The sequence below is a fragment of the Panicum virgatum genome, chromosome 3N (genome assembly GCF_016808335.1).
Source record: "Panicum virgatum strain AP13 chromosome 3N, P.virgatum_v5, whole genome shotgun sequence".
Taxonomy (NCBI): domain Eukaryota; kingdom Viridiplantae; phylum Streptophyta; class Magnoliopsida; order Poales; family Poaceae; genus Panicum; species Panicum virgatum.
The window spans coordinates 67,993,979-68,064,536 of NC_053147.1; the positions used below are offsets into that span (position 1 = coordinate 67,993,979).

The 70,558-nt window shown below is 47.8% G+C and overlaps 5 protein-coding genes and 1 long non-coding RNA gene across 7 annotated transcripts in view; 2 read left to right on the forward strand and 4 right to left on the reverse strand.

The window, feature by feature from the left end:
* Positions 1 to 258, reverse strand: part of LOC120666989 — a 2,275-nt gene extending 2,017 nt beyond the window's left edge. The window contains exon 1 of one of the 2 annotated variants that reach the window (XR_005672039.1): positions 1 to 258. This exon is cut by the window's left edge and continues 482 nt beyond it. This is a non-coding gene — a long non-coding RNA (uncharacterized LOC120666989). The other variant, XR_005672038.1, reaches the window with a different exon arrangement.
* A 25,053-nt stretch (positions 259 to 25,311) lies between these two features.
* Positions 25,312 to 26,146, forward strand: LOC120666991 (RING-H2 finger protein ATL70-like). Its single transcript, XM_039946999.1, has one exon. It carries the CDS (start codon positions 25,571 to 25,573, stop codon positions 26,042 to 26,044), a length of 474 nt encoding a protein of 157 aa, XP_039802933.1. The 5' UTR covers positions 25,312 to 25,570; the 3' UTR covers positions 26,045 to 26,146.
* A 71-nt stretch (positions 26,147 to 26,217) lies between these two features.
* On the reverse strand, positions 26,218 to 31,855 carry LOC120666990 (methyl-CpG-binding domain-containing protein 11-like). The gene is made up of 3 exons (XM_039946998.1): positions 31,641 to 31,855; positions 27,396 to 27,537; positions 26,218 to 27,300 (listed from the first exon to the last, which is right to left on the reverse strand). The coding sequence occupies exons 1-3, from the start codon at positions 31,731 to 31,733 to the stop codon at positions 26,636 to 26,638; spliced, it is 900 nt and encodes a 299-aa protein (XP_039802932.1). The 5' UTR covers positions 31,734 to 31,855; the 3' UTR covers positions 26,218 to 26,635.
* Positions 31,856 to 35,312: 3,457 nt separating this feature from the next.
* LOC120668063 lies at positions 35,313 to 46,210 on the forward strand. Its single transcript, XM_039948015.1, has 3 exons — positions 35,313 to 35,504; positions 35,604 to 35,888; positions 45,977 to 46,210. Exons 1-3 carry the CDS (start codon positions 35,313 to 35,315, stop codon positions 46,208 to 46,210), a joined length of 711 nt encoding a protein of 236 aa, XP_039803949.1.
* A 3,494-nt stretch (positions 46,211 to 49,704) lies between these two features.
* On the reverse strand, positions 49,705 to 54,377 carry LOC120666992. Its single transcript, XM_039947000.1, has 4 exons — positions 53,561 to 54,377; positions 52,087 to 52,236; positions 51,303 to 51,968; positions 49,705 to 51,196 (listed from the first exon to the last, which is right to left on the reverse strand). The coding sequence occupies exons 1-4, from the start codon at positions 53,984 to 53,986 to the stop codon at positions 50,096 to 50,098; spliced, it is 2,343 nt and encodes a 780-aa protein (XP_039802934.1). The 5' UTR covers positions 53,987 to 54,377; the 3' UTR covers positions 49,705 to 50,095.
* An 8,069-nt stretch (positions 54,378 to 62,446) lies between these two features.
* LOC120668064 (rRNA 2'-O-methyltransferase fibrillarin-like) lies at positions 62,447 to 63,086 on the reverse strand. Its single transcript, XM_039948016.1, has 2 exons — positions 62,621 to 63,086; positions 62,447 to 62,508 (listed from the first exon to the last, which is right to left on the reverse strand). Exons 1-2 carry the CDS (start codon positions 63,084 to 63,086, stop codon positions 62,447 to 62,449), a joined length of 528 nt encoding a protein of 175 aa, XP_039803950.1.
* Positions 63,087 to 70,558: the final 7,472 nt, after the last annotated feature.

Below are 70,558 nucleotides of genomic sequence, written 5' to 3' on the forward strand. Positions count from 1 at the left end.
GTGGCGGCGCGCGGCGAGGAGGAGCGGCGCGTAGAGCTCCTGCACCAGGCCGACCGCGCGTCCTTGGCTGCCGCTGGCCTGGGCGAGAACAATGACGCCCGGACCGCCGCGCAGCGGTGCGCCTTCCTCCCGGCCGCCGCCTCAACGCCGCCACCTGCCGCGACCCGCGACGCCGCCACCGCCACCGACTTGAAGCCTACCACGGGCATGGCGGTGGTGAGGGGATGGGGGAGCGAGCTGCAGTGCGAGGTGGAGGCGGATTTGAGCAGGCTGAGGGTGTGACGGGATGGACTAGGGTTTGTGTATCCTTTTATATCATGGTGCTGCAATCACAGCCACTGGATCGATAATGGACGGTCACCAACAATTGGGCTAGTTGGGCTATTTGGGCCTTGTTTCATTTCTGGTCTGTTTAACATTTTTTTTATTTTTCTATTTATTGCACCATTATGAACTAATGCATAAAAATAACCATCTTATATATTCAAATAGATTTTTTATATATAGTACACTATGTACAAGCTATTTTGTAGAAGTTTCAATAATTTTCTAATTCATTTACCATTTTTAATAGATTAAATGATTTTCTGCAAGTTTATTGAAATTATTTAGAATTTGAGCTATATGTACCTCAAATAATAATAAAAAATTCTCAAAAATATTGTTTAGGTATATATGTTCTGTTATTGCTTGTATCCTAAAAACAGATGAAAATTTCAAATGTTTGCTTGGGATAATTCAAGCTTCTACTTTCCCCCTTGTTACAAAATAATCCTAATAATACCTAAAACTTCTGCAAAACTCTGTAAATTGTCGTAGAATCATTTTATTGATGTATAAACTTTCCATAAAAAACTTATATAGTTTTGCTAAAGTTGGACCATACATTGTTCACCGAAAGATACATCTCTCACATAGTTTCTTGTAATTCAAGTCCGAACTTTGAGATTTGAATACCTCATAATATGTTCAAACTCGTATGCATCTCAATTTTGGACACCACCTTATGTTGACCATAGCATTGATAAATACCAAGTTACATTAGCAATTGTTATGCAAAAACATGCTTTTCAGTGCTCTATTTTGTTGGAATAAAACATGTCATATGAAAATAATCAAGATGTAGCAATTAACATATAAACAAAAGCCACAAAATAAAATATTCTGATTTTTAGAAAAATTCAGAAAAAATAACCTTCAAATTTGGAGTTGTTATGAGGGAGAAATACTGATTACAAAATTTAATAGCGGATTAAAAAGAAAAGGATGAATCACACATGTGTTCTTCAATTCAGGGCCACGTTTCAACAATAATATATAAATAATTTTATTGCCCATGGACTGTCAGCCGAAGGTTCGGTGCACTGGTATGGCGCTCGGTTCTTGTCTTGGTGGCCCGTTTTCGAATCCTCTATGCTCCATTGCGCCACTATTTTTGTTGGAATTAAAACATGGTGTACCTCTGTATAAAACATATAATACCTTACATGGAAAATCAAACAATGCTGTAGCGTAATGGAAAAGTGGCACCTCTCCTTAACCCAAGGACCACAGTTCGAACCCCCTCTCCTCCCCCTTGGGTGCGCCAATTTTTTTTCTTTTAAAGCTAGCTCATTCGTAAGTCATATTTTTTATTAGATAAGAAATTGGATATAAGTATCACTATTACTTTTTTTTGACAGAATAGAATAAAAATACCATTGCTTAGAAATTGGATATCAGATAAAATAATAAAAGATAATTTTGAACAAGTAATAAAGGAAGCCAAGTTTAAACTTAGTATATAAGGCACACTAGACATATATAGGGATGAGCTAAGTGGAACACAAATTGAATGTGTCATTTTGTACAGGTATATCTATAAATGACTACTGCTATATCTATATATATGATCAGAGCCCAGTTCAATAAAGAATCACGCATTTATTTCTTGTAGAGTTCATCGAACAGTGTATAAAGTAGCTCAACTGATAATGGCTGCAGCGTGCACTCACTAACAAATGAAGGAATCAAGGAATCGTTCAAAATATGTAGTCAAAATAACTATGACGATTTCTATGACATTAATGTTAAAATGTGTGGGCTCAATTATGACGAATTCAATAAAACGTCATTAAATTTTGGGCCTAGGGCCCATACCTTCAAATTCATGACGAAAATCTGAAAATTGTCATGGATTGTGTGCAATTGTGACGCTGTTTAAAAATGTCATAAAATTTTCGTCATAGATCACCATATTTCTTGTAGTGAAATCCTCTTCGACAATACGATAACCGTAGAGAACCGTGGCCAAAATGCAGACATGGTGAGGACTGCTTAGTGCAGATGTGCACCGACGGAATGGATGGCGGTCGGCGTTTCTTGAAATGTCCACACGCATGGGTAATACTCGGTTGTTTTATTTCTTGATCTTCAATGAGACACGTTACATGAAATTTGTTTTGCAGTCTTCCGATGCTCCAGAAAACTGTGGTTTTACTAGGTGGGTCGATCCTGCACCAATTGATTCTGTTCAGGAGTTCATCGAGTACCTCCAGATAAAGATCTTTGATCTGGAATGCAAGGTGAACCATTATGAGGAAGTGAGCGAGGGTAACAAAGACTATGAAGATGATACCAGCATTGCTGGCGGTTCACAGGATGAACCATTCACTATTCCTTACTGCAACTGCCCTTGTCACAAGAAGAAGAGCCCTGCGCCTCCGGCACCACCACCTACACCACCTGCAATGAGTGGATACTGCGGAGAAGGCTCAACGCAGTTTACTACGTGGTAGTACGGCTACTAGGACTACCCTAGTGCTCGTGACATGCTGCAGCGTTGTGTTTGTTGTGTTTTTTTTTTAAATTACCTAAGGCATGTTAGGTTAGTCCAGAATCTGTTTACCGTAGTTTGCAACGGGTTCTGCCATGCCACTGCATGTGTGATGTGTGTTTCATTATCGTTGTATTATGATGTAAACTTGACGGTTCACATTATGTAATGCATTTCTTAGTTCTTATTTCTTATCGTTATATTAATTAAATGTGTGCTTTTTAGTATTCTAGTGACATGAAAAGCTCCGAAAATATTAAGGACAAGTTCAAAGATTTCATAGATTCCCGACTACAACTGCGAATTAATGGTAAAAGTTACAACACACAGAGTCAAGCTCTCAACTGAAAACATATACAACTAATTGCAGTGGCATGTGCACGCGACAAGGTAATTTTTTGTTGCATCTAAACCTACCATGCCTTATGGAATGTAAAATGCCGGGATTACATGGTACTACTCTACTGAGTGCACCGAGAATATTTGCCCATCCTAATTGCTTCGGGGCCGTCTTCCTTCGCACGACGTGCCCTCTCTCGCTTTCTCTCCCTGTCAGCTTCACGTTCGGCCGCCGCCTTACGATCCACCTCCTCCATCCTCTTGTGGATCTCTTCTTGCTCTTTCTTGCGCTTCTCCTCTTGCTTCATTCGGCGCCAACGTTCTGCAGCCCACCTTGCTTGTTGTTCCACAAAGTCCTTTGCCTGCTGCGACTGCACGGTGTCGAACCACTGCATAAAATCACAAAGAGGCAGAGGAGACTTTGTCCAACAAAAGTTAGAACCATAACTCAATGTTAGGTCACAAAGAAAAATAGCGTATGTTGTCCTACTACCTTGGCCCGGTCTTTGCCGTATCGCTTAGGTGGATCATATTCGTAGTTTTCACACATAAAGAACCTCATGCCGTAGTCATCTCCTAAAACCTCAGATTGCATGAAGTTGCATAACGAACCGCAGAAGGACATTGGCACATCAATTCCTTCAGGTACGGTGGCTTCACACTTGCTCCACGGAATGTAGGTTGATCCTGACGAAGACATTGGCGCTATAGTGTGGTGCGCCAAATGACAAACAATGATTTAAATAATGCACATATCGTATACCAAATTGATGCGTGAAAATATAGGTACTGTCATAATTCTATTGTCTTATGCTGCAATATCAATAAGGTACTGTCATAATTCTATTCTAATGCATAATTAATTTAAAAACAAGTCTGTAATAGTACTCAAATTGTAATACTAAACGAGTGTTCTAAAGCACCAAATCTAATTCAGCTAATCCGCTAATTAAATTAAATTGTTATACAATATCAACAGATTCATACGGAAGTTACCGGTAGATCACAAGTGCGGAATTCGGCAGAGCTTCGCCGCTTTTCTTCTCCTCACCCCTCTTTTTTCTGAATTTTTAGGCTCAAATGACAAGGGAATGGCGGCCAGGGCTTATATAGGGGGAGGCCCCTGTCGACAGGCCTCCTTGCATTTTTTTTGCTAGGGACCTCGTTGCAAATTTGAAGAAAAAATTGCATTTTGGGCATGTCGCCCCCATAGGGCGACCGGAGGTAGTTTTGAAATATTTCAAAACGGACATATATTTTTAAAATTTTGATTTTTTGTAAATATAAAAAGAAAAAAGCGCTTACAGTGGTCCAAATATTTGGGGGGCCCAACAATTTGGAAGCCTGGTACAGTCGGCCCAGTTGCACTAGGTGTTATACGAGCCTGGGTGGTAGAGGAGCTCCCACTGGTGGCCGCCGACGAGGAAGCGGCTGGCGCGGACGGCCTTGCCGGTGCCCACCACCCCGCCCACGAGCAGGTGCGTGCCGGTGGCTTGCCGCGCATCGCCGAGCCGGACAGCGCCCCGGGCGCGAGGCGGCGGAACGGCAGCAGCGTCGGGGCCGGTGCCGACGACATGATCGATCGATCCGGACCGGCGGCGCGGCGTCGACGATAAAATCTAATGGATTCCTTGGGTGGGTCACACGTACGTTCGCAGGTGGCACAGACCATGCCTAGCTACATGAGCGTGGCCATCGAATCTCAAGTTGTTAGCAGAAGCACGCAAGCAAGGATCGCCCGCTTGCTGAACAGTCAAGACAGGCACCATGCCATCAGCGAAACCATGTCAGTGGGGGATCAGAATCATAGGCAGGCTTTTCAGTTTACTGAATGGAGGCCTGACGCGATCGAGCAGTCTCTCTCTCAGGATCTTGTATTTTTTTTAGAGAAATTGGTCTGTGGCACATCCCCAAATGGTGATTTTGTGCACAGCACACTTCATTATTTGATTTTGTGCACAACACACTGTGATTTTGTATTTTTGTCTCCAACACACCGCAGCACATAAAAAGTCTTCTTTGCCCTTTCAAAAACTGGGCCCACCCGTTAGCACTCTCCCTCTCCCCGTCAGCAAGACAAATAGAAAGAGAGAGAGCTGCCGCCGGAGCCGAGCCGCGTCGCGTCACCGCGGAGCTCGAGCCCGAGGCGGATCCGCGCCGAGCTCGGCGCCAAAGGAGCCGCTGGCGGGGCGGAGCTGGTGCTGCTCGCGCCACCCGGCTGCCCCTGCTCCGGGCGTGGCGGAGCAGCTGAGGCGGCTCCGTCCACCGCTGCCGCCCACGGATCCGCCACCGGCGCGCGAGGGAGCGGAGGGGCGAGGAGCAGAGGAGGGGCGATGCGCTCGTGGCCATGCAGGCCGGGGAGGACGATGAGCTCGCGGGCCCTGCAGGCCGGGGAGGATGAGGAGCTCGTGGGGCCCTGCACGCCTCGCCGAGCTTTCCCGACGCCCCGGGCGGCTGTCCGCCGCAGGCGAGGGAGAGGATGGAGGGGGGGGCACCGTCCGTCCACCTGCTGCCCCGCCCCACCTGCTGCCCCGGCGAGCTCCAAGGCCGGCGTGCCTCACGGGGAGAGGGAGCATAGGAGGGGCGGCGCGGCCCTGCGGCTCGCTGGAGGCCACCAGGGGCCTGCCTCGCCGCGCGCTGCTCCTGCCGAAGCCCCGCCGCGCCGCGCCGCGCCTTGTTCAGAGGGGAAGGAGGAAGGAGGAGAGGGAGAGAGCTGACGGGTGGGCCCGGCTTTTGCAAGGGCAAAGAGGTCTTTTTTGTGCTGCGGTATGTTGGAGACAAAAACACAAAATCACAGTGTTTTGTGCAAAAAATCAAAAAATGGAGTGTGCTATGCACAAAATCATCATTTGGGATGTGACACAGATCAATTTCCCTTTTTTAATTGCAGAGTGAGTTTAATTTTCACTCGGAGCCAACACTGAACTCGACGAGTACGTAGTGGACCTTTGAGCTTCTCACCGGGATGGATGCCGGCGGTTGTGAACAGGCAGTGCCTGCACCTGATTACCGGCGGCTTGTGCGGCTACCTGTACTCGCTAGGCACCAGAAGCGGGGGCCGCGGCAGCGGAGGCCGGAGCCAACGCATTGGAAGGTGAAGCCGCGATCGGGAGGCGGCGGCGGTCGAAACTGCAGCGAGGCATCCACTTGCAGCCACCCACCGACGACGTGAGATTGTTCCGGATGTCTCCTACTCGCAACACTGTCTCGAGCTTCAGCAATCCAACGACTGCTGGCACCTCTTGCTTGTGTGCCATTCCTTTCTCATCCTACGGCTCAACGCGTTGCACTAGTACGTTTTGAGCTACTGGCTATTCATCACACTAAGGACAGAGACTCAGAGAGACTTATATAAGATATAAGAGCGTCAGGTCACACAGGAAGAAGACTACAAATGAACTGCATGTATGTGTCGTTTATAAGAGTTGTCTTCAACCCTTTTAACAGTACCGTGGCCCATGGGAGGTTGGCAGGTGGTGCCCTACTGCTACTGAACTTTGTTCCCCATCATTAAGCCCCCATAGATGCATATGATCCGCCATATCCTGTAGTACAAAAGATCTGCGGTACTCGTGCAGTTCCGTGGCCATATTCACGCCTCCTAAAATGGTATAGATTTTATCTCTTTTTTCATATTAGGGTTGAGAAATCTTTTGTTAATATGAGAGTGTGAGTGAATGGATGTGTTATTTGGTAACAGTAGCACCGGTGGCCGCAGTTCGGCACTTGGGTCAGATCGGGTGCGGTATCAACTGACTTGACTACGGAAATCACCAGGGAAAAACAGTAGCATCTCCCTTCAACAACCTCTCTCGGAATGTCAACCGTGCCCTCTAATAATAGCAGCATAAATGTTGAGTTCACGATGTGGCGTACTCCCTCCGTCTCAATTAAAAAAAAAATAACTCTCACTTCCTAAGTTAAATAATTTCAAATTTGACTAAATTTATAAAAAAAATCACTAATATTTGTATATCCAAATAGATTTAGTATGATAATATATTACATGATTAATCTAATGATACTTATTGTGTAATGTATATGTTAATACTATTTTATATAAAGTTAGTTAAACTTAAACTTGTTTAACTCCTCAGAAGCAAGTGTTGCATTTTTTTGGGACCGAGGAAGCATGCCATAGGAAGAAGGAAAATGATTGTTTACTGCACGTGCACATCTTTGTTCTTCCATCTTGATCCAGGCAGGAGAGGTGAGCAACAGGTCCTTAAATCCTAGCGTCTCCGGCGGTCACCGTGCAGCTATGCTAGAATCCAAGGCTTCCCGCACCAGCTCAGCAGCTAGCAGCTGTTGCCACTTCGGGAGACATGGAGACCTCTGACAAGCTGCTAACTTTTCTACGTTAGTTTTCCATCCACAAGCAGCAGGGACGCACAACAAGATAGGACATTGCCGTCTGCAGCCGTGCGGTAATCGAAAAGAACAAGGAGAGCGCCGGCGATGTGTTGCACTTCTAACCAGAAGGGATGTACTCATACACAGATGCAAGGAGACCCCCATATTCCCCATCTCTCCTATTCCTAATGATGCGCACACTTCATCATCGTCTTTCTTGCCACCACTGCAACCTGTATGGCTGTATATAGTTCTCTCGTGATGAGAGAACTATGACGACACACTATATAGAAGTCTCACCACAACTTTTTCCTCTCAGAAAAACTCTCTTCTACCAAACTGAAACGATGTGTTGGTCTCAGGCTATGTGTCTTTTACAATGACACATCATATGTAGCCTGTTTTCTACCAACTTTAGTACATAGGCAGAGGTTATAGGAAGTAGCAAAGACTAGCAATGACAGATATGGTACAAGGTTTCCAAGGCAATGCTTCAAGCCTTAAACAATGGGAGGTATTGGTAGGTGGTGCACTGCATCTGCAATTTAATCCCTCTCCATTAACCCGTAGATGCATGCATGATCCACCGAATCCTGTACTGCAAAATATTTGCAGAATGAGTTCATGCACTTCAATCCAATGACCATGCGCCTTGAAAAGAAGTGGCCCGCTGTGAAATCTTTCGTTGATAAGTATGGTAGATGATCGAGAATGTGATTGTTATTCCGTGCTTGACGGTTCATAGTGCTTTGTTAATTAACAGTGCAATATATTAGTCTGCACATGCGTGTGATCGATGTTCAGTCACTCACTTGTGTAACGAACATGCCCCGTTAAACCATTTCTAATGATTTTGTGATCGAATGACGACACAATCAATAGGACTAACAAAATTATGAGATCATATTTGTAGGATCTCTAGGTCCAATGGATAAAGTCCAAACCATATTCGAAATGTCCGAATCACCGTGGTGATGTCCAATCCGCGCGCCATCGAGATGTCCAAGTCATAGTGAAAAAGCAGAGAGAATATATTGAGGTGTCTAAATGACAGTCGCGACGAGTTAGAAAAATGCAAGAAGAAAATAAAAAAAATTAGTTGCACCGGTTTAACCGGTGGCCATCGGTTTGACCGATGACCCTACTATGTGCATTTGGAAGCCAAGAGAAAAAAATCCTTAACCACCAGTTAATAAACCGATGGTACAAGATGGTGGCATCGGAGTAATCACTGGAACATTGTCCAGGGAGCATGTCACGAAGGAAGGAGCCAAGTCTTCAGCGCCGGTTGAATCAGTAGGGCATCGATACAAGGCATCGGTGCAATGACGTCAGCACTACAGAGAAGTTGAGGCAGATCTTTTCAGCACTGGATGAACCGACGAGGCATCAGTGGAATGCATTGGTTTAACCGATGGTTGCTATGTTAGCAGCCGACGCATGTCAGAAGACTCAACGGCAATGTGCTGGGTTAGGGTGACCGGTTGACCCGATGTCCCCCAGGCAAAGGCATCGGTTCAACTGATGTTGTGTTATTTTTTGCTAGCCGTTGGAGCAACGGCTCTATGGACTTGGTGGCCTATATACGCCTCACACCGGCCATTTGAAGTTTGCTGGAGACCATAGACACCCTTACATATTGAAGAACATCTTCAAACCATCCAAAAAGCAAGTTGATCAAATCCTTTAGTTTAGCACAAGCTTTGTGAGTGAGAGTGCTAGGCTAGCTCAAGTTTGAGCGTAAGCGCAAGGTTGTGTGCCTTGTGTGATGTGCTTGAGAGCTGCTCAAGCTTGTACCTCGGAGTGCCGGCCCATTGGAGCTTTGGTGGGTCGCCGGCAAGTTTGCGACTCTCTAGCTTGGTGTAGAGCAGTGTGGACGTCTTTGTGTGGGGGACATGACTACTACAAAAACCTATTTTTAGGGCGGACATCGCACCCGCCTCTAGTTTTGGCTGCTAAAAATGTTGTATTTAGGGGTGGGTAACACATCCGCCCTCTGAAAATGATTTTTAGAACCCACCCCTAGAAATCAACTTTTAGGAGCGAAATTTTTAGGGGCGGATCATGCCATGGCCCGCCCCTACAAATCCATGTTCAGAAAACAAAAAATTCAAAACAATCGAAAACAATAGAATAAAAAAAGAAAAAATATTTCAAGCAACCAGCCACCACCACAAGCCCTGTAGTGTCGAGTTACCATTTTTTAACGAAATATGCGTAGGATTCGAACTGCCTACCTCAAACCTCGCGCGCTCTTTTCTTACCACCGCACCACACAATCATTTGTGACTCTATAGGGTATGGTATTCTTTTATATTACTTTGAAGATGATTTTTTAGGGGTAGGTGAGCTCCCACCCGCCGCTGCAAATAATTTTTCAATTTATTTCAAAAAATCATTTAATTCATTGAAAATAGCAAAACACTTCAAAAAAATGCGAAATTTTTACGTAAGCCTATTATGACATGTAGAATTTAACAAAAATATCAAAACTATATTTCAGGGTATATAATGGTTAAGAGTGTAAAACCATAATATATGACTCACTCTACTCTCTCATTCAACTCAAGACTTACTTTGTGGTTTCTACACTCATAATCACTATGTACAACAAAGTATACTTTTAATAGTTTTTCTAGTTCTATAGAGCACAATAGGCTTATGGTACAAATTTCACTTTTTTATATGTTTTGCTATTTTTTTTAATAAATTGATTTCTGAAATAAATTTGAAAATTATTTATAGGGGCTGATGGGGTGATTTTGGTCCGCCCCTAAAAATATTTGTAAATTATGCTACAGTATTTTTGCTCCATTTGTAGCAGCAGGTCAAATTTGGTTCTGCCCCTAAAAATATTTGGGATGTTGCTGCAAATCGTTTTTTACCCCATCTTTCATGGAGAAGCTCCTTAGTAGAAAGCGGGGCCAAGATGACCGTGGTGACTTGGCAAGCTTTGTTGGCAAGTCAAGAAGAGTCCCGAAAGAGATTTGGTGATCGAGAAGCAATACTCTCGATGATTCAACAACGTGGACTATAGGTGACTTATTGGCTACGTATACCACGGGATAAATCTTCGTGTCGTGAGTTTGCTTCTTCTCATCCCCTCTTTAAGTTTCCGCAATTCATACTTGTAAGTTGCAATTTATGTGCCCTTTACTTTCTTAGAGTAGTATTAAGTTAGGATTGGCTATAGGTTGCATAACTCTTTTGATATGAGGGTTTCGCACTAGATGAACCGTAATTGCATAGATAGCATGTTTTAGCTTAAATATTATGCAAACTAGTTGGAGTCTTGGGCTAAGGTTTTAATTTGCCTAATTTACCCCTTCTTCTCTTAGGCCACGAGCACCCGATTCCTTTCAACTTGACCGTAGAATCATTAGGAAATAGATATATTACCTGCAGTGCTATCACGACAAAAAAAAAGTTTCAAGTAGGTCATTGGTTGAGCTAATTGGTGTATGGCATAACATGCATTTACCATCATTGCAACGGGCAAGTTCTTGATGCTCTTATGTCACTAGAAATGGATTCTGAGTTGACGACCCAGAAATCATGGAGAAGGCATGCATTCGAGTTCGTGGACGAAGACATGATCTTTACCTTATTCCAAGAGTGGAAGAGCAGGTGACTTGACGATCTTAGCGTGCATGTTTAAGGTGATGGTGAGAACCAGGCGCGGAAGCCACCTCTGAATCTCTCCGAGAACGAGAAAACATGCCTCTGGACCTCAATCTCACAAGCAAACAACCTGTTCATTCAACATGTAGACGACACCTCCTGTATGCGACAACTGGACAGTATGGAGAGGTTGTTCCGGATGCCTCCTACTCACAGCACATTGTATCGAGCTTGCGCTATCCAACTATTGGTTCATCTGCCCCTGCTATTCCTTTATCAATCTACCGGCTTAACGTGTTCCTTTCTCACATACGAGGAGTACAAATGCTTATAAGATAGGAGAGGTCACAGGAAGAAGACTACAAATGCGAGGCATATATAAGGAAGTGTGTGGTTTATTTATAAGAAGGGTCTTCGCAAGCCCTTAGTAGTACAATGGGAGGTTGGCGAGGTGGTGTACTGCTCTGAACTTTTTCTTTTCCTCCATCAACCCCGCATAGATGCATGATTTGGGATATCCTGTAGTACAAAAGGTCTTCATGCATGTAGCAGTCATGTAGGTTAATGGTCATACGGAGCATCGACGTCAGGGAAAAACAGTTGCAAACATCGGCCAGCCATAATATTTCCGTTCAAGGGCCTCTCGCAGAGTGTTGCATTATCCCTATAATAGCTTTTTTTTAAAAAAATGAGAACATTTTATTAATTTCAAGAAGTTACATCGAGTGGATATAACGACTTGAAACTGTTCCCGGCCTCTGTCCATTGGGCACAGCCTACTAGAGTTGTTAGGAAAAGTTGTTAGGAAAATTGAGTTCATGACGTGATTATGTTATTTGAAGGAAAATGGTTACATGCATGTCCAAGATCAGAGAAAAAAATATGTGCCATTATGTGTCCAATTCTGAGAAAAGAAAACAAGGGTATATTAATTACCATGTTCATACATTCCTCTCATTATCTATATATCTAAAGTTAACGTCTTTGCCAAAGTATCCCTTGTGAAGGATTCATGTTCTCAGTCGTGTGCTGAGGTAAGTTTAAATACCTGAATAAATGGAGAAATGCAAAATAAATGGAACACCAGATTCAGCATGCAATTCGCTACCTAGAAATTGTTCTAGCTTGACCCAAGAGGGGACAGCGAGGTAATTAACAATCCTAGCTACTCCTGGATCGTCAACCCTTACATGCTTCATGCATCTTGCGTGATGATCATTCTTAGACCAGATTAAACGCCTTTCTACTTCCACAGTAACGTCGAACAAACCTATAACATCATTGTCAAAACTTATAGTAAATCCCGTGCCATTATGCAATCAACATGCCGGCATATATGCATCATTTCATTTCATTTGTGTTCTAATAATAATCCAATGCCTTTCAACTTCCATTATTTGAACGTTGAATAAACTTTTTTAAAAAAAACTTGGCAAGAGCACTGCCGATTCATTTAAGAAGAGAAGCAAGCAGATTCAGATTTAGAGAATAAATATTACATAATAAACTGATGCACCTCTACTCATATCTAAGCCTAATGCACCACAGGTGTGCCACGAGCCACCCTTCTCAGATTTATTTCTTCTTTGATCAGCAAAACCACCTGATGCGGCTGCAAGCATTTCTGTTCGAAGACTCTTCTGTTCCTCTCCTTCCAAATGTTCCAAGCAATATAAGTGAGGATTGCTGCCACCGAGCGTTTTTGAGCTTGACTGAGGTGCGCCAAGCTGCTCTTCCACCATTCTTCAATGCCTTCATCTTGTTCTTGTGGGACTTGTATTACTCCTGCAGTCCATGTGCTGACTAGATGCCAAACATGCCGTGCATAAGGGCAGTGCAGGCACAGGTGTGTGGCCGTCTCAAACTCCTGATCACACAAAACACAGTTAGTAAAAGAAGGCCAATTTCTTGCCGCCAGCTTGTCTGCTGTTAGAATTTTCTCTTGCACCAGGTGCCACGCAAAGAACCTATGCTTCCCTTCAGCATGAGCATGCCAAATAGTGTCAGCATCAAAGGAGCAGTACGTTCCCTTCAGCTGAGCAAGGTAAGCAGATTTAGCCGTATACACCCCATTGGCTGTCCATTTCCAAAAAATCTGGTCCGACGTATTCGTGAATTGGATTTGATGCACAGCATCCCAAAGGACCACAAATTGTGCCATGAGTTCTATTGAGTCCATCCTCCAAAGTCCTCTTGTCCACTGTTGATTGATGATGATGTGGGGGGATAGCTGAATTAGGGTAACCCGCCCTCACGTTGGAGGCTCTGGGAATTGGACTCTAATTATGCTTACTTTCATTGATGAAGCCGGCCCCATTATATAGAGGCCGTAAGATTACAATATCCTAAAGTATCTCAACTTCCTAATTAAATAAGATTAATTCCCTAATTAAAATTACATGCCCAGATCACACGTTGCTTGGGCCTGAAATAGAGGAGCCGTGCGGTTGTTGTGCCCCATCCTGCAAGGCCGGTGTAGTGCCCGCCCCGGCGCCCTTCTTCCTCCTTCTCTCGTACTTGCGACCCACAAACGAGTCCACAACACTTCTGCCCTCCTTTTGAAACAGCTTGTCCTCAAGTTGAAATGATGGATAGCGCTCCTTGAACGACTCCAAAGGCTCCCAGGAAGTGTCGGCAGCCGGTAGACCGAGCCACTACACGGAAAGCTCCCACATGCCACGGTTGAGTCTTGCGCACACCACCTTCTCAGGGGTAGGGATGGCCCCATGGTCGATCAGCGGTAGAGGTACTGGCGCAGCTGGAGGATCGCCCACCAGCTTCTTGAGGAAGACCACATGGAAGACGTTGTGGATACGTGCTGAGGCTGGCAGCTGTAGACGATAAGTGACTTCCCCGATGCGCTCCAAGACCCGAAACGAACCATAGAACTTGTGTGCTAGCTTAGTAGCCGCACTGGATGAGATACCCGCCGCGGCTCGGTGGTTGAGGCGCAACCACACCCAATCCCCCACTGCAAACTCCACGAAACGGCGAGAACGGTCAGCCGTCTCCTTCATGATGTCTTGGGCTTGGTGAAGGCGATCGCGAATGTCGTTGAGGAAGACGTCGTGCTCATAGAGCTGGCGATCCAGGGCCACCACCCACGCCAAACTTGGCCTGTAGGATGCCAAAGTCGGTGGGGAACGCCCGTAGACCACCTCAAATGGCGTGGCCTTGAGCGCGGTCTGGTAGCTGGTGTTGTAGCAGTACTCGGCCCATGGCAGCCACCACAACCATTGCGGAGGTCGATCTCCCGCTAAGCAACGTAGGTAGACGCCCAAGATTCTGTTGGTGACCTCAGACTGTCCATCCGTCTGGGGGTGGAAGGCGGAGCTGAGGCGCAGCTTGACACTGGCGAGGGAGAAGAGATCCGTCCAAAACTTGCTGGTGAAGACGGGATCACGATCGCTCACAATGGAACACGGCAGTCCATGGAGCTTCACGATGTTGTCGAAGAAGGCCTAGGCGACGGTGATCGCCGTGTAGGGGTGCCCCAGCGCGAGGAAATGGGCGTACTTGGAGAAGCGATCGATGACGATGTCCGCCCAGACCGAGCTCGGCAACTCCAGCGGTTGCAGCAGGCCCGCTGGGTGAAGGTGCTCTGTCTTGCTGCGCTGGCAGACGATGCAGCTACGGACGTAGTCGGTGACGAGCCTGGACACGTGGGGGCTGTAGAAAGATGCTCTCAGGCGATGCAACATCTTCTGGGCCCATTCGTGGCCGGTCCCGTGGGCGTACTGAAGGAGAACCGGCCACAAGGAGGAGGAGTCGGCCACAAATATGCACCCCTTGTGGAGCACCAGACCATCCTTCTCCGTCCAGGCTGCTCCTGCCAGGCCGTCGGCGATCTCCTTGCGCTTGGCGATGAAGAAGGGAAGGGATGCCACCTCCTACTTGAGCTCGTCGAAGAGCTCGAACGCTGGTCGAGACAGCGCCAAAGCGTTGATGGCGCACTGATCCTTGTCACGCCGGGAGAGGGCATCGGCGATGACGTTCTGGCGCCCCAGCCGGTACTCCACCGTGAAGGAGTACCCAAAGAGCTTGCTGACCCATGTGTGCTGAGGAATCGTGGACAGCCGCTGGTCCAGGAGGTGCTTGAGGCTGCAATGGTCAGTCCGGATGACGAACGGGCGCGTCCACAGGTACGGTCTCCAGTGACGCACAGCCTACACAAGACCAATTAGTTCACATTCGTAGGCCGCCAGCTTCATGTGATGGGGCGCAACCGTCTTGCTGTAGAACACGATGGGGCCGCCAAGCTGGTGTAGCATGGCCCCGAAGCCCGAGCCGGAGGCGTCGTAGTCGATGACGAACGGCTTGTCGAAGTCAGGAAGCTGCAGCACGGGTCCCGTGGTGAGGGCGTGCTGGAGGGCGCGGAAGGCGTCCGTCGCTTCCTGCGTCCAGCAGAAGGCCTCCTTCTTGAGGAGGGCAGTGAGGGGCGCCGCGATGACGCCGTAGCTGTTGATGAACTTCCGGTAGTAGCCCGTAAGGCCAAGAAAGCCCCGAAGCACCTGCAGTGTCCGAGGCAGCGGCCAAGCCTAAATAGCCACTACCTTGGACTGGTCCATGGCCACGCCCTCGCCGGTGACGATGTGGCCCAGATAGGCCATGCTCTTCTCGCCGAAAGAGCACTTGGACCTTTTCAGCACCAGCCCGTGCGCCCGGAGGGTCTCGAAGACAGCGCAGACGTGTTGCAGGTGCTCGCTCCATGTCTTGTTGTAGATGAGGATGTCGTCGAAGAAGACAAGAACGAAGCGTCGAAGGAAGGGGCGCAGTACCTCATTCATGAGCGCCTGGAAGGTAGATGGCGCGTTGGTGAGGCCGAAGGGCATCACCAGGAACTCGAAGTGGCCATGATGGTCCGGAAGGCCGTTTTGTTGATGTCGGCGGCAAACATCCGGACCTGATGGTAGCCGCTACTCAGGTCAAGCTTGGTGAAGAACACCGCACCATGTAGCTCGTCCAAGAGTTCGTCGACGACGGGGATGGGAAACATGTCGCGGACGGTGACGGCGTTGAGGGCGCGGTAGTCGACGCAAAATCGCCATGTCCCGTCCTTCTTGCTCACCAGCAGCACCGGCGAGGAGAACGCGGACGTGCTATGGCGTATGATGCCCTATCGCAGAATGTCCGTGCACTGGCGCTAGATCTCGTCCTTCAGTAGTTGCGGGTATCTGTACGGCCGAACCACCACCGGCACTGTCCCGGGCAGCAGGTGGACGTGGTGGTCGAAACTGCGGCTCGGTGGAAGAGATGTCGGCGGCTCTAAGAGGTCGGCGAACGAGTCGAGGAGGAGCTGGAGGTAGTCGATCGCTGCTATGGCCGCGGCAACTCGCGGATCGGATGGAAATCCCTTGCCGACGAGGCGCACCCGGCGGCCGCCGTTCCAGAAGGACAGGCGATGGCGCGCGCAATCCCAGTGAAAGGATCCCAGGGAGCATAGCCAGCGGTACCCCAAGACCAGCTCGTAGCCCTCCAGCGGAATGACGAAGACGTCGATGTTGAAGGGTTCACCGCTGATGATGACGCGGACGGCGCGGCAGATGCCAGAGGACTGCAGCCGCTCGCCATTGGCCACCTTGACGTGGACACCGCTCAGGGGCTCGGGTGACAAGCCCAGGCGCACTGCTGTAGAGGTCGCCATGAAGGTGTGCGTGGATCCCGAGTTGACCAAGGCGGTGATGGGAACGCCTGCGATGTCGGTCTCGAGGAGGAAGGTGTCGGTGCTGCCGAGGCCCGTCATGGAGCACATGGAAACCTCGACAGCCGGCTCGGAGTCCTCGTCAGAGATGTCATCCTCCAGAGGGGGTGTCTTCTGAGATCTCGATGGTGTAGACGCCCTTGCCCTTGCACACCTTGTTGTGCCCGGGAATGAACTTCTTGGGGTAGTTGAAGCACAAGTCGCGGGTACGGCAGTCGTCCATCTCTTCTGCGGACAGCCGGCGGAACCGTGTGAACGGCAGTGCTGACGACGCGGGATCTGGAGGCGGCGGTGGGGTGGTCGAAGCCGCAGTAGGCGCCGGCCGGGGCTGAGGGGTCGTCGCGGTTGTCTGAGCAGCCGGCGACATCGCTGCTGCAGACGACCTGGAGCCGCGAGGAGGGGGCGCCATGTGTATCGAGACTCAGTGGTGATCGAGGTCGAATGCCGCTCGTACGCCCGAGCGAGGTTCATGGCGTCCTCGAGGTGCTCCGAGTGCCGCATCTCGACATCAATCTGCAGTGTGCCGCCCCGACCGGCCATGAACAGATCGGTCTGCTGCCGTTCGGAGACATCGTCGCAGCGGGCAAGATGGGTGAGGAAATGGTCGATGAAGTCGTCGACCATGCCCGTCCGACGAAGCTGATCGAGCTCGCCGAGGGGGTTGCTGCGGATGGAGGGCCCGAAGCGACGGTTGATGGCCTGAACGAACTTTGGCCACAATGGAACGCCGTGGTTGCGCTCAAGCCGAAAGTACCATCGGGCGGCTGCCTCGTGTAGGTAGAAGGACGCCGTCCAGGTCTTGTTCGCCTCTGGGGTGCGATAGGCGAGGAAGCACTGTTCGCACTTGTGCAACTAGATCGCCGGATCGTCCTTGCTGTAGTAGTCGGGGAACTTGAGCTTGTGTGCTGGAGATTGATGGGGAGGTGGCGGGTCGGATCCGGACGCCTCGAACTGGTTGGCGGGGGCCTTCTCCAGAACCTTGGTTTGGATCCGGTTGACGGCGACGTCCAGCGCGGAGTACTGGTTCTTGACTTGGCCGATCTCATGGGTGTTGCACTCGACCGCACGGAGGAGGTTGTCGAGCTTGGTGCTGATGTCCGTTGGAATCTAATAGCCAGCCATGGCGGACAGGGGTGGCGCCAGGTGAGGGGATTCTCGGCCCGACGGCTGGCTGGAGATCGGCGGTGGTTGGGCTTAGGGTTTAGGCGCAGGGAAGGGTTTGGCGGCTGGGGTTGTAGGTGCAGGAGGTGTGGCGGCTGGGAAGGCAGGATCGAACAGGAAGCTGATACCAGATGATGTGGGGGGATAGCTGAATTAGGGTAACCCGCCCTCACGTTGGAGGCTCGGGAAATTGGACTCTAATTCTGCTTACTTTCATTGATGAAACCGGCCCCATTATATAGAGGCCGTAAGATTACAATCTCCTAAAGTATCTCAACTTCCTAATTAAATAAGATTAATTCCCTAATTAAAATTACATGCCCAGATCACACGTTGCTTGGGCCTGAAGTAGAGGAGCCGTGCGATTGCTGTGCCCCATCCTGCAAGGCCGGTGCAGTGCCCGCCCCAGCGCCCTTCTTCCTCCTTCTCTCGTACTTGCGACCCACAAACGAGTCCACAACAGATGATGTCCTCCTTCACTGTTCTATTTTTTCTCCATGCTAGCTTGTACAGCCCAGGCGCAAAATCTCTAGGAGCCATTCCATTCATCCAACTGCAGTTCCAAAATGATGCTGTGTTTCCATCTCCTAGTTGTACAATGGTGCTTGCTCTGAAAAGCTGCTTGTCAACCTCATCACATGGCGGTATCGATCCCACCCATGGCCTATCAGGTTCAGTCCATGCATACCATAGCCATCGCAATCTCAATGCTCTGCCAAAAAAATTCGAGTCCAGCACCCCCAATCCACCCAAATTCTTGGGCAACATCGCCTTTTTCCACTTTACTAAACAATGTCCTCCATTCGCTTCTTCAGACCCTCTCCAAAGGAAGTTCCTTCTTAGTCTATCTATTTTCTTTATTGCCCACTTTTTCAATGGAAAGACGGTCAAGAAGTATATTGGTATCGCTGTAAGAACAGACCGAACAAGAGTGAGCCTTCCAGCTTTGTTCAACAATTTCCCTTTCCAAGCTGGTAATCTTGCGGCTATTTTGTCAAGTAAAGGTTGTACTTTAATTCTCTTTAGGTTTCTTATTATTTTAATACATCCCTGGGCATATACCCAACACATCCTATATCCTTGCGTGCGTCAAATGACAGAGTGGGAACAATCCCCACATGTCACACACTACGCATATCCTAGGACAGTATACCACGGCGGCGCGGCGAACCTCCAACCTTGTACGGTTGGCAATGGTAGTCAATGCCGGTAGAGAAGATGATTGCAGCGAGGCTACAGCCCCGAGCTCCTCTTTCGCCACGGTGCAAGGACATCATGGAGAGCTTCCAGAACTGGCTGACTTCTATATGCAGTCCATGAAGAGACTGAGCAGCCGAGCTTGATGAACTACGCATAGGCAAACACTGATTCCTGGACTAGTGAACATGGTCGAGCTCTGCCGGCTGTATGATCCTTCTACCAACAGGACTGAACGGCGATCAAGGGTAATTGTTCCGTATGCCTCTTATCCCTAGTGCACTCCACACTCCCTTACTGTCATCTCTTCACGAATCACTATACAAAGTTCTCTCTTCACACTGACTTAAACATTGCCTTTGTTTATGCGCACCCTATATATTTGTACTTAGAGCATACATTCAGCATCAGGATGATATACTAAATACAATGAGGTGCATCTGAGAAGAGGCAGGGCCATGATGTGTTTAGCTATTTGAAGCTACGAATATGGCCATTCTGCTTCAACCCTGCGAAATATAATGGGAAGTTGATGGGTGAGTCCGTGCACTTCTGCCGCATCCATTAACTCACAGACGATTGTACAATGACCAGCGATGTTTAATTTAAAAGGGATCAAATCTTCCCCCATTGATGACTGGGAGGTCCCATTATTTGATTTGAATGAACTGAAACAAAAGAAATGTGCTGCCAACGTACTCAATTAATGCGTTTCAGTGACCATATTCATGTCTTAATACTTCCTGATTTTGATGGTTGAGAGGAGTGAGTGAGTGAGTGAGTGAGTACATGATCTATGTTCTTTAATTAGTGCATGCATGATGGTTGGTTCACACAGATACAGTGCCTCAGAAATCACAGGAGAACCTGCATGCACTTGATTCAGTAAACCATCTGCAAACAGACAGAGAAACTAATTTAGATTTTACAATAACTGCAAACAGTCATGAACCGTAAAGAGTGATTTCCTTTGGAATGCAGCTATAACCATTGATCTTCTATGGAACTTACATAAATTTCATTAGGACCATTAGGACGATAGCAAATTAAATACAACATTCAACTATCTCAGTAGCCTAAGCCACAGACTTCGATGCAGAGCAAGAAGACAATTAGTGAATAGAAACAGTACATATCGAAGGTGATTAGCAAGGGCATCTTTTTTTTCTAGATTACGCAGAAGAACTACACATCATTGTATCAAAAAGAGAATAGAAGTTTCTTTACAAACCGCGGAACAAAAGAAGCTCACGCGACACAGTAGGTACTAAACCTAGTGCTAAGCAGCAACAATATAATGCCCTCTATAGCAAGGGCATCTGCCACTCTTAACCTGCCCCTTGCATGCTTGAGGCTGCCTTTTTGACAGCAAGTGGAGGTTTACCAGCTCGGCAACAATTAGTTCATCTACATGTTCATGAGCAGCAGCAGGAGAAGTAGTTCCAGACGCCTCCTATTTCCAAGCTCATTTCTCGTTCTCATCGGCATTCCTCTCCACCTCCTATATTTGTTCGCATTCTTTCCTCATAGCCTCTTTTCAACCTCGTTGAACCGCTTTACTGGCCTCTAGCTAGTGTCACACTCCCCCTTAGTGTGTTTTTCTCGATTTGCTATCCGATATGATTGTATAGGGTAGCCTGATTATGTATATAAATCTAATAAGATGACTGGCAACTATAGGTAAGCAGGTCAGGAGAAGAAAAACTATAAATAAGACTTGACAATGATAAGATGACTGGCAACTATAGGTAAGCAGGTCAGGAGAAGAAAAACTATAAATAAGACTTGACAATGGTATGGTATGAGTGTTTAATTTTCTAGCTATAAGAAAGGGGTATGCTCTTCACTACTATAGAACCTGGCTTTATTGCTGGCCCAACAACAACAACAACAACAACATAGCCTTTTTTCCCAAGCAAGTTGGGGTAGGCTAGAGATGAAACCCGAAAGAAATAAGTTCAAGGTTCAGGCACATTGATAGCTAGTCTCCAAGCGCTCCTATCCAAAACTATCTCTTTAGAGATATTCCAATCCTTAAGGTCTCTCTTAACCAACTCATCCCACGTCAGCTTTATTTCCGGCCCAAAAGGACATATAATGTTTGAAGGGATAAGGGAGTAAGGGACTCTCTGAAAGAACACCACATGATCAAAATTCTTTTATTTTAGATAGAAGAAAAGTAACTTTTTATAGAGATATAGGAGTCAATAGCGCGTGTACAAAACTATAGAAGTTCAATGCAACTATGCAAGAGCGGATTATACAACATGTATGTCGTGGTGCTGCAAACCACGGCCGGGTGGCGGAAGGCACCCGCCCTAGCCACTAGAGAGTGTGTACTCAGGGGGTAGCTAGTCTTAGATCGATCTCACTCAAGAACACGATGAACACAGCTGGTTTAGAGTGGTTCGGGCCGCCGGAGCGTAATACCCTACGTCCACTGTGTGTTGTATTGCTTGCGCTCTCTAGCTGAGTCTTGAGAGAGTCTCGAGAGAGTCTGAGGATCCGTGTTCTAGCGGGTGTGCTCTCCCTTTTATATGTCCAAGGGGAGCACGTACACTGAGCGGGGCCCCGACATGTGGACCCGGCGATGTATTATAAACTACACTTTGGCCTTCAATGCCTCAGATCCGGAGATCTTGTCGTCGGCTTCCGTGCGTAGCTTCTGACCAGGGATGGTCTTGAGCTGTCCTGTCAGAGTAGAGTCTAGCCTCAGCAGCCGCGCGTCGAGGTCATGATGAAGCGCCGAACTACTGACTCAGTCCACTGTAGCAGTGTGCACTGTTGATCCAGTCAGTAGCTGGTCATCATGACTCGTCGCGCATGCGCACGGCGCTGAGTCTTTAATGCTTGTCTTGGTAAATGACGAGCCGCGTCGGTAATTGGCGATCCATAGTGTGGACTGACAAAAGCTGCCCCGTGCCCAGAGGCAGCAGAGCTCACCTCAACCACTCGCACTTAATGCGGGTGGGTGAGGGAGCTTCCAGCGGAAGGCTTGCGCCCATGAGGGGTCCGGGACCCCATGAGAGGTCCAGGACCCATCTGCGGGAGTCCGGATGGCACGTGGAGGTCCCGGACCCACCTGCGGGGGTCCGGATGGTACGTGGAGGTCCCGGACCCACCTGCGGGGGTCCGGATCCGCGGCCACAGGTACTGAGTATTTCCACCTCTAGGACACGTGGTGGCACCGGACCCGTCCCCGAACGGGAAGTGGGTCCGGGACCGTTGGTCCGGTGAGATGGTGTCGGACCCTGTGGGTCCGGCTGCTCAGCTCCTTAGGGCGTAGTTACGGATAACTACGCGAGTCTTGGCATAGTAGGAGTGGGTACCCCAGTTGCAGGGTACCGACAGAGGCCCCCGGGCCCGCCTCGGGAGAGGCAACGAACCCGCAGGTGGGGCCACTACTGTGAGCAACTTGGCTGCTTCTAGCGCCCAGCGGTGCGCGCCGCAAGGGTCTTGTCCTGCATCGTCCATCCTTTGGGTCACCTGCTGCGTCATCACGTTTGGACCTGCACATGACTCAAGGTAGATGCTTAGTAGCGTGCCCACGGGTCCCAAATCCTGTTGGCTGTAATCCTTTGAGATAGACAGCTAGGTTCAGTGAACGGAGCTCAAGGGGCCGGCCTTTAGGTTAAGAGAAAGTCCGGACCTCCAGGTTCCCAGTCCTAGGTACTACGGCACTCATTCACAGGAGGTGGTGTGTGCAGGCTTAGGGTACGGAACCAGGCTAAGCGGCTACACGGCTTCGGACCTCCCCGGAGAATGAATGCGCTTCCCTGAACCTGCAGGTTCCCAGGGGTCCGAACCCCTCTCTTCCATGAGGGGTCTCGAGCTAAGTCACTAACTAGCCAACTCAATTCGGACCACAATCACCGCACAAGAGTAAGAAGTCACGTGGGGGTTAGCGCAAACAGAATGCGTAGATCGAAATTGGAATGTAACATCCTTAGAGGCAAACTGAGAATAATCTTTTCCTTTATAACTAGATGTACATGAGATGTGCGATGTAAGCCAGAACACGGGTTTATGAGGCCGGAGCTGTCCGGACCTCCGGGCCCCCAGTCTTAGGTACTACGGTACTCACCCTAGGGAGGTAGAGCATGCAGGCTTAGGGTACGGAACCAGGCTAAGCGGCTACACGGCTCCGGACCTCCCCGGAGGGTGAATACGCTTCCCTGAACCTGGTTCGCAGAGGTCCGGACCCCTCCACGGGGGAGGCTCACCGGACTGGACCACACGGAAGTACTACATAGTTACAAAGGAAAAGGTTTTATTCCCTGCTGGGCCTCTAAGAGTAGGACTTACAGAGATGTAGAGTCGGGGGTACGACCGGAGTCGGCTTTCCGCCGGAGAGAGCCACTAGAGCCGGCTTTCCGCCGGAGCGGGCTTGGTGCGACCGGAGTCGGCTTTCCGCCGGAGCGGCTTGGTGCGACCGGAGTCGGCTTTCCGCCGGAGCGGGCTTGGTGCGACCGGAGTCGGCTTTCCGCCGGAGCGGGCTTCTAGAGCCGGCTTTCCGCCGGAGCGGGCTTGGTGCGACCGGAGTCGGCTTTCCGCCGGAGCGGGCTTGGTGCGACCGGAGTCGGCTTTCCGCCGGAGCGGGCTTCCTCACATGAGTGAGGTATACTGCGAGCTGGGATTTGTCGCTCCGCCGCTCGCAGCTTGTGAGGGGGCCCTTGACGGGCGCCCTGACTCTTGCCGATGTGCAGCGCGCGCCGCTGCCGACGGTGGCTGCTCCACGGGCACGGTTGCACCTGGCGCGCCAAATGGCGTGGCGGGAGTGCTCAACCATCCGAGCCATGGAGATGAGCAAGAGATGAACTAAAACTAGCTAAAGCACCCCTACCTGGCGCGCCAAATGTCGTGGCGGGGCAAACCACGGCCGGGTGGCGGAAGGCACCCGCCCTAGCCACTAGAGAGTGTGTACTCAGGGGGTAGCTAGTCTTAGATCGATCTCACTCAAGAACACGATGAACACAGCTGGTTTAGAGTGGTTCGGGCCGCCGGAGCGTAATACCCTACGTCCACTGTGTGTTGTATTGCTTGCGCTCTCTAGCTGAGTCTTGAGAGAGTCTCGAGAGAGTCTGAGGATCCGTGTTCTAGCGGGTGTGCTCTCCCTTTTATATGTCCAAGGGGAGCACGTACACTGAGCGGGGCCCCGACATGTGGACCCGGCGATGTATTATAAACTACACTTTGGCCTTCAATGCCTCAGATCCGGAGATCTTGTCGTCGGCTTCCGTGCGTAGCTTCTGACCAGGGATGGTCTTGAGCTGTCCTGTCAGAGTAGAGTCTAGCCTCTGCAGCCGCGCGTCGAGGTCATGATGAAGCGCCGAACTACTGACTCAGTCCACTGTAGCAGTGTGCACTGTTGATCCAGTCAGTAGCTGGTCATCATGACTCGTCGCGCATGCGCACGGCGCTGAGTCTTTAATGCTTGTCTTGGTAAATGACGAGCCGCGTCGGTAATTGGCGATCCATAGTGTGGACTGACAAAAGCTGCCCCGTGCCCAGAGGCAGCAGAGCTCACCTCAACCACTCGCACTTAATGCGGGTGGGTGAGGGAGCTTCCAGCGGAAGGCTTGCACCCATGAGGGGTCCGGGACCCCATGAGAGGTCCAGGACCAATCTGCGGGAGTCCGGATGGCACGTGGAGGTCCCGGACCCACCTGCGGGGGTCCGGATGGTACGTGGAGGTCCCGGACCCACCTGCGGGGGTCCGGATCCGCGGCCACAGGTACTGAGTATTTCCACCTCTAGGACACGTGGTGACACCGGACCCGTCCCCGAACGGGAAGTGGGTCCGGGACCGTTGGTCCGGTGAGATGGTGTCGGACCCCAGGGGTCCGGCTGCTCAGCTCCTTAGGGCGTAGTTACGGATAACTACGCGAGTCTTGGCATAGTAGGAGTGGGTACCCCAGTTGCAGGGTACCGACAATGTAGATGACAAATCCTATAGCCATCCTATATATGTACTGTCACATGCATTCAACGCCTGCTCGTGCAGGTTTGTTTTCGATGATGTTCGTAAAAAAAAAATGTTTTACAGCGATAGCATTTTGAAACTCAGAAGAGATACAAAAATATGAACAGCAAAATAACCTTAAGAGTTCAACTGGGCTGGAAGGATCAGTCAACAGAGTTTAGAGTCCAGGATTCTCTGTCACTTCACCACAGCACTGTCGCCGGGTGCTATCAGCGTCGGCAGGCTTGGCATGTCCCTGCAACCTCATCCACACAAGCAACCTCTGACCGGCGTCAGCTCGTTGCCCCACACGGCCACACCACACTCGCACACGCAACGAAGCTCCACGATCCTGCGCAGCATCTATCGCGCCAGCTAGATTAGCTTGCTCAGCTCAGCTCGATCGCCGGCGGCAGCCCGGATGGTGGAGCCGGAGGCCGCCTTCGCCGTCGCCAGCGTCCTGGCCGTGGTCACCGTGGCCGTCCTGCTGCGCGCGTGCTCCCGCCGCGCCGCGCCCGCGACGCCGCGCCGGAGGGAGGAGGCGCGCGCTCACCGCCGCGGCGCGGTCATGGCGGACGCCGCCTTCTTCGCGGGCGGCGTGGCGGACGTCGACGCGGGCCTCGACGACGCCGCGCTCAGGGCGCTGCCCAAACTGATCTACGGCAACGAGGAAGCCGAGGCGGCCGGGAAGACGAAGGCGGCGTGCTGCGCGGTGTGCCTGGGCGAGTACGCCGGCGGCGACGTGCTCCGGATGCTGCCTCGGTGCGGGCACGCCTTCCACCAGCGCTGCGTCGACCGATGGCTGCGGCTGCACCAGACGTGCCCTGTCTGCCGCTCGCCGCCGGCGCTCAGCCCCGCCGCGGCGACAGCTCTGGCCGCGCCCACGCACCCCTGATTGCAAATTCTCAACTTACTCCGGTTGGAAGCTGTAAAGTAGAAGCATTGTACCATATGAATATGAAATAGAAGAGGGGACACCTCAAAGATTCAGCAGAAACATCACATCACATCACAAATGGCATCAGGTTCGTATGAGATGAGACCGAGCCATGTTGTCCCTGACCAGGATTGGCATCCACAGCTAGCCTAGCCAAAGTAGCCAGACAGCAGCCTTTATTTTTCATAGACAGCAGCAGCAAATGCAACTGGTTATGCAGGTTACACAACACGCAGCACAGGTACAGAATACAAACATTCAGAGAGGAGTATACATGTCCTAAGATTAACTTGCACGGTTAGGTATACAATGCAACCAATAAGATGTCGATGATGGATACATGTACGGCGGCTGACACCAGCCATACCAAAAGCTAAAATGCAGGGCCTACTTTTAACTTACCGACTGTCACCCAGCAGCGTCAGACTGACTAATTAACATGCTTACCAATCCACCGATTTTTGACTGATTACAATGCGAATGCAAATGTTCCTAAATGAGATACACGGCGCCGGAAGGGTGGATTCAGGCTTCCTTCCAGTTCCGGGATCAGGTGCACTTCACCGCACAGTGCGGCAGCTGCCCGTTGTTGACGGCGTTAGGCTGGCTCTCCTGGCTAGCACCTTTGTCAGTGGAGTTCTCTACTGGAGCAGCAGCGTCAGGTTTGGCTCCAGACGCTGGAGCAGCGGCATCTGATTTGGTTTCAGACACTGGAGCAGCAGTCTCGGTGGGAGCAGGGGCCGAGTTCTCAGTAGGGTTGCTTGCTGGAGCTGGAGCTTCAGGCTCAGCTGGCTTGGCATCTTCCTTCTTCTCTTCTGCAGTGTCTTTCTTCTCCAATGACGCAGAAGGGGCAACATCAGTTTCAGCAGGTTTCTCAGTTTCCTTCTTTTCTTCTTCTGCTGGTGCAGGAGCAGGAGCATCAGCCTTGTCTGCAGCCTTCTCTGCGTCTTCAGTTCCAGTAGGAGCCTCCTTCACCTCTTCACCAGGCTTCATCTCCACATCAGTGTCCTTCGCAGCATCTTCGTTAGGGGCCTCCTTTGCATCCTTGCCAGCTTTAGCATCTTTGGCTTCTTCAGTTTCAGGGGCCTCCTTTTTCTCCTGCTTGCCCTTTCTGCCAGTTGAGTTCCTGCTGCGTTTCGGGATCTTCTCACCTTCCGGGCTATCAAAAACCTTGACTTTCTCACTAATGCGAGCAGAACGTCTTGGGGTATCACCTGTATACAGAGTATTTTTAGATGGAGAAGACAAGACTTATAAAACCAGGGAGGTTTCAAGGAATAATTATGGAGCAGTAAGGAAAGGTATCTACCAGTTCCCCAATCAAACTCAGCAGCAGGAGGACCTCCAGGGTGTGCCTTTAGGTACTGACTTAGTTGCCTCTTGTTCTTAATTTCCTCTCCGGTTGGTGAAACAAAAACAATCTCAGATCTTCCCCCTCTCTGGGGAGTAAACTGTCAAATTGAAAAATGGAAGGATATTAGTTCATACTATAAACGGAAGATAAATAGTAAAATAAAAACATGCCTATTAACAGCTCTATGTAATTCATTGCAAAAAAAAGAGCATTTCTTTGCAACATCAGAACTGAAAAAGAAAAAAAAATCAACATGTCAAATCCAATGTTTGGTTGTTTATCCACATCATCCAGAGAATTATACATTGGAAAGCAGAGGCACAGCTGAGAAAATCGTTGGCTCCACCAATACTAGCCATTAACTGTGCTTGGAAACTGTAGTAAGTAAATTTACGGAAGCAGAAGAACAACTAGGACACAGGCAGTTCAGTAGAACACAGAATGCTTGGAGACAGAAGAATACTTGCCTATTTACTGCTAGGTTATATGGTGAAAATCATACAGAAAAATTTCAAAAATGCCATCACATCACAATCAACAAAGAAGAATTACACTGTTACATAAATGGCCTAAAGTTTAGTCCATTAGGTAATCCAAATAGGTGGACTAAAGTTTAGTTTCATCGCAACTAAAGTTTAGTCCATAGAACCTACCTGATTCGGACTAAAGTTTAGTTTAACCCATTTATGTGTTTCAAATGGTTTCCCACCTAAAGTTTAGTCCATGGATCCAAATAGGCATGGACTAAAGAATAGTTACCTAATGTTTAGTCACCTGACTAAACTTTAGTCCTAGGTGATCCAAACGGAACCTTAGTTTCACGTTTTGCTCTTGCCATCACATTAATTAGAGTGAAAGTCTGCTAACTGTGACTAAGTACTAGTTACTTCCACTACAAGAATAGAACTTGAAGGCAGGCAGAACATAGTATATCAGGAGTCATACCAGAATTTTGTGACCCTAAGAAGCGAAAATAAAATTATATTATTTTTTGAATTACTGTCAACAGCAACTGAAATTTGGCTAAAAAAATTATAGCTAAAGTAACTAGATTCATGATTAGCCAGGCACCCATTTCAAACCACTCAATGACTCGAGTTCAGCAAAGAAAGAACAACCAGATAGATTAACACAGGTATTGGGTGTGAAATTTTAGGGACAGCTTAACAGAGATAAAGTGTCAATGGATAAACTTCTAGTTACTAGCAGCTTTGCCTTTGCACAGGGTTGGAAGAAACGAACATAGAAAAATACTTATTTCACAATTTTAATAAAGTGGTACACATTTATTAAGTACCTGATAGGCAAAAAAGATTCTTAAAAGGTTACCAATAAAAGAAAACAATGACCTTTTAATGGAGAATTTGACTGCCTTACAAAACTCCAAAGGAGGATAACAAAATGCCTCATGAGAAATTTGATAACCTTATGACAAACTTTGAAGTAGGATAGCAGATTACACACTTCAGATACAATGCCATCAAGAAATATATGGTGAATTTTGAAAATTGCATTATGTAGAAAGAATATTTTGCTAAAAGAACATAAATCTGCAAAATAAAAATCAAATGGATCTATGCAGAAAATAATGCTAGCCAGCTGAACATAATAACTTTTAGTACAGACTAGAAAACATGTTTCCACTTTTGAACACACACGAAAAACGCAATAACCGACGAACAATCCTAGTGACTAGTTTAGCACCACCACGTGTCCGGTTGCTATGTGTCCAACATATTGTACTCTAACCACCCTGGAGTACGACAAACATGCGTACAGTTAATAACTGAATCACAAAATAGGTAACAAACAAAGTAGGACGTCACCGCAAACGGTCAAGTTAATGCGGTAACGTAAGACACTAAAGGCAAAAATCCTCAACTACAACTACAACTATTTCCAGCTCTCTTTTTAGATGATTCCAACATTGAACTTTACCGAGCATTCAAACATCACTTTCCCCGTCTGAAAATAGAAATAAGCCATGCTAGACGACAAGTCATATCAACTGCATGAACTATTCAATGCTTTCCTCCAATAGAAAAACTAGATACTCCAACCGTCGATAACATGAAAAGTACATCCCAACCACCAATAATGCAGACCTTCAATAGTAAATCCTATCAAGCATCACTAATTTCCAGCAACAGTAAAAAAATAACCATGTCAAACTTCACTGTACAAGCAATTCTCAGGCTATTAAGTAAGTTTGGCACATTTCTGTTATCCAGTTGGAAATCTGGATAGTGAAACCACCATAAGTACATCCGATAATGAACTAATAACAAATTCCTAAACTCAAATCTTGAATTTTCAAGACTTTCAGGTGGTTGTTAATGTGATACTAATTACTAGAACACCTGAGCAGATGGGTTTTCCATAAACCCTCCTAGCACTTAATTGGAGCTCCTACCAGCACGGCAGTGCTCTCTTCTGCTGCATCATGCTTTCATTTTTTGCATGACCCAGGCTCAACAGGTACTAGTTCTAAAATTTTGGCAATAGTCACAGCAAAACAAAACCCATGAACCAAGATATCACCAGATTCAGTAAAGAACATATCATCTAATAATCAACATAGAACTAGAAATGGGTAGGCCAAAACCCTATTACCAGCGATCGCCACAGCTCTAAGCTGCGGAACATTCCCCATTCCTATTTTTCTACAAATACAATAGACTCAGCTCAATAGACACAAGTTCTAAAATTTTGCCACTAGTCATAGCAAAACGAAAGTACGAAACCCATGAACCAAGATATCACCAGATTCACCAAAGTACAAATAATCAATATCAAAGTACAAATGGGTAGGCTAAAACTCTAATACCAGAATTGCCACAGCTCCAGGCTGCAGAACATTCCCCATTCCATCTTACCTACAAATACAATACTACCCAAGTAATAGGACCGCCTGAATCTGAACAAATTGCTGAAGCATTTCAAGCCAAACAGAACAATCACTGGAAACTGTAACCTCTCATCAGATATCAACATCGAATTGGAAATGGGTAAGCTAAAGCCCTATTAGCAGCAACTACCATAGCTCCAAGAGCCCATTCGAGCTTCACTACAAATACACTATGCTCAAATAACATCAACATCCTGAATCTGAAGTAATAGCTGAAACATTTCAAGACAAAACTAAACCAAGTACCAGAAACTCCGACCAATCACCAAATGATAAACATCGAATTGTTAATGGGTAAGCTAAAGTCCTATTGAGCAGTAATTGTCACAGCTACAAGCAGCAGAAAACTCCCCATTCCAGCTTGATTGCAAAAACACTACCACTAGCAACCAAACAGAAAACAACACTTCCATATGAACAAAAAACTGATGCATTTCAGGCCAAACAAAGTACTGGAAGCTCTAGCCCATCATCAAACAATCAACACCGCCGAACTAGAAATGGTTAGGCAAAACCCTATAACCCCTAATTGCAACAGCCCCAACCTGCACAGCACTCCCCTTTCAGGCTCTGCAACAGATGAAATACCACGGGCAAACAAAGTAAGTCAACAATCTGAATCCGAGCTCCAAGATCAAGCATTTCCACTCCAAGGCAGACCAACAAAGCCCTGGAACTAGGAGCAGTCGAAGTCCACCTAGTCCTGAACACCAACAAGTCGCGGCCATATTTGGGAATAGCCCCCCGGCCTGCCCCCCATAAGCACTAACCCTAGCAGTGCCTAATCGAGCTCTGGGACTAAGAATTACCGGCGTACGCACCCGAAATAGGGCGTAATCCCGACCACGACAATCCATGGGGGGGGGGGGGGGGGGGGGGGGGGGGGGGCTCTTTAAAAAACAACACATAGGGGGTAGGTAGGCGAACAGCAGCCTTACCAGAGAGCTGGAGCACTCCTCGGCGAGCCCACGAGCCACCTACCCCCAGCAGAAATCGAGCTCCGTAGGCTCACAACACCAATCCGAGATGAATCGCGCGTCGCCTGAGCAAACCTAAAATCTGAGAAACCCTAGACCCCCAAACCCAAAATGGAAGCTCTCGACCAGCTACCGCCAAAAAGAAAAGACAAACTAGAATTCGCCGGGAATTCGCGGCCAGGGACCCGAATTCCGGGCCCCGAACCCCGCGAATTCCACCCCGAATTCCACGCGAACGAGGCAGAGCAACGCAAGCGAAGCGGATAAGCACGCGCAGCTGGTAGTAAACTACTAGCTACCAATCCCCCCACCCACCTTCTTGGTCCACCCCTCGGGCGCGGGCATCTCGACGGACACGACCTCCTCCGCCGGCGGCGCCTGCTGCTGCTGCTCGCCTTCCGTCGCCATGAGGGTGCGGTGGATTCGCCTTCGTGCTCCCGCTCTCGCTGTCGTGTCAGGACACGAGCTCTCCGCTCTCGCCGTGCTGGTGGGGGAGGTGGGACGCGACGGGCGCGTGGGGGCATTTTCGGCCGGACTTTTATATCCCTCGCCCCACGGGATAATTCGGATAACGGCAGCTTCTGGGCGGAACACCCCGCCGGGTTCGGCCGTCAGCCCTCCACCGACGCCGACGAGTGGGCCCGGTCTCGGTTCCGCCTCCGCGGGACCGGGGTGTCAGCGAGCGTGGAGGGACGCGCGGATCCGTAGGCGGTGCCGGGGCGGACGTGGGGGCGCGGGGTGGTGGCCGTCATGCGCTGCCGACGGCGTGGGGCTGTGCGGAGCACGTGGACACGGTCCATGCACCGGTGGGCTTCCGCGGCCCACCGCGAGGTGAGAGTAGCGCTCGTGGGCCGGGCGCAGCCAGGGAGGCGGAGAGGGAACGGCGGGTCGCGGGACTGAGAGGCCGCGCGGGCTAACCGGATTGCACTCCGCGCTGTTCGAGTCCGCGGAGGGGCCCGGGCGCGCGGCGACGGAGCCTGGCTCATGACGTGTGGGGCCCATGGGGCGCGGGCCCCCCGCGGCACGCGGGGATCTGGGCCTGCGCGCGAGCCGTGCTTTTCGTTTTCTCCTGTAGGCTGCGGACACCTCGTGGCAACCTCGGCGCGGATAAGGCTGACCACAGAAGCAAATTTGATCCCTTCTCGTTTCCCACGCTTTCTCTGTTTACAGTGTTAAATAGTATATCTATAATGTCAAACAGTGTATTTATTCCTCCATTTACTCCCTGCATTGTGGACGGTCTAGGGCCCGCAGAGAGGATCTCGGTGAGTAGAGTACTCTCGCCGCCGTGCGCGTGCGGGGCACGTGACTGGCGTGCTGAGGTTAGCGGGCCGTGGGGTGGGCTGGTGGGGGAGACGTGGACGCGCCGCAGCGGCCCGCACGCGCGCCTCGTGAGCCGTGTCATCGCTGTCGTAATCTTCTCCTTTTTTTTGTTTTTTTTGCTACTGTATATACTTTATTTTCTGGGAGAGAAAAAAAGGCCGCGCACAAGAAAATCGGAAAGTCGGGGAAACTGGCCACGGGCCACACCTACCTACGGAGTACTCGGCTTGCTCAGCTGGGCTGGGCCCATTCTTTCTCTGCCATGCTGTACACTGCGGACCAGGGGCTACGTACATTTGCGAGATAAGCCCATGAATGAAAAATGTTGATCTGGGCCAGAAGTAGGAAACGATCTCGGCCCGCATCTTGGATTCCCTTTTGCTCTGCAGCAGCAGGTCTTGCTCTGCTTCGGCGACAGAGGGCGTGTTTGATATGGGCCAAAAGGGGAGGCCGAGCCCGTCGCGTGCAGAGCGGGTGTTTGATTTACTTGGCCCGGATTGGGAGCCTGGCCTGCGGCGTACAAAATCCCTTCTCTCTCCTGGTTCTGGCCATACGCTCTAGGTTTTCGTTTCTCCTCGGCCATGCTCTTGCGGCGCTCGCGCTGGCGATTCTGGCGGCTGCGCGCGGCTCTGGCGGGCTCGCGCGGGAAGAGGGAAACTTCCGCGCGCTCCCTTCCCCGCCGAAATCCATGGCCTATATTAACCCCCCTTCTCCCTCTCTCTGCTCTTCTCCTCCTCTCCACACTCCACTCCCGTTGAGGTACTGTCGTCGAGGTGAGCTCCGTTGCCGGCGCGTCGATTGCGTTCCGCGGGGTTCGTCTCCGTTCTCCCGGTGTGGATCTGCGTCCAGGCGGCGCGGCTCCCTCTGTTGGCGGGCTCCGGCGAGGCGGGCTTCTTCCTTCTTCTTCTTCTCCGGCGAGGCGGTGTTTCTGTTCGTGGATCTTGCGTCTCTTGTGGTTCGTCGTCCAGATCTGCTCCTTCCTCCCCACCACCTTCCGATTTGAGCAGCATCTGCACCCCTCCGACTCACCCGAGGTGAAATCGGTTTTTCCCTCAACCTTCTCGGTCTACTTTTAATGTTTGCCTCGGATCTCTGTACTTTTTGTTGATGTTTACTATACTCATGGTCAATCCTGCCTATTGTCGTCCATGGTTACTTGTTCTTATTGTTGGTACTTCGTTGATTTGTTTCATAGTGTTACTATTCTTGTCGATGTTCATGTTTTGTTGGTACTGGGAGATGAATGGTCGATGATGAATAGCTTATGTGGCACAAGGAGGCATTTTTTATGCGGGCCGTGCCTTTTTGTGAATGCTTCCACTACCATGCAGAGGCCAGCCAGGGTCTACCTAAATTACTTATACATTTGTGAATGAATGTAGATGGATGCAAATGCACAACATGCTTTAATGGCTAGGCAAGCAGCTGGGATGGTTGTTGTGATGGTGACCTTTGTAGTAAATAGGCTTAGAAGGATTAGTGGAGAAGAGGCAATCCCTTATGGCCCTAGGACTCATGCTGAGAGGCATAGGCAGAGCACACTGCAATTGATGTACAATTACAACGATGTTGAATGCGTTGCAATGCTGCGCATGAGAAGAGTCCCTTTTTTTCTTTATGTAACCTACTCAGAAATAGAGGCCTTGTACCTGAGACAGTAGGGTGTCCTGTGGAAGAGCAGGTGGCAATGTTTTTGCATGTGGTTGGTCACAACCAGAGATTTAGGGTAGTGCACCAATCTTTTAGGAGGTCCATTGAGACGGTGAGTAGAGTCTTTCACCAAGTGTTGTATGCAATTGGTGAGTTAAGGGCTGACATGATAAAGCCTCCTTCCACTGTCACACATCCAAAGATTTTGGGGAGCCACAGATGGTTTCCTTTTTTGAAGGTAATTGTTCATTAGATGCACATCTCATTAGGTTGGCGACACTTGGTACACTTGTTGCTTAAATGCACTTCGCCAATTTTTTGTAGAATTGCATTGGTGCCATTGATGACACACATGTGTTGGCAAGGGTGCCTAGACACATGCAACAAGCTTTCAGGGGTAGACACAAGCATCCAACACAGAATGTGATGGCTGCAGTGAGCTTTGACCTAAAGTTTACATATGTTCTTGCTGGCTGGGAGGGCTCAGCCCATGATGCACTAATCCTGGCTTCTTGCCTCCATTTAGGGGGGGTCAGATACCACTTGAGTGAGTTTGGGAATAGAAACCACCCCACCACTGCAAAAGAGCTATTCAATCTTAGGCACTCCTCTCTCAGGGTATCAGTTGAGAGGGCCTTTGGTGCACTTAAGGATCGGTTCAGAATTATTGACAACAAATCTTTCCACAAGTATAAGAGTCAAGTTAAGCTTGTACTGGCTTGCTGCATTCTGCACAATTGGATCATTGGGTTTGGCCTAGATGAGATTGTACCAGTAGAGGAAGGTTTTCATGGTGACCTGCCTGAGGATGATGAGGGAGAGGTGCCTCTAGACTCACCTACCATGGTGACTCTTAGGGATGAGATTTGCAATGCTATGTGGGCTGCTAGGGGGACATCTAGGACTTGATTTACTTGTATGTCATGGATGTGTAAAATAATTTGGTAGACCCTGGATATGGAACTAATGTGTGGTGGATTGTTGATGTAGTCTTACAATGCTATGTCTGAGACCATGTTGCAATTTGGTTATTTCTGCTTCATTGCTTCTGTACCTTTTACAGTGGTTATTTGTGCTTCATTGCTTCTGTACCTTTTACAAAAATGGGCTAAGGTAGCCAAGTTGAAGGACCTTAGTGGGGCAACATTTGATGATGATGTCCATGCCATAATGCTTGAGCAGGACCACTACCTTGGTCATTGCAAGGTACTAAGTAATGTATGACAGCCTGTACAATTCTCTTCTTAACTCTGGCCTCTCTTCTTAACTGTCTTGTATCTTCTTCACTTTGTGGACTCACTACAGGACCACCCTAAGGATGTTGAATACCTCAACACCCCCATCAGGTTCTACAAAGAGATGGAGGCCCTCTTTGGTAGCACTTTGGCAACTGGTAGGTTTGCCTTAGGGTCCAATGAACCATTGGGGGTGAACAATGCAGACTGTGTGGCTGCTAAGCTTGAGGGGCAGGACTTCTCTTGTGGTACTTCTGAGTTTGGGGAGGGCAGCAATGACAACATTGTAGGGGCTAAGAGGAAGAGGGCCAACTTTAGTGAGGAAGAGATGCTTATGATGACCAACATGACAGATGCTATCAACAATGTTGTGGCAGAACCACCTGAATTATCCCGGCTCAAGTGCGCAGGCCATCACCAGAAAGGCAACACCGGCTCAAACACACTTCAAACGGAACAATTCTTGGTCTGTCGGGTAACGTCCCGATACAACCACCGGTTCTCGGATCAAACAAGCATACCCCGCACGAAGGCGAGTACAGAGATATTACAACCACAAGTTTACAACACAGGTACAATAATGATTACAAACTGTTTCAAACTATTATTACAAAAACCAACTTAAGTAATCAGTTATACAAGCCATAACTTAAATTCAGAGTTTAAACAACGGAAGATAAAACACGACGGCTACAACACGTCGCAAAAGCATACCAAGCTAGCCCAAGCAAGGTATCACTCGTCAAGGTCATTGCCGGTCGCAGACGTATCCCACTCTACGGACCAGCCAGGAGACAAAGAGCAGGGATAGGCCAAACTAGCGATTTGATCCTCAAAACTCATACCTGAAAAAGGGGTTTCAACAGCAAGGCTGAGTATTCTAATACTCAGCAAGACTTAACCGTCAACGGGTATAAGTAGCCCACTTTAGCTAGACTATGCAAGGTTCTGTGAGGCTCTGGTTTTCCTTTTGCTGAAAAGCAATAAAGAGTATGTCCTTACTTTCAAGTTTTAGCTTTCAAGATTCTAGTTAATTAACCATTCTATGTAGCTTTCAAGATTCTATGTAGTCAAAATATAAGAGAGAGTGTCAGGTATATCCACTCCCCGGTCCAATCGGCTACTAGGCTTGCCGCGTACCATATTTACGGCATGTGGCTAGTACTTTCAAAAACTTAACCAGCACTACCACACACCGCGACCTTAGCAAGTTCATCAATACAGACGGGGTCTCACCAAAGGTCATGATATCAAACACGACCCCGTCCGTCGTCCTTATATTGATAACAGAAAGTAAACAAGCAATTCCTATAGAGCTCGCGAGTGACAGGCAATCACTCGACTTTTACCGGTCCTATAAGCTTAGCAATTATTCGAACTCAGGTCTAGTGTTCAGTACATAGGTTCCTAAGATCATGCATCTAGGGTGATTTCCGTTTTAGCTTCGAGATCACCTCCGTCAGACTCCGGGATCAGCTCGTACGTCCCGTCCGATAAGGCAGTCGTATCTATATGTAATACAAGAACAACATTATAAACACACATGGGCAATCATTTATAGAGTAGTTAAATAACAAATTTAACTACACAAGGCATCATGATCAACAGCACAAATGAAGTTTACTAACTTCATAAACAAGTGGGGTGATTTCCTATAACAACTAGTCATGGTTTGCTAATAAATAAACAACTCAAAGCACAAACAGAAATAAATTTAGCAAAAATTAACCTAAATATGAAATGAACAGATTAAGCTACCCTGTAAAAATCATGCCAAGACATTTATCCATTTAATCACAACAATTTATTCATTTAGACAACACCTAGAAAAAGCTTGAATTATACAGGTCAAACTATAACAAAATGGAAGCTCAAAATTTAACAGGAGGTTCACACAGAAATGAGCTAGCAACTGTGAATTTTTCAGGATTTTATATATAAAGATTTAATTCTGAGAAAATAAACAAGACAGAAATCAGATTAGTAAGATCCATTTTTAGCTCCTGTTCTAGCCATGAACTGAGGCTCAAACTTCCTGGACAAGCTAAGATACTCAAGAAGAACATTCAGAAATAATTTCATGATTTATTACGAACAGAAACTATTTACCATAATTAAAGTCTACTAAACAAGAAGTAAACCAAATAAATAGCTACACCAGATAATGATCATGAAATTTTTATAGAAATACTAGTGTTATAAGAACAAACTACCATAAAAGTTTCACTGCAAGACATGGCTTCAAACAGTAGATAAGAAAAAGATAAAATCAACTAATAATTATGCACTAGCAACACAAATCAAATTTTCCAGCAAAAACTTGCAACTAAAGCCCAACATATTATGGTTCTACTGCATAGAGCTCTTCAAGAGGATTCCAAAACATCCATATTTGCTATTTTACGAATTTTCCACGAATTGATATTGAATTTCAAAAATCACAGCAAACTATTACAAACAAGCCCCTATAGCACTATTCCCCTGAGTCACTGACATCGCAGACAGCCCCCTGGGCTTTTTCAAATTCAAGCACGCGGTCCTTGGCCTCGGTCAGAGAGAGGGCATGGGTGTTGACCGGCCTTTACTGGCGACGGCGAGCGCCGGCGGCGAGGGTAGGGTTGGGGAAAAGGACGAGCAGGTCGAGGCGGTTCTCCTGGTGCTTGGAATCGAAGCTGGGGTGGTCGGGAAAGCGGATGTCGACGGCGAGCGGCGGCTTGCGGGCTCGGAGCACGGCGGCGGGGTAACTCCGGTGGGTTTTGGGCTACGAGAAGCGGCTGGGAAGCTGCGCTAGGACGAGGCGCGGCTAATGGTGGGGGCTATTGGGGTGGAGCGGGTCTGTGGTGGCGGCTCCGCGGCGGAGGTGAGCTCGTCGGAGTTCGAACGGGGCGGCGGCGCTGTTCTGGGGCGTGGGGGCGAGGAGAGAGCAAAAGAGTGAGGGGATTCGGTTTCTGGGGATTTTGTAGTGCCCGTGCGCGCGATAGGGAAGGACGGCGAGCTCTGCAGCGGGCTCTCCACGGCGGCATCGCGGTGGTGGCCGCGCGGGCGGCTCTGCGCTCGGCGGGGGCGCGTGGCACGGTAGGGGGAGGCACAGCGCGATGGCAAGGGCGGTGGAGCGGCTCCGGGGCGACGCGTGGGCGCCAGCGCGAAGCAGAGGCGAAGTTGGAGTTGGCCGAGGAGGCGGCGGGCGGCGTGGCGCTGTTGGTCGGCGGTGAGAAGCAGAGCAGGCAGGAGGAAGGGGAAAAAGGGTCAATTTGCAAATTCCAAAAATTCCAAGGACCTGAATGTAAACAAGCAATAACTTTTAAACTAAAGCTCAAATGAAAAAGTGCCCAACATGAAAGTTGTTCAACTTTTCAAGCTCTACAACTCTGATGTTGTGCAAAAATTTATTTGATCAAATATTCAAGAGCTATTTTTGAAAACATAGGAGGGATTTTGAATTCCAAGGAATTTTGTCTCTTTCAAGGTGATTTCACTTTAAACTTAGACTTAAAAGCAAAATTTGCTGCCATGTAATAAATGCACTAAATTTTGCAAAAACACCCTCCACAAAAACTATAACTCCACAACCTATTCAAATATAACTATAGAAAGGACCTTGCATAAAATCATAATTACACATATAACCTTTATATTTACAAAAAGATCCTATTTCAAGCAATTCAAGCACATGATGCATATAATATATACACAACTATTGTGCAGACACCTAGGGTGTTACAGCCTTTCCCCCTAAAAGGAATCTCACCCCGAGATTCTAAAAGATAGACTCTCGAGGGAAGAAGAAGCAGACCAATCATCAAGCCAGCAGGACAAAGTCACACTAGAGAATAATGATGTTGATGATATGATCTTTTGTAGATAAGGATTGAGAACTTAGAGAAAGTTCACGAAACAAGGTATGAATTTATGGGCGAGAGGAATTACTGTGCGATTGTGTGAACTAATCAATTGTTTTTCTACACTAAAGGCTCCAGGACTTCATTCTTTGCAGCTAGAGTCTGTGGATAAAACATGAGATCACAATCACCATCAAAGTCGGCTGGGAAAAGACCGGTGGATTATTCTAGTACTAACATATAGTAGGATTTTTGTAAAGAAGAGAGGACCTAAGTTCTAGGAGAATCAAGGTCTCAACCTGGTGGTGAATCTAGATAGAAAAGATATCAAGGTGAGTTTTTGCTCAAGGACATTCTTGCTCAAACTGTTGATTAAATTAAACATTATGATGCGAGATGCATATGCTTGATGACCATGAGAATGATGCATCCTCAAGATGTATGATTGCAATGCTGGTTAGTGACCCAGAAGGATATACCAAAAACTCACGGTTTTTGTTGGCCGAATCAAAACCCCAAGTTAACACAATATTCAGGTTGCGAAAAATGGATTGTCGGGGTATTGCTTACACATACCAAGATACCAGCGCGCTTCTAGTGGCACAAACGTATGGCTGCAGCACACACGAGGCCCTAGGTCCCGTCGCGGCACCATTGGTCAGTGACAGACACCACGACAAGGTAAAAATATAGCAACCTAAATAATGTGCATGGCTAGAAAGAAAGACGGAGGGTTAGGTGATAAACGCAAAACCCTTCCCAGATGCATATGATGTTAATTGTAATTGAGCCCCATGATGCACATGTTTAAATAATGGCCATGCAACAACCATGCTAGTAATGATCCTGCGTGTTATTCTAGTATTCTTGATTGCCACTCTTTTTAGTTTTCAAGGAGAGTTATCCGAGCAAGGAGGGTAATGGGATTTCCCTTTGATATGCAAAGTATGGGCTAGACGGTTTGAGAATTGAGAATATACCCGTCATATCCGGTGCACCTTCAAGAAGATCGGCAGGTGGGGTGCCTCCAACCCTTCCTTGTAAACTAGCATGTCTCTTGCCCTTATTTTTGTTGTTCTGCATAGAATCTTGACCCCGTTTTGGTCGTCTAGGCTGGGAGCAGTGTCGAGCGAAGTGGTTAGGATTCCCACAATTGAAGCAACATTTTATTTTGCCTGAACCACCAAGTGGGATGAAATCCGTGCAGGTAATTTCCCACCCAGTCAAGTCTATGTCGCTTGGGTCATGCTTGAGAATCCGACGCTTTGCTTGGCGAGCCTTAAGTTCCATCGAAGGTCGCGATGGTGGCGTTAGGGAGTCTAAGTAAACATCCCTTGTCTCCTTTATTTCTTCATTTAGCTCTTGATATTCCGCAACCAGAGGTTGGGGGACATTATATCCATCCCCTAGCTGGTGTTGCTGCTGTAGGAGTTGATAAATCTCTTGCTGTCTCTGAGCAAGTTGCTGGAGTAGTTTGGTCTGGGCAGCCACGAGTTCAGCCAGGTTGGATAGTAGTGGCTGTCCGCTAACACAAGCACTTCCCAACCCTGCAGGAGCATTGTGTGCCCCTTGCACCATCTGCAATGCGTAATTCTTTCATTAACTAGGGAAAAATTTAGTAGCAGCCAGAGAACACATTTTCGAATAAAACTTTCCACATGATCAACCATAGATCAGGTCACAAACTAGGCCAATTAATTTTGTTTTTCCCAGATACAATAGAAAGGCAGATTTCTAGATAGATCTTAGGCGATCGAATAGACAGGGTTCTTGTGCTACGCTGCTAATCAACAGCGATCATAGTAGTGATTGGACTAAAAATATAGTCTCACAGATTCAATAGGCTAAAATTTGATGAGCATCCATGTCACAAAATTTGCAATATCTTTGGTATTCATCAAACAGCCTAGAAATGCACAATGAAGAGATTTGGCAAGTAGGAAGGATCATGATCTTCCAAACTGGTAGTCCAAGTGGTACTGGTTCATCATTTGAGATTCTAAGGAATGAAAAGATCACTAGACATCAAGATGGGGCTTAGGATGAAGGCATGACTTAAAACCATCTTTTTCATCTAAGAAAGTCTAAGCATTTTAACAAGCATGCTTCTAAAGTCAAAATTTATCCCACTTATGGTTTAAGCACACTAACACTTATCTATGAGGATTCATACTAGAAATTCCTTAAAAATCTTATGTAACAACTTCAAATACTAGGAACCAAATCAAGCATCAACCAAATATGCATGCACGTCCTGACCGTCCTCACAAGATAAACAATTGCCAACTATCGTTGGGCTTATGTAGTTAGCACGGTGGCATACATAAATACGGCTCTCCCTATATAGCTAGTCGATACATTCTAACCGTTCTTAACTTATCGAATTGTGGTTAGTGTACCTACAGAAGATTGGCAGAACATATATATATCCAATGAACCTTTCATGCCAGCACTCATGAAAGCGTCCTCAAACATTACCGCTCACTATAAAAGCGGCAGCCATACAATTTCCGCCGTATGGCCAACGTTAACATACACCACTTAGTGGCGTATTCATAAGTTCCTTTACTCCCAATGTAGTCGACCGAGGTCGGTATATTGGCAGCAGCTCAAGTAGATCACTGCTTGAGCGCAGCGTTCAGTTCGCATCGCCGACGGGAAGGTCAGACTCCCTCAGCTGACTGAGTATATTTTACTTCCAATATAGTCAACTAATAGTTGGTATATTGGGAGCACCTCAAGTAAGCCACTGCTTGAGGGCAGCGTTCGGCTCGCATCACCGACGGGAAGGTCAGACTCCCTCAGCTGACTGAGGATCCTTATCTTCTTACCTCAACGTAGGTGCATCGTTACAGGAATTAAGAGTTGCTTGTGAGTATGGTTTAACAAAATGTAAGTGCTGGAAGTCAGATAACATAAACCATACATAAATAGCCACCTAGTAATTCCCGTAAATTCCCTAGGACTACGTTCTATGCACAACCCTTAACGATTCCAACGTAGTTCTCCGAAATACTTTGTTCTTCCAATTTTATAAGAAAACCAGTTTTTAAGGTTCCAACATCTCCGGTGTATGCTTGCAGCTCTGATACCAGCTGTGGCAGAACCACCTGAATTATCCCGGCTCAAGTGCGCAGGCCATCACCAGAAAGGCAACACCGGCTCAAACGCACTTCAAACGGAACAATTCTTGGTCTGTCGGGTAACGTCCCGATACAACCACCGGTTCTCGGATCAAACAAGCATACCCCGCACGAAGGCGAGTACAGAGATATTACAACCACAAGTTTACAACACAGGTACAATAATGATTACAAACCGTTTCAAACTATTATTACAAAAACCAACTTAAGTAAAACAGTTATACAAGCCATAACTTAAATTCAGAGTTTAAACAGCGGAAGATAAAACACGACGGCTACAACACGTCGCAAAAGCATACCAAGCTAGCCCAAGCAAGGTATCACTCGTCAAGGTCATTGCCGGTCGCAGACGTATCCCACTCTACGGACCAGCCAGGAGACAAAGAGCAGGGATAGGCCAAACTAGCGATTTGATCCTCAAAACTCATACCTGAAAAAGGGGTTTCAACAGCAAGGCTGAGTATTCTAATACTCAGCAAGACTTAACCATCAACGGGTATAAGTAGCCCACTTTAGCTAGACTATGCAAGGTTCTGTGAGGCTCTGGTTTTCCTTTTGCTGAAAAGCAATAAAGAGTATGTCCTTACTTTCAAGTTTTAGCTTTCAAGATTCTAGTTAATTAACCATTCTATGTAGCTTTCAAGATTCTATGTAGTCAAAATATAAGAGAGAGTGTCAGGTATATCCACTCCCCGGTCCAATCGGCTACTAGGCTTGCCGCGTACCATATTTACGGCATGTGGCTAGTACTTTCAAAAACTTAACCAGCACTACCACACACCGCGACCTTAGCAAGTTCATCAATACAGACGGGGTCTCACCAAAGGTCATGATATCGAACACGACCCCGTCCGTCGTCCTTATATTGATAACAGAAAGTAAACAAGCAATTCCTATAGAGCTCGCGAGTGACAGGCAATCACTCGACTTTTACCGGTCCTATAAGCTTAGCAATTATTCGAACTCAGGTCTAGTGTTCAGTACATAGGTTCCTAAGATCATGCATCTAGGGTTTCAATTCAAATCCTAAGAACTGTAAATGCACAAGTAAATAATATCAGTAAATGATAATAATTTGAAGTATAGGTTATGTCCGGGGCTTGCCTTCTCGGTAGTTGCTAACTATTTCAGCCCTAGGCTCTTCCAAACTTTGGTCCGGGGCTTCAGTTAGTTCCGCAGTGTTTACTTGAGCTTCGAGATCACCTCCGTCAGACTCCGGGATCAGCTCGTACGTCCCGTCCGATAAGGCAGTCGTATCTATATGTAATGCAAGAATAATATTATAAACACACATGGGCAAATGTTTATAGAGTAGTTAAATAACAAATCTAACTACACAAGACATCATGATAAACAGCACAAATGAAGTTTACTAACTTCATAAACAAGTGGGGTGATTTCCTATAACAACTAGTCATGGTTTGCTAATAAATAAACAACTCAAAGCACAAACAGAATAAATTTAGCAAAAATTAACCTAAACATAAAATGAACAGATTAAGCTACCCTGTAAAAATCATGCCAAGACATTTAGCCATTTAATCACAACAATTCATTCATTTAGACAACACCTAGAACAAGCTTGAATTATACAGGTCAAACTAGAGCAAAGTAGAAGCTCAAAATTTAACAGGAGGTTCACACAAAATGAACTAGCAACTGTGAATTTTTCAGGATTTTATCTATAGAGAATTAATTCTGAGAAAATAAACAAAACAGAAATCAGATTAGTAAGATTCATTTTTAGCTCCTGTTCTAGCCATGAACTGAGGCTCAACCTTCCTGGACAAACTAAGATACTCAAGAAGAACATTCAGAAATATTTTCATGATTTATTACGAACAGAAACTATTTACCATAATTAAAGTCTACTAAACAAGGAGTAAACCAAATAAATAGCTACACCAGATAAATGATCATGAAATTTTTATAGAAATACTAGTGTTATAAGAACAAACTACCATAAAATTTTCACTGCAAGACATGGCTTAAAACAGTAGATAAGAAAAAGATGAAATCAACTAATAATTATGCACTAGCAACACAAATCAAATTTTTCAGCAAAAACTTGCAACTAAAGCCTAACATACTATGGTTCTACTATATAGAGCTCTTCAAGAGGATTCCAAAACATCCAGATTTGCTATTTTACGAATTTTCCACGAATTGATATTGAATTTCAAAAATCACAGCAAACTATTACAAACAAGCCCCTATAGCACTATTCCCCTGAGTCACTGACATCGCAGACAGCCCCCTGGGCTTTTTCAAATTCAAGCACGCGGTCCTTGGCCTCGGTCAGAGAGAGGGCACGGGTGTTGACCGGCCTTTACCGGCGACAGCGAGCGCTGGCGGCGAGGGTAGGGTTGGGGAAAAGGACAAGCAGGTCGAGGCGGTTCTCCTGGTGCTTGGAATCGAAGCTGGGGTGGTCGGGAAAGCGGATGTCGACGGCGAGCGGCGGCTTGCGGGCTCGGAACACGGCGGCGGGGTAACTCCGGTGGGTTTTGGGCTACGAGAAGCGGCTGGGAAGCTGCGCTAGGACGAGGCGCGGCTAATGGTGGGGGCTATTGGGGTGGAGCGGGTCTGTGGTGGCGGCTCCACGGCGGAGGTGAGCTCGTCGGAGTTCGAGCGGGGCGGCGGCGCTGTTCTGGGGCGTGGGGGCGAGGAGAGAGCAAAAGAGTGAGGGGATTCGATTTCTGGGGCTATTGTAGTGCCCGTGCGCGCGATAGGGAAGGACGGCGAGCTCTGCAGCGGGCTCTCCATGGCGGCATCGCGGTGGTGGCCGTGCGGGCGGCTCTGCGCTCGGCGGGGGCGCGTGGCACGGTAGGGGGAGGCACAGCGCGATGGCAAGGGCGGTGGAGCGGCTCCGGGGTGACGCGTGGGCGCCAGCGCGAAGCAGAGGCGAAGTTGGAGTTGGCCGGGGAGGCGGCGGGCGGCGTGGCGCTGTCGGTCGGCGGTGAGAAGCAGAGTAGGCAGGAGGAAGGGGAAAAAGGGCCAATTTGCAAATTCCAAAAATTCCAGGGACCTAAATGTAAACAAGCAATAACTTTTAAACTAAAGCTCAAATGAAAAAGTGCCCAACATGAAAGTTGTTCAACTTTTCAAGCTCTACAACTTTGATGTTGTGCAAAAATTTATTTGATCAAATATTCAAGAGCTATTTTTGAAAACATAGGAGGGATTTTGAATTCCAAGGAATTTTGTCTCTTTCAAGGTGATTTCACTTTAAACTTAGACTTAGAAGCAAAATTTGCTGCCATGTAATAAATGCACTGAATTTTGTAAAAACACCCTCCACAAAAATTATAACTCCACAACCTATTCAAATATAACTATAGAAAGGACCTTGCATAAAATCATAATTACACATATAACCTTTATATTTACAAAAAGATCCTATTTCAAGAAATTCAAGCACATGATGCATATAATATATACACAACTACTGTGCAGACACCTAGAGTGTTACAAATGTTGCCAATGCTATGCTGAAAATAGGTGCTGCACATGTCGATCCAGACCTCTACCTTGCTATCATGGAGATGGAGATGTCTGACTTCTCCACTGAGGCCTTGATTGTTGCCTACACCCATCTCCTTAAGAAAAAGGCTGTTGCAACTGGTTTTGTCAACATGTCCACCCCCCATAGGGCCATATGGCTGAGGACCTACCTGGCCAAGAACTACTATTTGTAGTTCTGTCCATGTTGTGCAGACAACACTTAGAGGGGGTTGACTGTTGAGAAGTATAGTTCCTCCACCTCCCTCCCCCACTCTCTTCTCTTTTGGGTTCCATTTTGGCTAGAAACTGTGCAAGGTAGATGGCTGACCAGCACCTGTTCTTTTGGGTTTAATTAGCAGGAGGGTGGCTAACTAAGGATAGTGTACTTATATTTCAACTTGTTGTATTCAAATGCAGCCTCTGTTGGCTTGCTGTTGCACTGATATGAAGTTGTATGCTATTACGATCCATTCCTGTTTCATTACTTCATAATATGTTGCTTTGTATTTGGCCTATGATGCATTGTACACTAATTTGAGGTGCATTTGCTTGTTTTCCATATCAATAATGTGGCTTTGCTTCTTCTTGTCTCTTGGAATGAAACTGAGCCTAGTGGTGGCTGTAACCAAGCTGAGTTCATACTCCTGCCAGTCTTTGTTGCATTCCAAAAGCATTTGATGTGACTTTTTTCTGAATCTCATACCACCTGATTATTTTTTGCACCCATGATGATTTATAGATTATGCCAGCAGCTGAGGCCTTGTTTCTCCCTCTGATTTGTGTGTTTCTCCTGTTTAATGCCTATGATGATACCAATGCCATGGTGAGGAAAGGTTTACATTTATGGTCTTTAACTTATGAGGTACTGGGCATATGATGAAGCTATTTTTCATGACTGTCATCGAACCGTGAATAACATCCATGCCTAAGTAACTTGTCAGGATCTGGGCTTATGAATACTTGGGGCGTGTTTGATTGCTGGGCTGGATGTTGGTCACGCTCTCATGGCCTTCATGACTGTACAGATTGCCTACCTTTTTAGATCCCTTATGCTCCAAGTTAATAGACTAAATGAAAAGACAAATTGAATCTGAGGCAAATCATTACTGTCCTTACTACCTTTCTCATAATCTCATATCACATCATCTAATGTCCTTACTACTTTTCTGTGTTGGCTGCTTCTGTCTACTGGTGCTCCTTCTGTTAATTATGTTCGGTTGATGATAAATGTGTGATGATGAAAACTGGTGTTGGTCAACTCTAACTCCAACTCAATGTTGTTATTTTGAAATTGCCGATGATGTTGGGTAATTACCTGAGGCCATTATTTCAGACCTGATCATATGAACTTTGCTATTTTCATATGTTGCTGTTGAAATATGTTGAGTTGTGAATCCATGGGCCATGCTGGATTGGCTGGAATCAAACACCATCTCGTTTTGGTAGTTGATGGTAGTTGGGGTTGGGCCAGGCTACTGGCTGTGAATCAAACACAGAAAAGTAATAACCTGGCCCAAATGCTACATACAAATCAAACAAGTGCACTTGTGCACCGCAGGCCGGGCCGTGGCTGGCCTGGGCTGGCTCGCTGGCCAGGCCTTGCACAGCCCTGATATCAAACACGCCCAGAGCGGAGCTGAGCCTACGAACTCGGGACGCAAGTTCAGATTCAAACTTGCCTCAACTTCGAAAAATCTACGGTGAACACTGAACACGCACGCGGTGCATGCCTACGGTGCTTTGTCTGAATGATTGGTCGCTGGGATGGAAATTCAGCAGCGAGTGCCACAACAACACATCGAAGCACTGAAGCAGGAAAAGTGGCTCTGAAAACGGCAAGAAAGCCAAGCTGAGACCAACGGGCCAGCTACGGCCGAGCTGTCTCAGTCAGGTTTCTATCTGTTGTCTCCGGACGAGCTACGGAGTTTCAGAGTGTGTGTGGAGGCTGGCTGTCTGTCCCACTCCCACTCTCCCAGGAAAGCTTGCACCTAGCAGCAGCTCTTGAACCTTTTGTACCAGGACGCCATCTCTCCTTTTCAATTTCAGCTTCTGCAAATGGACGCAGCAAAGCCGACCATCAGGCATTCAGACCATGTATAGTGCGGCCGTCGCGTTCGGTATTCATATGTGCGTACCTACATGTTTTCTGAATGTACTTTCGGTGTGTCTGTGCTGTACAACACAGCCTCTGAAGAAAATCTGCCTTCAGATGCTGTCCTAGTCTTCGCATGATCTTGCCAAGATCTCAGAGATCCACGGCAGATTTCATCAAAGGAAAAGGCTTCGCTGCAGCAGGTACTGAACCGAGCTGAATCCACTTTGGTGTCTGAGGCTTCCCCCGAGACCAAACGCATTGCATTGGTCAGCAAAAAGGGCGCTCGTTCATTGCAATGGCCGTGGCAAGTACTACGACTCCAACGCTTTATTTAATTTAGTGCCGTGCATTCGGTGCAGCTTTGGTTCATTGGTTAGGGTCTTAGTTGGTGAAGCTCTGATCTCCGAACCTTTCAGCAAGCCTGCACACAGATCAGGGTCAAAGGAGTACAATAACCTGGAACGATTCAGTGATTCTACTGGCACGTGACAATCAAGACTAAAGATCATGAAAGATGGAGCCCTGTTCATCATTTTAAAAAAAATATGTTTTCTCATCACACAAGCTTTGAAATTTTAATTGTAGAAGAATGAATGAATATTTTTAGTGATGTTGAATTGGTGTATCTTTGGTTGGTGTTGGTCTGAATCTCTCCCCCTGGAATGACAGTGAAAAGAACACATGAGCCTGGTGTGATTCTACTGAATGGGTAGGAATCAAGTGAGTCAAAGTCGTGCAAGGTATTATCTGAGTACTAGCGTTTCCTGAATTTCTTTTTTTTATATACACGTCACGCTTTAAAACCAGAACACAATAAAAGGTTTAGAAATTCAGCGTCACTTTCTTTCCTTTTTGCACTATCATCTCATCTTGTTTGAACACCTCATCTGTGGGCCATATGGTGAATGTACACAAGTCATCGTTGACCGAAGAAAAGAGAAGGGGGTTCCAACTCACACTTGCCATAAGCAACATCACAAACATAAAAAATTTTAGTTCTTCTAAAAAAAGTGAAAATATGAAACACTAAATTCCATGTCGAGCCCATTCATCATCCGTATGACTCTGATTGGCGATTAGGCAAGATCCAAATGCATCTTTTGACCTGCCATGACAGCGCGCGCGCGCACACACACACATTACAGATTGCACCACAATTCATACACCTTAGGATGGACGATGAGTTCATCTATCTGCAGTGGCAGCAGGTCGCCTGTCGCATTCAATAAAAACATTTGCTTTCCATATTTCATTTAATTGTTTGACAGTTTTTTCTCGCCTTCTTAATTGCGTGAGCTTTACCTTTGCTTGTGGTGGATCGGCGCCGGAAAAGTAGGGCTTGACAGTGAGAGGTCAGCTTTGGCATAAATCTTTTCACTGATAAGAGACATCTAACCATTCCTTATCCAACGATACTGTTTGGTTCAGAGACTATTAGTCCATTTGTGCGGACGCACTCAATGATCTTGTCCCTGTTCAACTACAGTGTATTTTGTCCCCAAAAAAACTACAGTGTATTTCAGGCCCCACTTCATGCAAGCACGCATTTCACTACTTTCTTCAGAATCCAAGGAATCAGAAAAACTGTCAGACTTGCAAAATGCTCTATACAACATGACCAGAGTACACATGTTTGGAGCAGAACAGGAGATAATTAACATAATGGTAATGTTGTAGGATTACAAGTCCAGCAAACTCACTTCACAGGTAAAGATGTGCAGGAGCAAACACCCTTTCTTTCTTTACAAAATGAATGCTCCCAAAAGCCTGGAAGAAGTGAACAAACACACACACATGCGTGCATGCCAAAAGATAGTTAAGCTATACTAGTCAGTTCATCTTAATTAGAGAAAGCAAATGGAGCAAACTAGAAACGAAGCCAAATCTTCGATCTGATCCACTTCACAATTCGCTCTTAAAAGCAAGGCTCTATATGTTAAGCTAAGCAGCCAACTCCCTAGGTCTCAGCAGCAACCATGGCCGGCTATACAACAGCGACAGCATGGGTTACTGCAACCTCCATGGGCGGTGGATGGGTTACCATGACTTCCATGGCAGGTGTTGGTGTTGGTGACGGTGGTTCAGGCCAACAAAACTCAAAAGTGGGGAACGGAGAAGGCATGGTTGTTTCGGCAGGGCATGATTCCGTATAATGGAACTCGATCTGGAGGCGGTGGTGCAGCGGAGTTGATGCCATGAGACCCTTCTTGATGTCAGCCTGCAGCTCACGGATTGGGATGGCAGCCAAGAAACTTTTGATGTACTCCTTGCATGCATCCTTACCCTTCAACACAAGCTCACACTCTTCACTGTCAGTTTCGCTGTCTTGCTCAGCTGAGGAGGAGCTCTCTGAGGAATCCTTGAGGCGTCCACTGGAATCAGGATTCGCCTCCTTTTCAGCAGGTACTTTATGAATCGTGGTGTTGTCATCAAACTTCAAGATGTATGCCTGGTTACAACCTTCAGACAGTCTCTCACCAAGTGTATCAATGATGTAATAAGCATCGGCATCAACCTTTAGGACAAAAAAGTGGTCATTCCAACTAACAATGTATAGGGTAGATTTTCCAGTGGAGCACTCGGCCGCTCGGCTTATCTCATCCCAGATGTTATCAAATGACATAGCACCATCAAGGAAGTCGAATCCACTTACGTCCTCAGTACCTTCAGGATGGAAGAACCCAATGAATGACTTGCTAGGAGCAACTGTTAGTGGGCGGATCTTTGCATGCAGAACTGTTTCAAGATCAAAGTGTTTGTCTGGAAAGCGCTCCCTGTAGGTCTCATTCTCGCAAAGCTTCCTCCATTCTAGAGAGCCATCTCGGATGAGGTTGTCGAATTGTGACCTGATGGGCATTAGGTCCTGGTTTGCTTGGAACCAGTCCGCAATAACAGCCACAAGTGCTGTGCAGGCACTCTCCCCCGCAGCTCGTTCGCTTCTCTGGTCTATTGATGCGAAGAAGACCTGGGTAGAAAGCTTCAAGTGGCCATCACGGCTAAATACTTCCTTCAACTCCCAGTTCCCCACAACAAAATCATCATCACCAAATACTGACACCATACTATTAGTGGAGCCATTTGATCCCTGCAAATGAAGATGATATGCTGTCGATAAACATCCAACAGTAACACAAGTAGGAAAAAAAGGGAACAAAAATTCAAAATTCTTGAGGTATCAATAAAGCATGTACCTCTGAAACAGATCCATCAGAAGGGGTCAACAGCCGACGATCATAGTCAATATCATCACCGCCCTCCTCTCCATATGGCTTCAACAAGGGCTCCCCTTTAGCCTTTGGCAATTTTGTCTTCTTCCATCGAACAGGAAGTATGCTCCTCTTTCGCCGTCCAGGGATGGAAGCCTGCTCCTCGGCAGTGGAGGATGGCACTTGCTCAACATGATAGCTGACATCAGAATTTCGGTGACTGTAATGTATCCATCCATCATCTCCATCAATCCTAGGTGCATAAAGTAGGGCACCAACATTCATAGTCTGCAGTGAGCCATAGCTGAATGTCTTCCTGACAGTTGAACCCCCCAAGTCATCATCCAGCTCTTTATCATCCAGATCATCATCGATAGAGTCAGTATCACAAGAAAATTCCGCACCATCACTATGAACATAGTACTTCTCACTGCCATCACAGTCTTGGTTAGTCTTTCTGAACCTCCGTGTCGACACTAGATCTCTTAGGATTTTAAGATTTCTCAGCCCCACTTTAATGACAGAAGCCTCATCTTTTCCAGAAGGAACAGAGTCACCAGAGGAAGGTGACAATGGGGCAACAACAATAGAACCCTGTGAAGCACCAGGTGATTGTGGAGAAATTCTTAGTTCCACCAGGCTCAAAGTTAGCTGGAAAGAAAAATAACACCAAATGTTACACAATGTTTTACTATCTGATGAGAATCAGAAAACAAAATAAATTTTGGTGTTTCAATACATGGAGTCATATATTTGACAAGAGGCATACATGGAGCGATGGGGCCAGGTCAGTTGCACCACTGGGCGCCGACAATGGTAGAATTATCTCAATTTCCTCTTCAGCAGCAGATGCGTAATCTGCAAGGTTTAGTGAAGCAGTTCCCATAACAAGTTTGCTCTTTGACATTTTATTTGATTCCTGTGGCAACAGGGAGAAAATATCAAGGAGGTCCAAAACAAACTGCGCGAGTTAATACAAGCATACCAAGTCATAGATACATTCTTCCCCAGCTCTGCTTGTTTAAAGACAGTAAAATTGGTTGTCTTTCCCATAAAAAATTTAAATACCTTTCACGAAACATACAAAAGGTAATAGTGACTTCAGTTTTAACTTCCCCAATTCGTTTGCATGATATTGGGTGACAATCTCCACTAAGTATCACACGGTGGACTTAAAGCAAAAACTGATATAACGGTGGATCACCCATGCCAAATTACCCAAGACGAATGGGACAGGAAAATGGCAGTTACACTGAGTGTGAACATGTCAAAACAAAACGACAAAACGATATCCTTGTAATAACTATACAAATGTTGGACAAGGCAACAATGCAAGACAAGGATAATAAACTGAAACAACTCATAAAAGCCAAATCCTCCTGAGTTTACGGGGTAACAGGAGAATAAATTATGCGTGCTTCCTCATTTCCCATCTCTACTTCTAAACAGATGACACCGCACATTGAACTGGTCTATACCAGGCCAGACTAGCTACTAATCAACGACAGAATTATTTGCTGGTTTCAGTGTTTGACAGCTAGACTATTATATACTCAAATAAGTCTAATATCAAAACCAATATAATTTACCGAACAAAAGTATTTCACTTTTCTAATTAAGTTACCCAAATATAAAACTAAAAAATGGGAAACGGAAAAAATAAAACCATCCCGTGATCTCGACACAAGGAAATAGAAGCAGGCCGGGCTATTCATCCTAAAAACATAAAATGAAACACAACGGAGCTAAAAGCAGCAATGACTTTCAATATGTATGTAGATGGATACAGGCATAATTTTGCTAGGGCTCCTAAAATTATGGGCTTTATAGAACGTATATATCTATGTAAAGAGAATTAATTCGACCAAGTAGATGTCTTGTTCTGTTAAAGCATAATTTTGATGCCTTGGGATCGTTCCCCCTGTGAAGACAAGACCCAAATGAATTTTTAATAACTCACAAATTTTAATGGTACCAACAAATAACCAATGAGGCCTGACCCATTCCAAGGAAAAGTCAAAACTTTCGCCATCAATATGACCAAGATGAAATGCTTAAAAAATCCAAACAAGAATTACTGTAACACCGATGGCAAAATTAATCCAGTGTTGCAATCAACTCAAACATCAAATCCATCAATCCAATGATAATAATGAAAAGAAGAGCATATGCAACCATAAACTGATTTAATCTAGCTCAGATGCACAGGCAAGATGAAGCCGAGAGAAGGGGGAGATGCTCACGCTGACGACGGAGAAGGAGACGTCCCACGGGTGGAACGCGGTGGCCTCACGGTGCGACGTCGCCGTGAGCGCCGCGTCCCTCTCGAACTCCTCCTCCCACGCCACCGCCACCATCGTCGGCGCAGGGGCGGAGGCGCCATCCTCGACGCCGGCCGGGGCGGGCGCGGCTCCGGCTGCCGGCAGCGCCTCCTTCCGCGTCTGGTTCCTGGGCGGCCGCTGGGCGCGCCGCAGCGAGCCCAGCGGCGACATCTTGGGGCCCTTCCAGCTCACCTCCACGAACACCTTCGCCTCCGCCTCGGGGGACCCCTCGGGCGAGAGGGGCGCGGGCTGCGGCGGCGGCAGCCCCTCCGCCCGCCGCACCACCAGCCGGACGCGGAAATTCCGCGCCGGCGGCGGCCGCGGCCACCGCATCATCCTCGCCACCATCACCGGCGGCGGTCAAAGAACCCGGTGCCTCCTCCGGTCAAAGAAAAACGAGGGGGAGCCTTCCGGCAGGAAACCTCCCGGCGGCAACCACACTTACCCGACAACCTCCAACACAGAAAGATCGTGCTCCCCACCCAATTGCAACCAAGAATCCCAGCTCGGCTCCAAGAACGCCAGGCGAAGACTCGATCTCCTCGCCCGAATCGGCCGGGGTGACCCTCGAATCGGGGGAGGAGGATGGCGCAAGGCCGGATTTTGGCGGCGGAATCGGGATTAGGGGGGCGCGGATTTTTGTCGGGGCGGGTCGGGACGGGAATTGAGGAGGAAGGGGGTTGGAGATTGGGACGGGAATATACGAGGAGAGATGCACGCACGCGCCGAGGCGAGGAGGGAGAGTGAGGAGGAGCGAGGAAATAAATAGGGGGAGGAAGAAAAGGTTAATTATTTAATTTTTTGTAATTTTCTGGGGTTGGGGATATCGCGGAGGAGGGCCCACCGGCCGGCCTCTCCGTGCTGTCGTTTTAATTTCGCTTTTACTTTTTTTCGTTTGATTTAATTAATTTTTGTGGATTTTAGTTTCCGGATAATTCTAAGTTAGTTAGTTAGGTCTGTTAATCGGGGCTAATTTTTCGGATAACCTTTTATCCGATGCTTCTTGTGCTCCGTGAAAGCTGAGCCGTTGGATCATTGACCGAGGATGCTTCCATGCGTGCGTGCATGACGCTTTCGTTGGTTTTGTTCACTTGTTGGGGTTGGGTGGGTTATGACCTGTTCACAATGGAGGGCAAAAGGCAAGATTATCTATAATAAAATAAAGTCTGTTAGCAACGAAGCTGAATCAGTGTTTTATGTGTTTTTACTGGCAGAGAAAGGAAGAAAACTTAACTGATTGAAAGATGTTTTTTTTTTTTTGCATGAGCAAATAATGAAACTTTGGACCATATAGAATAGGAATTAGTCTGTAATAATTGTTAGAGCTCCTCCAATGCACATAAATCTAGGATTTGCTCAGACAACTAAACCCCTGCTACTTGGCCTGGGGCACATAACCACTGCATGCATCAAGGAACAAGAAGAGGGCCTTGGAACAAGACAATAGGCAGGGTGGTCACTGGACTAAAAATTATATTAGTATGTGCAACTACTGTGGCTAGCTCGGTTTCTCAATCATGGCTGTACAAAGTTTGTCCGCACAAGAGCCAAAAGACCAGGCATTATTCAAAGCAAAGCGTGTCTCCTGACAGTGATCTTGGCAAGCCCAAGGTATTATTAGTAAACTATACTCCATACAGCAGCTAGCTAGCACAAGCTTTGGGTGTACACACCGGTTGACCCAGCAAAGAATGATTACGCGCTCTAGGGGCCATGAGAGAGCATGGATTGCATTTGGTTAACATTAATTAAACTATTATGTAAATTAAAAGGGGGCAAAACAAAAAAGGGGGCAAATTAAAAGGTGATGAAAAGTTTGCCTCCTTTTGGTTAACATTAATTAATTAAACTATTATGTAAATTTCCAGTGAATTAGTAGGTGTAGATGTCTAGAGTAGTCTGTGTAAAAGAGAAAATGGAGGGAAGAAAATTGTGTGAGGTCTAGTGTATGATAAATTTTCTCTGTACATGCACGGGCTTGTCCAATGGTCCATGGACGCGATGAGAGATGCTGAAGCCAGGATGGCAGCCATGTGATGCCAGCCCTGCCAAGATGAGAAAGAAGAATTTCGAATTTCTCATCCGTTGGGCTAGAATAAGCCTAGCAGCCCGCCAAGCTAGAACAGATGGAAGGAGAGAATATGCCTGCGTGCAGCGCTGCAAGTGCAAGCAATTCGGAGCCAGGGAATTTCCTGAATGTGCGAGACGTACTGCAACCAATTCCAGCGGTGCAGTACCGTGCATTGCAAATAAATAAACGTCGTGAGTACCCAAAATCGTGTATGGCTTGATGCATCATCATACTATTATTATCTTACTATCTGTAAGTTAGTAGAGATAATATATATACAAAGACGCAGCTAGCCCGAGAGGACTCTCCCGGTAGGCTTCATCCAGAACCCTCCTCCATATTATTATCCACCTATCCTCCCTCTATATTATCCCCGTGCTTCTTCCTCCACCTCCAAGTCTGCCTCCGCCCTTGCCGCCGAACCTGAAGTCGGCGAGCATCACCCTCCTCCCATCCCTCTTCTCCATCCGGCCTCTGTCCGCTCGCATGCACCCCCGCGCCCCGGCCCCGCCGCTGACCTCCCCCTCGCAAGCGCCGGCAAGGACAACTCGGCTCCTCTCACACTCCACTCCCCTCCCCTGCCCTTCCCTTCGACCTCCGTTCACCCATTCCCACCCTCACCGCCGACACCGCCCAATCGCCATCCTCCACACCCGCTCGGCCGCGCCCTAGCCATCGGCCAACCCGCAATCACCGTCGGTCCGGTGGCTTCCCCAAGCATCATTTAGATCCGGCAGCCACGATCCCCACCCCAACCCTAAATCCTAACCTGAATAGAGCTCGCCGGAGTTGGAGAAAAAGATAATAAGGAAGTAGCAAATCGATTTGTTACTTTCTCATGTCTAGAAGTTACTTTCTAGTAGGTGCTTAAGAAGTAGTAAAAGGGCTCTCGAGATATGTTTAAATGGAGAAACCTCTCCGGGTAGCATTTAGGATATTCAATTATCTTTGATAAGCATGCAGTGCCATGTTTCTGCACCATCGACCTTGTCAAAAAAAAATGGCAAATCCATACTTCGACCTCATCACGGACAAAAAAAAAGATCAGCTAGCCGCTACTGTTTACTTTCATTTTTCGTGGTCAGAAAACCCATAAACCCCACAGAAAGCGACGCTACAGCCACGTGCAGCACCCACCCACAAAGGCCACAATCCTTACTCTGGTGGCGTTGGAAAAAAAAAATCAGCTCGAAGCCCCCGCGTCGTGTATCCCAATCATTTTCCCTCGTGCAGCGATGTCAACCGCCGCAGGCGTGACGCTGCGTGCCCCAAAAGTCAGCGCGCACTACCCCTAGTGTACACACCACCTTCACGACCTCACACTGTGGATGCCAAGCAACAATAGCCCAAGGATGTGGTATTGCTTATGGGACTGTGTGCAACATTTGGACTTTGGACTTTGGATGCAAATAGGATGTGATGATGACGTGTAGTTTCGTCACATGAGCTAGCAGTGTCTGACTTTTCGTGCAGGCATCGTTTTCTTCCTTTCCGTTTCTCCTTTTTGGCGATTTCTTGTTCATGCTCGATTTCAGTTTCTGCATGCTAAGTAAGACATGTGTCTATATGTGATGTTAGATCAACAATAAATTTTAAATAAAGAACGAAAAACTAGTGATGGGTGTTGCCAAATGGAGGAGAACAAGATAGCAGCACAATGGCTAGCTCCTACCTTATGTCTTAAGGAAAACTAATGGACGCTGATGACCCATTTGGCGATGCACCTAATTGTGCTTCCCACGTCGTTGATGCTGTCACAGCTCTGCAAACAGAACTACATTCATTCATAGCTAGAGCTTTTTCTTTTTCTTTTTTCTAAAAACAAAGATAAGCCCCCATCCATTTTTTCTTTAAAAAAACCAAAGACTTGGATTATCGCATCAGCTTGACGACAGAATCAGAGTGAGAGCATACATGGCAAGTACTTCTTCCATTCTAAATTATTAGTTGTTTGACTTTTCTATATTCATAATTTTTACTATGTATCTACATACTCCCTCCATACTCGAAAAGAATGTTGTTTTGGACAAAAATTGGGTCAAATATTAGGAATATAAATCATTAATAATTTTTTAATTGTTGAGTTTCAAAATACAAAAATCATATAAATAGATTTGTCTTAAAAAATACTTTCACGAAAATATAAATATACCACTTTGCGATAATTTTTTTTGTAAAAATAAGAAGTCAAAATTAAGCTTTGGAGACCGTGTCGCTGTCCAAAACGACATTCTTTTCGAGTATGGAGGGAGTATATATTATGTCTAGCTAGGTGCTAATAATAAAACCAATAAATATAGAAAAAGTAAAATAATTAATAATTTGGAACAGAGGGAGTACACGGTAAGTATACACTAGATCCCAATTTTTACCTCAACGCATATGTATCTGAAAAAGACTTCTACCTATGATAGTTCAATCTCCTCATTACCTAAAGAAAATTTAATCTCCTTTTTCTCTCCGCTCTTTTGTTAATCACAGGTGACGGCGGCTGCTCGTCGCGGCATGGATGCCGGCCGGCGCTGCCTTGCGGAGGCGACACGCATGCTCATCCGGGACGGCCGACGACTGCCAGACCGGCCGTGATCATGATCCAACATTTCGCCCGCAACGAGACAAATAAAAAGGAACCAGGATATTTTTTTTAAGATAATGGATTTATATCTCTCCTAGATAGCTAGTAGATAGATTGCACGGCTTAGCTTGGTACGTAGTAGCTAGCAAAAGGCGGTGGTGTGTACGTAATGTCAGATGAGAGACAACGTAAAATAGCTTGCTTTTAGTTTGGCCATGGATAGATATCATCAGATCTTACGGCATATCCGGCCCTCTTCTACTTTGCAATTTCCTTGTGACTACTGCATCTGCGGGTCATGGTGTTGTGCCGTGTCATGTTGCGCTCGTCCGGATCATCGGCAGTCATCATCCAGAGGTGCAAACAGGTGCATCTAAGAGTATCCACCGCTATAATTGCCCATCCGGCCCGAGGCCTGTGGGCCGGTTTTTTTGCCCGGCACGAGATTAAATAGGCCCGGGCCGATCCGACACGGGTGTTGTGCCGTGCCTGGGCCGCTCTCTCGGCATGTGGGCCGGCCCGGCCTAGCACGATTAACTGTCGGCCCGATAGAGGCACGTGGGCCGGCCCGAGCACGAAAGACCTGCTAAGGCCCATGAGTTCGATTAACTTTGTGTATATGTATATTTGAATGTGTATATGTGTATGTGTGAATAAAAGTGTTTGCATTTGAGAATGTGTTAAGATTTCAATAAATTTTTTTTGTCAAATTTGAAATTTTGAGATAATTCTGCATTAAATAAAGAGTTAAATAGCTACATGGGTTGGCCCGCGAAGCCCGTATAGGATATCGGGCCGGCCCGACACAGATAATAGGCTTTCGGGCCATGCCTGGGTCGAGACCTCGCCACGTGGGCTGGCCTGGCCCGGCACGGATAAATATTTGGGCCAACCGGATCGTGCCAGGCCGGGTGGTCTGTATGGCCATGCCTGGGCCGAGACCTAATCGTGTCGGGCCGAGTCGGGGCCGGGCCGTGCCGGGCCGAGTGGTCCGTATGGCCAACTATATCCACCGCCTCTATTTAGTTTAAAAGTTTGTACTAGTTTTTTGAGGTTGGTGTTTATTTCTGGATTCGCCACTGGCGGCCGGGCATGTACACAGCCTGCAGCAGTGGCGATGCTCGTTAGACCGTCCACAGTGGAGAGAGCAAATGAAGGAGCAAATGTACTGTTTGTAGACGCACTATAGATAGTAAATATGTGAGGGAGCGTGGGAAACGAGAAAGAGGAGGAGCAAATTTGCTCTTGCCGTTGTGGATATGACCACTCATCCATCCGACCATCCGGGCGCACATGTGGCCGTCAGGCATCAGGTGGCTGCTGGCTGCATGATCGGTAGGCAGGCACTGGGAATGATGCTGTCCCCCTCAATCCATGGCCATTGTGAGCTCTTGCCCCATTCAGTTCAGCCCATCTCGTGCATCGGCCAACCCAAATCCGGCTCCCACTCGCACTTGCTCTAATCCTTATAGAATTTAAACAAAGACCGACCACTTTAAGCTCGCTCTGATCCTCCTGCACACCTCCACATGGGCAGAGTAGCTCACGATCTGACACGTGTGTATACTCGTGGATTGTCGTCGCCGACCATGCCTGTTTTTTTTTTAATAGCCGGCCAACATCCCATGTCGCCACTCACAAGTCTTCACAATGCTCCTGTCCTGGGCGCCGTTGGTTCAGGTTCAGGTTCAGGTCCCAGTAGAGCTGCAATGTGGGGCCCACACAGATAAACTTACCATTTTCAGGACCTTTTTGGACTTTGAAACCCACAAATTTTGAGCATATATTGGGGGTGCACACAGATCATCACAGAGGGAAAGCAGCAGAGAGCAGGGTTCATTCATGTGGATATCTATCTGATGCTGATGTCTGAATTCTGATGGAGCACTGCACTGTGGATCAGAACGAACAATTGGCAGACGGAGGTGACAAACTGATTGACAAGCAAGGATCTAATCTGCAAGCCACTTGGTAGGAGCAAGCAAACTGATGGAACTCAACTGGCTTTGGCTGGTGGCCCAGAATGAACAAAGGCATGCATCCACAAGCTCCGAGGCACTATTTGGATCCCAATTTTTTTCAAAAGTCCCTATCACATCAAAAGGAATCTTATTATTTTATAGTATTAAATAAAATCTGTTTATAAATGTTTTTTGACAGCTGAGTACTTTTTCGCGAGACGAATCTAATGAGCCGAATCAATTCATAATTTGCTACAGTGATGCTACAGTAACCATTCACTAATCATGGATTAAGATACCTCATTAGATTCGTCTCGCAGTTTAGCCCCAGAGTTCTGCAGTTAGTTTTATAATTAACATTTATTTAATACTTCTAAATACTAAAAAATCCCTGGGACTTTTTTTAAGTCCCTATTCCAAAACACCCCTGAGTAGTTCTCGATAGGAGACGGGGAGAGTAGGAACAGGACAGGGCAGATTGCAAAAGTGCAGGGACGACAGCAAGAGAACAAGACGTCCCTGCAACCCGTATATCTCCCCAATCCATGGCGACGACGACCACCACTTCACTCCACCATGTGGATCGGATATGTAGACATAAGTTGCCCGATCGATCCATCCATCTTGTGCACAAATCAAAAGCACAAAGAGGAAGAGTATCATGGGGCATCCGTCAGTTTTGATGCGATAGATAGAGTTGGCAGCTCTGTACAGCTGCCTTGCTTCTCTCGAGTGACCACTCTGTCCGATTCTTGGTGGTCAAAAACGCAGAAAAGATGAGAAAAATAAGAAAAACGGGAAACGGATTAGAACGTCTGAGAAGCCCGTTCTTTGGGAAAAGTTTTGCTGAATCTGAATGAAAGTTGTGGAATTTGAACTGAATCTGAATGCAAGTTTCATCACCTAGAAAAGGGAATGCGATGAATTAATCTGCTTTGCCGTGCTTGTGCTTGGGGGAAACAAAATCATGCCCGTACGTGTTGTGACGCATTGGGCGGTTGTTTCATTTGTGTATATATGTTTCTTGTTTTTTTTCCCCATTAGAACGTCGTCAGCCAATTAATAAGATTATCACACATGCATGCATTTCATCATCTCATACGTGCAACCTCCTGAAGGTGACATTGTTTGGTACCTTCTTGGCTGTTCTTCATATCCATGTATATACATTAAAGTGATGTTTAAAATGTTGGACATAATTCTGCTATAGTAAAATGAATTTCCGTGTTTACATTAATTTTGTTTGGTAAAGGTTACAACTTTCATTAATTTGAAGAAAAAAATAAAAAAAAAAGTCCGCAATGAATTGTCCTACTTTGTGTTGGACTTGTACGGAGCAACTTGTGCTCGCTTGTGTGGTAGGTAACACACCGGTGTGTGTGTTTTAACAATTAACCGCCCGTCTTTGGATTGTGTAATCACACTTTTGCAAATCCTCCCTCCCACTCCTTCTGCACTCCCGCTTGGATGTTGATTCGGTAGTCTAGATTAGAGTTTGCACGATTTATACGGAGAGATTGGTTTGCATCTAATATGTTCTCTTCTTTTTTTACGGTTAAAAACTTAAAAGGGTGTGATCCAAGAAATAAAGTGGAATGAGACTCGCCCTGAGCCACTAGTACTAGGACCTTGTTTCCATTTACTTTTTTTTGATAAGATGTTTCAATTTGCTTGGTGGAGAGCTAGGCAATGATAGCATCACCAATTCGCCCATTGACTTGCTCATATGACGCTAGGAATTGTTGCTGTTGGATTGGATTTGGTCGCAGATTGAACCTTTCCGCCGGATTTGCACGCCTAGCCAGCAGCTTAGCTTGGTGCAGTGGTGACCATGAGGACGATGTGTGTTGCTACTTGGGTTGCTAGTATGTATATAGAGCCACTAGGAGAGGACTTTGGCATGTGTTGTTGCAAGTTTCATCGATCAAGACGGAGTATATGCATGCTCTCCATCCATTGTGGTGGTGCCCCATGACTTGTGCGTTTAGGTATAGACTAGCAGAGAACATGGCGAGAAGCAAAAAGTGGCATGCACGCCTCTGATGATGACGAAGAAGAATACTTTGATTTCTAAGAGCAGAAGGGCGATATGCTCCTAAGATAAACCCAAAAAAAAATATTTCTCGGTTCTGGAAGGGAAAAAGGCCGTCCGGCCTAGCTAGCCCGGCCCGCAAACCTTTCCTTCCTTCCTTTTATCTGTCTCACTCTCTCATCCCGGCATTGTACTCGCTCTTCAAGAGCTCTTGTATATTTGATGAGTTATCTAAAAGAAGAAAAAACTCATCAAAACTCGAATCCAACATACTTTGTATTTTGCTATACTATCTTGTCTTCTATTTCTCCCCTTTCGCTGTGAAAAAAAAGAAGACATGTACCGCTCTCCATCCTTCCATGGCCCGCTCCCCAACGCACCTCCTGCAGTCCGCTCCCTACCGCGCCGCCAGCGTCCCGGTCGCCCCCGAGCACCACCCCCGCCATCCTGGGCCGCCGGTGAGCGCCGCCGCCGCCCTGTCCTGGGCCGCCGCCGAGCGCCGACCCGCCGTCGAGCGCCGACCCGCCGTCGAGCATTGCCCCTGCCACCACCGTCCAGGGCCGCCCCGAGCGCCATCGCCGCTGTCCCAAGCCGCCGGCGAGCGCGGCCCCCACCCTCGCCGTCCCGAGCTGCCTTCGAGCACCGCCCCCACCCCCGCCACCGCCGTCCCGGGCCGCCCCCGAGCACCGCCCCCGCCCCCGCCGTCTTGGGCCGCCAGCGAGCGCCGCCCCCGCCCTGTCCCGCGCCACCTGCTCCGCACCACCGCCGGCGGTCCCGCGCACCACCCCAGCTCCCGCCAAGAGCTCCATGCCGCCCCCACCGCTTGCTCTGCGCTCCGCCGATGGATCCGCGCGCCGCCCTCGCTCCAGCTCGCAACTTGCTACTTGAGGAGCGAGCAGAGGGAGGAAGGGGGCGCAGGTGGCCTGAGCCGAAGACCATGCCCACGTCATCGCCGGTGGCCGGGTTGAGGAAGGCGCGCGAGGCGAGGTCGACGCACCCCTGCGTCCGGGGCCGAAGGCAGCCGCTGCGCTCGCCACCTGCTGGTCCGACGGCTGCCGGGTGTGGATCCGCGTGTTGCCCCCCGCTCCCGCCAGAAGCTTCCGTCGCCGATGGCCATGGACGGTGGAGGCGACATGGCTGCCCAGGATTTGGAGGAGGGTGCGAAGGAAGGAAAGGGGCACAGGAGGATGGAGACGAGGGAGAGGAATAGAAGTAGATTTGGAATGTGTGTTGGATTGCTCTTTCTTTTGTAAGTCTTCTATATTTTTAGAGGTCTTCATAATCTTTATATTTAGCTAAAAATATACAAAATCTCTTGGAGATGCTCCTGCCGACACCGCTGTCGAAGATCGTCACGTGTGATCCTCCCTCCCTGATATATCGAATCTGTAACTGCGGCGACCACTTTGCTTTGTCCAGAGTCCTTTTTTTTTTAACTACTCTGTTCGTCTGCAAGCAGTTCGATCAGATCCACATGGAAGACAGATGAAAGTTACCACGCAATGAAGCAGTAGATGATCTAAGGCCATTAATTATTCATCAGGCAAGCTGTGATTGATCGAGATGAATGTACATTTATTTGGCTAATCACTGGCGTGCACTCAAACATGCATATTATTACAGGCTTTACTGATGATCCTAAAATCTGCCCCCTATTACTATTCAGAGCATGGCTGACGACATACGTTGATGATGAACGACTCACTATTACCATCATGACCAATCCTACCTACCTACTACTTGTCTACTTCTCCCTAGCTAGTCGCTGTCGGCCTGTCCCGAACCTCCTCCTTCTTCTTGTTCTTCTAAGCGATCTCCAACGGTTCCCTGGAACCGCCCCCACCTTAAGTATGGGGAACTTGTTCAACTCCCCTATATTCTAATCATACCGTTTCTTCACGATATTAATCCCGTTTGAGTCCCGTAACATGATGATAATGCGTATTATGACAGTACAAATACTGTATGATTCTTTTTAAATTCAAAAACGATAAATAAATAGTTAGTTAATGAGTGATAGTATATAGGGGGAATAGATATGGGGGAATGGTTGGAGAGAAGGAGTTATAGGGGGAGGAATCCTTTGGAGGGAGGTAGTAAAATATAATAAATAGTATGTTTGGGGGGAGTTGGAGAGGGGGAATGTTTGGAGATAGCCTAAGGCTGTCCGCACCGGGGCTTGTATCCCACCCGGTACCGTCTCCTGCAGGATTAATTTGGCTTGCGTTTTGCTGCAGTGGGGGCCTGTAAAAGGTACGCTATCCTAGCGTTCCTCCTCTCGTCCGCCACTCCCAGCGTGGTACGGATGGGACGGTATCGCCAACCATCTTGCGTGCGCGCCGTGGCTCGGAACAGAAGGAGCCACCGTCCATCGTCCCCGCCGCTACTCCCCACCATCCTCCGCCGCCGCGCGCGCCTCTCCCGGCGCACCGCAGCCACCCCAAGCCGGCCATGGACGCGTGCAAGCCGGCCATGGACGCGTGCGAGACGGCCACCATCCCCGCCTTGTCGTAGTCACCGGCTCACCCCTGCTCCGAGCAGGTCGCCATGGCCCCGCGCTGGCCGAGCTTGAGCGCCGAGGAGCTCCGCCGCGGCCGCCCCTGCTCCGTTGTGCGAGACAGGCCGCCTTGGCTCCACCGCGAGGAGCCGCCGCAAGGAGGCCCGGTCGCGCCAGAGAGGTTGCGGGAGGGAGGAAGGAAGAGGATGGAAGGGAGGGAGGAGAGAGGAGGCGGCGCTCGGCCGGAATCCGAGGGGCAGCCGACGAGGGAGGGATCTTGGAGGGGGGCCGCCATGGCCGCCTTGGAGCAGCAGAGGACGGAGGAGCGGGGGCGGCGCAGGTGGGAGATGGCGGAGGGGGCAGGGGAGGAAAGGCGCGGGTGGGGGTGGCGAGAGAGAGAGAGTGAGAGGAGGGAGGAGAGAGTGACAGGGCGAGAGGGTAGAAAAGAAAAAATTATGACATGTGGGCCCATTGCTTGGTAGTTGATATGGAGGATTGATATAGAGTATAAACGAGTGCAGTAAAACTAGATGTAGAGGAGAGAATATTGATGATTACGATAGAATATTATTTTTAGAGGATGAATTTAGAGTATGACAAGTGCAGATAGTCTTATTCTTCTTCTTTTTCTCCTTCTACTGCTGCTTGTTCTTGTTGTTGTTCTTCTTCTCCGGCATGGCCGCCACCTCCTCCTCCTCGTCCTCGTCGCTGAGGGGCTCCTCGACCTCGGTCCTCGGCGTACCCCTTGGTGCTGTACTGGTGGACGATGTCGGCCTCGAGATCGTTCACCCTCTTCATGGCAGCGGCAGCGCTCGCCATCAAGGCGCGGTGGCCGGGTGTGCCCAGCCTGTCGAGGACCTCGTCGGAGAAGATGGCCGGCAAGGGCCGGCGGGCGGGCGGCTGCTTGAGCATGAAGTCGATGATCTTCTGGTCCACCCTCACCAACCTGGTGCGCGTCCTCCCCGCCCCTGCCGCCACCGCCGGCTTGGCCTCGCCCTCCATCTTCGCCATCGCCTCCTCTTGACACCTCTCAAACTCTAGCTAGGTCTTGGTTGCAGGGTTGCAGCGACTACGACTGCCTTCCTAGAACGACGAGGGGGACGCGGTCGCGGAGCCCTGGCCCCGATATATATATATCGGGGCACCCAAATCCTAACCCAACCTTTCTCCGTTTCGATCGTGTTCCATCGCCACCAATCCGCAAACGACTTCGATCTAGCTAGTACGTACGTCTGCCTATATAAAACAGTAACACCATTACCATTACTACTACTATTACTACTACTATTATGGTAAAGTTTGGTTTGAGTGGAAATCTTAAATAAACAAGGCTCCAACGGAACACTGCAGTGCACATCTCTATCTTTACTATTTTTAAAGCAAATATGTCAGGTACCATAATATGGGGCATCCTAATTTAGGGACCAAAACGCCCTCAAAATCACAAAACACAGTTAAGCAACCGCCTCGTCGGATGCTACAGCCATGGTGAGCTAAGACGAGCCGTCTTCCTCCGATCCGAAAGGTAAGAAGGACTACTCGACGCCAAAATCCTCTCCAGGATCCAAAGAGGCCCAATAGCACTCAGCCCACAGCCCAACACTGAGGGACGGCACCTCCGAGGCTGCCTCGGAAGCCACGGGGAAATCTCCGCCTCGCCCGAGGCCTCCCCGCCGAGGCCCTCGGCAGCGCGCCCCATCTCTGCCTCACTCGAGGGTACGAGGCAACTCTCGAAGAACAAGCAGGTCCCATCCTCGGCCGAACCCTCCGCGGGGCCTCGGTTCGGGGAAAAACTCCGTCTCGCTCGAGGCTACCCCTCGGCAGGCGGGGACCGCGACCCACCAATCGACTGACAGGCGCATTTAATGCCAACCGCTCCACAGCACAGCGCGGTGTCAGGCGGTGTCAGCAGGCCACACCACACAACAAACATGATCGGAGTCCTGTTCGCCAACTCCGGTCACTGTGCCGCCATCCCGGCGCTGTGCGGACCTGCGACGCGCTGTGCGGACATGCCCGGCACTTCTCCCGTCACTGTACTGCCAAATCTCGTGTACTTCTTCCTCTGCAGGACCCTCGGCGAGCATGGAGACGACCCTCGGACAATGTACGGCCCTTGACCAGGATAAAGCCGCCACCAGCAGGACCCTCGGCGCTCCGCCAGGTCAAACCGCAGAGGACAGTACGCCCTACAGAAACCGCCACGCCATCTCCTTGAGCCACTGGACGTCGGCGCATTCCACGCATGGCTAAAAGGCTTCCAAGGACGACTGCCACGCCCAACGTCATGCTCCACAGTACCCAGCGACAGCAACTATCCACTATTCTCTCCCAATTTGGGGAAGATGACGACTTCAGTGATCACCCCGTGCATGTAACCGCCCCTCCTTGAGCCTATAAAAGGAGGAGGTGGGCTCCTTTCCAAGGGAGGGCAAGAACGCACCCGCAGAACTGAACTCACTCACTTACGCTCACTTGAGCTCGATATTGGCACTCGCCTCAATGATCCTTAGCACACGCAGAGACTTGGAAGCTTCTTTCCCTCTCTCGTCCCGCTTGTACCCCTACTACAAGTATCCCGGTGCACGATAATACAGTGCTTGCACACCCCTGCTGGACGTACAGCCCCGTGGCCGGAACTAGGATAAACTCTTGTGTCATCGTGTTACCTCTTGCATCAACCATCTGGAGACAGGGACACGCCACATCATTACTAGTTAGTGATAGGCCGCGAGGTCTGGACACCGACAAAATAATAATTTCTTAGTCAATCAGAATCATAATCTCTAACTCCATCTTCTATTTCTAAAACAAATAGCAAGCAACAATGTATACATTAATCTTCGGCTGTATTAACGTCCGGATATATTCAATTTGCTAGTAAGTAACGGTTAACCTAATATATACACAGACAAGGTGATATACGTATATTGAATAGCAAGTAACCTGAATATATACACACACAAAGTCATATAAGTATATTGAACTAAGGGTCCAAAATCATACAGACTTAGCATTTGGCAAGTAAAACCGGAAAATATTGAAGTCCTCAACCGATAAGTACTAGAGTATTACTCTTTTAATTGTATAAAAAATACGACTATAAAATACATATAAGATATAATATATTACATTTTACAAAATGAAATCACTTTTATAGTATTATAATACACTAATAAATGTATTTATATGGTTTCATCTATAGGAATATCATACGTGTATATTTTCTAGTAAATAAATAAGGCTCCAACCAAACACCGTTAGTTTGTACGTTAATCACAACCATGCACTTACGTAACCTGATACATATAGGAAAAATTTGTTCTACACACATGTGTATTTCTATTTGTGTATCTCAAGATTTAGGATGTATCTGATCCAGCAAAGAGCCACTACCGGAATCCATTACTTTGCCGAGTGTCAGTTACACTCGGCAAAGACTTTGGCAAAAGTAGTGACGGCGAAGACGACTTTGCCGAGTGCCTTTTTTCGGGCACTCGGTAAAGTTTTTGCCGAGTGTTAAAAAGCACCCGGCAAACTTTTCGAGACCGGATCTGAAAAATAGCGTTTAAAAATAGCAAAATATTATATTTTTACCCGGTAACCACACCAGTTATCCACCGTCATCAAGTCACAAGTCACGGTATTATTTCGCGTTAAATCGCGCCGTTTTGCGGCTGCTGTGATTCGAACCCGTGACCTCTTGCTTCGCGCGTAGCCAACTCTATCACTCCACCCCTGCATCACATGTGTCTAGATACCATTTTGATTCCCCACATACTATACTATCCCGAGATTAAATTGCTTGTTAGAGGCTCTAAACGAATTCAAATAAAAAAATTTGAACTATAAAGTTTCATAACTTTTCGAGATCTACAACTTTGTTGTTGTAAGTTTTTTGATCCGAGGTCATTTGCAAAATTTGAAATTCAAATTTGAGAAATTCAAACACAAATTCGAGATCATAAATGATTTCAAATAAAAAAGTTGTGAACTACAAAGTTTCTTAACTTTTCTAGATCTACAACTTTGATGTTGTGAGTTTCTTCATCCGAGGTCATTTGAAACACTCCAAAAATTCTAATTCAAAATTCGCCCGAGAGGTTTTGCCGAGTGTATTTTTATGGCACTCGGTAAAGAGAGGCTTTCCTGAGTGCCAATAAAATACACTCGGCAAAAAAATTAAGCAATTTTTTTTAAAAAAAATACCAAATGGACCTGAAAATTCACCAAAATTTTACGTTAAGCAATCTATGTTATCTATTGCCTATACAAAAAGTTTTAAACTCAAACAACAATTCGACCATCAATTTGACTCCAAATTTTATCGGATCCTTCTCAACTCTATAATTTTTCTTCGGAGATGTATCAGTTTGTAAGCACGTACGCTACAAAGTGTGGGAAACCTCCTCAATTTTTTCCCACAACCTACACATATGATATTATGACATCTTGCCAAATCTTATAATTTTTAGACTTTGTTTGATATTTTTAAAATTTTTAGAAAATTCAGAAATGGGTTGTTTGCCGAGTGCCCACCCATTGACACTCGGCAAACACCTCTTTGCCGAGTGCCAACCCCTAGGCACTCGGCAAACAACCTTATTTGCCGAGTGCCATTTTTTGCCGAGTGTTTTTTTGTTGGCACTTGGCAAATAGATTGTTTGCCGAGTGTACGAAATAAAACACTCGGCAAACATGTGAACACTCGGCAATTTTGGGTTTTCCGGTAGTGAGCATATACATGAAGTATAAGTGATCAGGCTATGCGCAGTGGGTACGCAACCCACTCCGATAAACCATCTTGCAGGACGGTTTTACCTAAAATGGCCCGCAGGTATGCTATAGAGCTCCGCTATAGTAGCGGATGCCCTCCGCTCCGGCAAATACCGCGCGGTACGGACGAGCCGCTATCTGACGCCCCGCGGTCTACGCCTGTCCCCAACCGCCGCTGCCGCTTGGCTCCGCCGTCATGCCCAGGCGAGGGAGGGGGAGGGAGCACGAGGGAGGAGGCCCGCTGCCGCGCGCTCCGCCCGTCGTCACGCGGAGGTCCGCCGAGCTTGGCCGCTGCCATGGCCCCATGTGGGCCTCCAATGTCGTCGCCACTGCCGCGGGCCCCACGCGCACGCTGCCATGCGCACGCGAGCGGAGGGAGCCGCAGTCGGCGCATGCGAGCTCGACCTCCGCCGCCGCGGCCAGCACGCGAGCCAGCAGAGGGAGGCACGGCCGGCGGGCGCAAGCTGGACCTCCGCCGCCGCGGCCGGCGTGTGAGCGAGCGAAGGGAGCCGCGGACAGCGCGCGCAAGCGCGACCTCCGCCGATGCGGCCGGCGTGCAAGCGAGCGGAGGGAGCCGCGGCCGGCGCGCAGGGGCTGGGGAGGGGAGGCGCCGCCGCACCTCTTCCCCAGCGTGGAGCACGAGCTCCCGGTCAGATCCGCTCGACCTTGCTGCCGCCGCCGCCACAGGCATGCGCGTGCACCATCGGCGAGCGCATAGCGGAGGGCACTGAGAGGGTGGCGGTCCCCCAGGCGAACGAGAGAGAGGGAGAGAGAGAGGGGCGACGGGGTAAAAAAAGAAAGGTAAAGAAATCTAACATGTGATACCCATGAGTGATAGTTAATATAGAGGATGGATACATGTTTACCATTACATTTTTCTAACTTGTGAAGACAAGCAACAAATATATAGTAACTATCTTTCAAAAATATATTAATTGTGGTAACGCATGGGCATTATGCTAGTAAAAATTTAAAAGAAAAACAACATAGGATAGCAGCATCGAAACT

Excerpts from the sequence above, each read along its gene's own strand:
- LOC120666990 (XM_039946998.1), bottom strand. The coding sequence starts at position 31,733 with ATGGCGACGGAAGGCGAGCAGCAGCAGCAGGCGCCGCCGGCGGAGGAG. Across the intron at positions 27,538-31,640 it reads CCGAGGGGTGGACCAAGAAG|TTTACTCCCCAGAGAGGGGG; the intron begins GTGGGTGGGGGG and ends TCAATTTGACAG. Across the intron at positions 27,301-27,395 it reads TGAGTTTGATTGGGGAACTG|GTGATACCCCAAGACGTTCT; the intron begins GTAGATACCTTT and ends CTCTGTATACAG.
- LOC120666991 (XM_039946999.1), top strand. The coding sequence starts at position 25,571 with ATGGTGGAGCCGGAGGCCGCCTTCGCCGTCGCCAGCGTCCTGGCCGTG.
- LOC120668063 (XM_039948015.1), top strand. The coding sequence starts at position 35,313 with ATGTTGCAATTTGGTTATTTCTGCTTCATTGCTTCTGTACCTTTTACA. Across the intron at positions 35,505-35,603 it reads ACTACCTTGGTCATTGCAAG|GACCACCCTAAGGATGTTGA; the intron begins GTACTAAGTAAT and ends GACTCACTACAG. Across the intron at positions 35,889-45,976 it reads TGATGACCAACATGACAGAT|AGTGTTACAAATGTTGCCAA; the intron begins GCTATCAACAAT and ends GCAGACACCTAG.
- LOC120668064 (XM_039948016.1), bottom strand. The coding sequence starts at position 63,086 with ATGGAGCTCTTGGCGGGAGCTGGGGTGGTGCGCGGGACCGCCGGCGGT. Across the intron at positions 62,509-62,620 it reads CCATGGAAGGATGGAGAGCG|ATAACTCATCAAATATACAA; the intron begins GTACATGTCTTC and ends TTCTTCTTTTAG.
- LOC120666992 (XM_039947000.1), bottom strand. The coding sequence starts at position 53,986 with ATGGTGGCGAGGATGATGCGGTGGCCGCGGCCGCCGCCGGCGCGGAAT. Across the intron at positions 52,237-53,560 it reads TCTCCTTCTCCGTCGTCAGC|GAATCAAATAAAATGTCAAA; the intron begins GTGAGCATCTCC and ends CTGTTGCCACAG. Across the intron at positions 51,969-52,086 it reads ACCTGGCCCCATCGCTCCAT|CTAACTTTGAGCCTGGTGGA; the intron begins GTATGCCTCTTG and ends TTTTCTTTCCAG.